This window comes from Gastrolobium bilobum, unplaced genomic scaffold, assembly GCF_033153095.1.
Source record: "Gastrolobium bilobum isolate Gb01-03AN ecotype WA unplaced genomic scaffold, APGP_CSIRO_Gbil_v1 utg341, whole genome shotgun sequence".
In the NCBI taxonomy this organism is placed as follows: Eukaryota; Viridiplantae; Streptophyta; class Magnoliopsida; order Fabales; family Fabaceae; genus Gastrolobium; species Gastrolobium bilobum.
The window spans coordinates 309987-382075 of NW_026899046.1; the positions used below are offsets into that span (position 1 = coordinate 309987).

Consider the following 72089-nt stretch of genomic DNA (forward strand, 5'->3'; position numbering starts at 1 on the left):
ATGAATACATACGTACATATGTATATATATATAATTGAAATGGGCTATTTGAATGACATGACTGTTGGTATTCCCCACAACTCTTAACTGCTATGGTTTTTCTTAAACCAATAGGCTGTTGATTCATCAATGGACTTTCTCTCCTATCAATATTTACCATGCTGATTGAGAATCCCAATAGCCATCAAGGGTATTCATCATTCATCATTAAAAGCCCTTTCGTTTCCAATGTAACACATACCAATACCAAATTATTGCAATTTTGAATTCTTTAATATTTTTAATTTCTAAAATTAATCACACTTGATAACTCCAAAACGTGGAACAAAAAATGAATTTCTATTGGTTGTTGGAATTGCAATTAGTTTTCCAAAGACAGAATGTGAATCGTCCATGTGTCATTATTATGATAAAAAAAAAACAAACACGTAAAACAAAGCATTCCAAGCGAAAATAAAAAAAACTCTAAACACATAGTTCAACAAAAAAAGAAGCCCAATACAAACACATAAACTCTAAACAAATAGTTCAATAAAATTAGACTACAGACATTGTACAAAACAAATGGACTTTAAAATCTGCCTTGCAAAGCAAACACGTAATCTCAATACCATTATTCATTTCATCAACATCCCACAGTGAACGTTCCATTGATCCATTTTTTATTCTGCATTTGTTTAAATGGCAGAATTTCAACAGATGGTTTCGAACAATTTTTCGACGCGCCCACAAGCCTCTCAGAAAAGAATTCACTCGTTGTCTGCATTTAGGTATACTGTTCGAATTATCCAGAGAACAAAGTATTTCAAATCCATGATTTCTTTGACCTTGATCATCGCAACACATCAACAACATGCAATAAATATACTTGCCATCACTGTGACCCTTGAGCGCTGCAATCCTTAAGGCTTCAAAAGCCCACATCTGTGTCTTAGAATTGGACGTTTCTTCCCACATCTGTGTCTTAGAATTGGACGTTTCTTTGAAATAACTTACCATTCCATCACTGTACAAAATGTCAGGGTTGCCACACTCTCTGCAACGTTTTAAGAATATTAGTTGTTGTTTTCGGTTGAACGGTTGCTGTGAATTGAAAAATATCTCGTACACTTTTCCTTTGTATTCCAATCCATTCTCATCCGTTCGATGAAAATTTTTATTTTTATGGGTAACCCATTCCAATGGACCTGGTGGACACTTCTCAATTGAAGCAATTTCGTAAACATCATCATCTTCTGTGAGATGAAGATATTCTTTGCAAGTAAGTTTGATGTTGCAAATATCTTCGATTGAATGCGATGCTAACTTGCCAAATATTGTCAGCATTAAATTGTCTGGGAGATTTTGCAGTTACCCGAGTACTTGAATGTCAATCCTTTTACGTTTGGTAGAAGATGACTCGGCCATTGAAGTTTTTAGAAGAAGGAATAAAAATAAAAATTGAGAACTGCACAATATATAAAGAATAATGATTCGGTTGAAGGGCAGACGCAATGATTGGGAAGTTCAAACGTCGAAGGAAACAATGCAATTGGTTTGATTTTTCACGTCGATTCATATGAAGAGACATTAATTGAAAAACTGAAAATGCTTTAATTACACCGCCATTCATTTTAATGATATTTATCGTGAAACAAACGCTTTTAATACAGCTAAAAAAACATTTAATTATCTTGTTTCTTCATATTCTACACGTTTGCTGTTCTTTTTAATGATTAAGATGAAGCATGTTTAATGGACGATTATATTCCCCATAAGAAATCTAACTTAATTTTTATATTTAAATAATAATAATAGCTTAACTTATTTAATGGGAAATAACATAATCTCTGACCCTTCGTTTTCGTGTGGTGCAATTGGCCAAACATGTAGTTAATGTCAAAATCATAATCTGTAAGCATTGCCCAAAACCGAACAGTCTAATACAGAAATTAATTATTTGTTCTTTACAGAAGATAAATGCATAATTTCAAACTTCATGGATTACCTCAAAATAATTACTTCAAAGAAATTGCAAAGCAGACTATTAAAAAAACAACAAAGATAAGCAAGGAAATGAGAATTACCTCAAAGAAATTGCAAAGGAGACTGTTAAAAAAACAACAAAGATAAGAAAGGAAATGAGAAGCTTAGACAATATTGATTTCATTCCTCGTGTGCATCGCAGGGTTGCCACTCTCGCAGCAATGTTTCAAGAAATGAACTTCTCCCTCCTTGTTGAAACTTTTCAGTGGACACAATTCGAACGCATACAATTCAAAATTGTAGATTCTGACACCGATATTTGATTCATCTTCATGATTCCAACGAAACAAATTTTGGGTAATCCATTCCAAGCACGACGTTGGAAAAATACTCAAGGATACTTGCTGATAGATAAAATCATCTTCCGCAATTTATTGAAAATATTTGCAAACTGATTTTAAGTTACATATATCCTGAATGGAATGACACGCCACATCTCCAAAAATACGCAACCATAACTCCTTTGGAAGGCGTCTGATGTCACTTGCTGATTTCTCCATCTTAGTTTTTTTCAAACGTGTATAACTCTTTCTATCATAGCAGAGTGCGTACCTAACAAAATGCTCAACAAAGTGCAACCATTTATAATCGATTTGAACTCTGTTTGCCGAAGCACACAACTCTTGGCTATATTAATTACTTTTCGCAAAACACAATTCCATTATCAAGAATTAACAGCTTCCAATATGCTCCCATTATTCTGATTTATGTGCATTTAATGGCTTTGGCTATAGTAATTACTTTTCGCAAAAAACAATTCCATTATCAAGAATTAACAACTTTCAATATTCCTCTATTATTTTGATTTATGTGCATTTAATGGTTTTTCACTTTCTTACAGGGAAGTGTAAAAGACATCACGTTTTACTATTTATGGTTTTAGAAATTGTAAAAGACTCAAATTAGGTTTGAGTGTACAATATGTGAACACCAATAACTTTAATTTTAATAATAACACAGACTATAAAGAAATTTCAATAACATTTTCTTATCCAAAATAAGATTATTCATTCGAATACAAAAATGATTTGCATTTTGTACTCCAAATACAAAAAAGCTACTAAAAAAGCCAATATATTCGAATTTGCATCACTTCAGTACCAACATCGCATGCATCACAATCCACCGCTCTACCACCATGTCTCCATCATGATATCTATTGCACGCACTAGCAAGAAGGTATCCCTTGCAATATGACGGAATTCTTTACAACTTAATTCAATGTTGCGTATGTGAAGGACATCATTAGCCGCAACACGTGCAAAAATCTCCAGCAAATATCGTTTGGAAGAGCTTTTAAGGATTCATGTCCCACTTCCTTTATCTTTGCACGCTTAAATCGAGAAGAATCAGCCATTAATTCACGGCTGAGCCCAACTCGTTGTGTATGTCAAGGGTTTCACATTACACGTTGTATATATAGCCTAGGATATGCTGATAATGCTTTATATGGTTTGCGTCCTTTGGTTTTCCCACTAACTTATTCGTTTTCCCATAAAAAAAATGAATGTCAAGAGGCATGCGTCCTTCCAAACCACATAACAACACTGCTTTAAAAGGGATGCATTTTCCAATACATAAAAGGGCTACACAATGATTACACGTTGTATATATAGCCTAGGATATAATGATAAAGCTTTATATGGTGTGCGTCCTTTGGTTATCCCACTAACTAATTCGTTTTTTCATAAAAAAAATATGAATGCCAAGAGGCAAACGTCCATCCAAAAAGCATAACAACACTGTATTTTCCAATAGAAAAAAATGCTATGCAATGAATTGGTCACATTCCAAAATATTTATTAAGAAATAGACTTTAATGACTATGTGATTGGATAGATGTTGGAAAATTCCTCATCAAGCATCAATTGAAATTATCACTCATTAATTAAAAGCTAAAATAATAATTACTTGGAAAGTAAAACGTCATTTGAAATATTTACTTGGAAATAAGAACAACTTATGCATTGAATATCAGCAAGCCAAAGGTTTCTTCACATATTTCTAAATGAAATGATAATGAGATAGGCTTGATTTCTGACCATTCGTTCTCGTTTGTTGCAATTTGCCAAACGTGCACTGCTTTAAAAGTGATGCATATTCCAATACAAAAAAGGATAACCAATGATTTCGTCACATTCCTGGTTAAGCGTCGATTGAAATTATCACTCATTAATTAAAAACTAAAATAATTTATTTATACGATATATGTTGATATTTAATTATATTGGTTGTTCGATTTAATGATTAAGAAAGTGAAATGTCACTTTAAATATTTACTTGGAAATAAGAATAACTTATGCATTGAATATCAGCAAGCAAAAGGTTTCTTCACATTTTTCTAAATGAAATGATAATGAGATAGATTTAATTTTTGAGCATTTCGTTCTCGTTTGTTACCATTTTCCAAACGTGCAAATAATTACGTAAAAATCATAATGGTTAAGCAATTACCAATACCCAACAGTCTAATACAGAAATTAAATATATTTTTTTATAGAAGATAGGTGCATCATCCGAAACATTCCTGGATAAACTGAAAATAATTACTTTAAAGAAATTACAACGATACTATTAAAAAAACCAAATAGATAAGCAAGGAAATGGAAACCTTGAACAAAGACAGTTCATTATTTATTCTTAAGATAAAAACATAAACACTTAGAGTTAATCGAAGGAAACAAGTAGAAGCTCGATTGCACGCGTCCATAAATATTCATCTTCAACAATACGACTGAATTCCTTGCAAGTCGGCTGAACGTTGTAGATGTCTACAACCGTATCATAAGCCACCCTATAAAAATCTCCAACAACAATTCGTACGGAAGAGATTTAAGAGAACTCTCTTGGTCATTCTCATTCTTAAAACGCTTTTCAGACGAATGATCCATTGTTAATTCTTCTTGTACGTAGCATTCTAAAATATATATAGTGATAGCCAAGGAATTAAGTCGACGACATGACGTTTTACTATTTATGGTTTTAGAAATTTGTAAAGACTTGAATTATGTTTGACAATAGCATATGGAACCACAATTAATAAAGGGTAAGTTTCCCTATGTATCCCTCTTTCATTCATTTATGCATCCTTTTCGAAAAGATTGCTGATAAAAACACCAAAAATTATAATTATAATTATTGACAGAAAACTGTTTTAAACGTGATGCATTTTCCAATACAAAAAATGGCTCTAGAATGATTACATCGCATTCCAATACATTTTTAAAAACATAGACTTGAACTTTTCACATTTTTCTCTAATCCCATTGAATTCTTTACACAGTTTCAATGCATCCCATAAGTATACACAAAAGGCCCACAATTTGAATGGATGATTAAATTTTCTTGGAAAATAATTTCCTTGCAGCCATTGATTCCCACTCTTTGACAACATTCAAATTGAAAGGTTTTTAATGACCCACCATCATTAATTGTTGTATTGGGAAATAAAATGTTTTTAAAAATTGCATTGGAAGAGGAAAGGTTTTTAAAAATTTTAATATGGAAAACTCATCATCTCATATTTTGGAAAAACCTTCAAACCATTCATACGCTTCTTCCTTCAAGCTCCTCACATTTATCATTTCTTGCTAATGCGTTTTTTGTTCTCACTGTTTTTGTTCGACTATTTGTTTGTTGTAGTTATTTTTCTTCGTTTGATTTTTGAACGTTCGCGATGTTCTCCAAGTATGATTTTTTATTTGTTTTGTTTAACATCTTTTGATATTATTCCAGTTATGTAATTAAACCAAAACAACATTAGACAGACATTCACATTCTCATCAAAACAAAACCAAATTCATACATAAGATAAAAGATCATGGGAAAATTTAAATAAATCAGTAACCATGGTTCACAACAACCTTTTGAGTCGTATACAATAAATCAACCCACAATAAAATTGCACAAAATCATAGATAAAAACATTTGGAAAATCGAGTAATAAGTCATTTTCAAAAATTCTTCACGATATGTCTAGATATCCTTTTCGTCTTTCGCATGAATCAACCTTCTGCATCAAAACTGTTTCAAAAGGAAAACTATTGGTCTTGTTAGTATAATGTATAACAACACTAAATTTTTTTTGAATCAAAAAGCCGATTACTTAACTCCTTCTCCAATTTAATCTTCTTAAGAGGACACACAGATGAACAGTTAGACTTATCCTCAATGGATATCGCAAGATTTACAGCAGGAGTCAACAAAGAAATTGAAATATTAGCATCACCTGTACTCTCACAAGTTTGACTCTCAACATCTTAGCGAGAAATTAAAATTACATGGATTTAAAATCAAATACCGGATATCCTAATTATTGGCGAACTGTGATATTAATAGAGTAAATACCCTTTTTGGTCCCTAACAAAAAATACGGTCCCCACTTTAGTCCCTTACAAAAATAAATTAGTCAGTTAGTCCCTAACAAATTCAAAGTGGACCCATTTAGTTGAAATCGTGGTCCCTTACAAATTCAAAAAAGACCCATATTAGTCCCTCGAAAGGACTAAAATGGGTCCACTTTGAATTTGTTAGGGACTAACTGACTAATTTATTTTTGTAAGGGACTAAAGTGGGGACCGTATTTTTTGTTAGGGACCAAAAATTGTGTTTACTCTTAATAATAACTTTAATACATACCACAACTTTTAATGTGGCAGGTGATAAAATATCACTGTTGAAAGCATGATCGAAGTTTTCTTCGTCCTGTATTTATTTGTCAAGATACAATCAATATGAAAAATACTGCACATACGTAACAATATAAAAAATGCAAGATTACAAATCTTTATAAAAAACAACATACATTCGGATCAACCGAAGACTTAAGGAAAGAGGTGATAATGGCTTCGCTGCTGCAAACTCTCGAAACTTGGTATCTTGGCTCATTCTGTGATTCCAAATTGTTTTTTTTAATGCTTACCTTAAATAACATGGACCTCTCATTAAGAACATCAAGTTCCACTGGATAATGTTCCATATCAGCACCCTACATTAAGAAGTGAATTAAATTCAATCGTATGACCCATTAATAAGGAGCAAAAAACATAAATAAAGTAAAATATCAAACACTGAGATTCAAACCCGCTTGAAATGATGCTCACGCAATTCAGTAGCGCTCATTCCTAACAAAGCATCACAATCTCTATCGAACAGCAAGAAAGATGCAAAATATGTGTTATCAACGACTCTTACTTGAACACTGAACCTGTGGCAATAAAATGACATACATAAATGACACATAACTTTATATTGCTACATATATATAAATACATTAAACAGAAAAAATAACTTACTTTGGATAATAATCATCCCAATGTTTTTGGCAGTTTTTACATTACCATTTTTCAAAATCTTCAGACACTGAGTATGGACATTTCTGACATGATTTATACCATCAATTGTATCTACTTTCAATCGATTTTATGGTTCCATACGTAATGCATGTTGTGAGATCGCTGCAATTCTTAATATCACTTATACACTTTCGTTCAGTGTCTTTCAGAAAATCATTTTTAAAAGAATATGACAATTGGCTAGACAACTGACTGAACTTCATATTACTGTTTATCGGATCAGACGAAAGCCTAAACATAAAATTATAGAGAACAAATGTCATTTCATATAATAATAATAATCCTTGGTACAACAGCTTGAATAGCTCAGACACATCACAAAAGAATGTCTTAAACTACATCAGCTCAAATAGCGAATCACACCTTATTTTGAAGTCTACAACAGCTGGCACATTGGAGTAAAAAAGAATCTTTGTTGTATATTTGGTGTTTGTTATTCCAATTTTGCCTTTACAAAAAAAAACACAATATAATTAAGAGAGGAAGATGAACATGTAGAATAACAGTTTAATAAAAAAACCTTTGAAAGACTTTATCTTCGCAAGCTGGACTACTATCACATTTTGGGAAGACTGATTATTAGCCAAGAAGCTTTGCACTTCATCCCCAAAATGTTCCCATAAAGTACACTCCAGTTTGTGACCCCTATATCGAAGAGATTGCATGAAGTAATCCGATATCAAAAGATTACACATAACAAAATACGATTATTCATTACAGACATAAAATTAATACCTGAGGTTTTCAAGTTCTAAGACAATCATTTTGGTCTTCCTACCGGAGACAACAGGCTCAACAACATCCCCAACTCCTGTGAGTAAACCAACAACGTCTACGGAACAAATAATAAGTAGGAACTATTAAAACATGAGGACACAATAAGAATATAATTATATGACAAACAAAATATATTACCTACTAAATAAGGAGAGTTGGGTGCTTCCTTCTCAATAAGCTCAAAATCAACAAAATCAAAACCGTCGTCAGGAATAGAAGCATCAAACGTGGATTTCACGTCAGTTCTCAAGTTGAAAGACAGACGATATTCATGCCTAGTTGGCCTGAACATATCAGCGTTCAATCCAACTCCAAATTTTTTCATGAAATAAACTTCTCTTTCTCGAATTTTTTTGCGGGCCTGCAAAGTTCCTTTAACCGTGGCTTGTATTTTTCCACCCTACAAAAGAAACAAAACAAAAAAAGACACCAAAAAAAATGAATAGCAATAATCAGCGAAACTTATATCAATGGAAAACAAAAAAAAAACACCAAAACATTCGCACGACAATAGTCAGCGAAACAATTACCTGTTCATCCATCAGAATCATGTCCACATTACAATCAAAATTCTTCCTGTGAAAATTGGGAACCTTCCAACACCTAATTACCCTAACTTTAATCCTCCAGTCTTCCTTGGTAGGATTAATATCCTTTATAAAATCATACTTGGAGAACATCGTGGTCGTTCAAAATGCAAACGAAGAAAAGAACTACAATAAACAAATAGTCGAACAAAAATAGTGAGAACAAAAAACGCATAAGCAAGAGATGAGAAACGTGAAGAGCTATAAGATGAAGTGTCTGAATAGTTAAACGAAGAAAAGAACTACCACAAACAAATGGTCGAACAAAAACAGTGAGAACAAAAAACGCAGAAGCAAGAGATGAGAAACCTGAGGAGCTAGAAGGATGAAGGGTCTGAATGGTTTGAAGGTTTTTCCAAAAAAATGAGATGATAAGTTTTCCATATTAAATTTTTTAAAAACCTTTCATCTTCCAATGCAATTTTTAAAAACCTTTCATTTCCCAATACAACAAGTAATGATGGTGGGTCATTAATTAAAAGAAGAAGATTTTCGTTTTTTTGTACACCAAGTCATTATTACGATTTTTTTTAAGTTAATGCAAGTGTGATCTCACAATGTGAACACACAGCTTAGGATGAATCAGAAGAGGACACGTCAGCGTTTTGGAGGGTTTCAAGTGTGAACACAAAGTAGAGAATATTTTTGTAAAAAATTGTTAATTTTATTCTCTCTAATGTTATATAATGCATCACCATATATACTAATTTATTTTATGGGTTTCAATTTATTCATGTAGTAGGAGAAAATTTTCTCATACTATAAACACATCTTGTGTAGAGCCCACATCTATTAAAAAAAGAAAAAAATACTACATGAAAATTGAAGGGTTATTAATAGGAGAAAACAATACTCCTACACATGAAAAAATATTTTTCCTTATTTTATACAATACAATATCCTATACAACTATTTTGGATAGCCACATTAGTGAATGTAGTGAATCTCATGTCTCACATATAGTGAATGTACTTGCCTCACCCACGTAGCGGGGGGCCATTAGAGTAAAAATGATTATGACTTTCTGTTACTTATGATTGAAGAATCTTTCCTACTTATAAGTATCCCATCTTGAGCTATTGAAGAGGTGCCTTCAATATATTGATTTATGAGTTATTTGTCTCCCTTTTTTGAGTTAATCAACTCTAATTACCTTTTTGAGGTGAGTTCGCTTTCCCCAGTATGTCCATAAGTTTCGACTCTTTGAGTCGGCTATGAGACTAATCAAAAGTGCGGAGCCCGTCAGGTTTGAAGATATTTAAACTCCTCCCAAATGTGACATGTGAGAATCGAACCGACATCCTTTCCACTTACTCAGCTCTCTTGCTATCAATTGAGCTATCACTATTTGATTGACTTATTTATAGCCATCGTATTCCCCTTTTTAGCCTCCATATGGGATACTTATTATAACTCTCACCATAAAGCTTTGGTTTATACTAGTAATTTTTATTTTTTTTAGGTAGATAGCCTTATGAGATATTTTCACACAACCTCCTCCAACTATCTTGTCATCAAAGTACGGTCCTTAAAATTAGCTTTTTATTGGAACATTGGTGCATTGAACCACTACTATTGAGTTTTCAAATATGGCTAGTGTCTTTTTAAATATTGTTATATCGAGTTTTTGAAAGAAAGACATTAATCTCACTAGTCACTACTAAACAGTTGAATAATCTTACACTACATATTATATATATAAACGATCATCAAAGCTGAAGTCAAGGATTTTTTTTTTTGGAAATATTCCATCGGTTCATCGTTTCGCGATTAGTCCGATTCGGGGCGGGTCCAGGATTAAGGCTTTAAACCCCTCCCAAAGGTGATACTGGGGAGTCAAGGATTTATTATCACAAAAAGAAACCAAATGAGGTAACTCCTGTGTTATTTAAGTTAAATACATTAATTGTATACAAAAAATAATGTTAAATACATTAAATTTTTACAAGAATATATATGTCCTCGTGCCATCCCACTCCTCATGATCAATTCGTTTATTTCTCTCAGCGCCGTCTTCATATTTCTTCTTCTATTTAAAAAATAAAAAATAGCTTGGTTGGTTCAATAGAGTTGAGTGATTGGGTGAAGAACCTTGTTCGATTCTCGTTAATATCATTTTTGACATGTTCCGAACTCCGAATTAATATATTGGCGACTCCAATAATCAAATTTATAAGATTACAAGGGGTGAAAAAAAAAAAAAATGAGCTCTCCAAAAGATAATAATAAAAAAGTCGAAGGTGGTACCTATATTCTTTTGAGAGAATTTTATTTTATCAGCTAAGAGCATGTGCCGTATGATGTATGTCATCAATTATGATCAATATAATAGTAATTTCTTATATCGGCAAAAATAATCCGGTAATTAATTAACCACGCACCTAGATGTTGAAATGACTAGACACCAAAGAATGATTCGAATAGTTTAATAACATCTACAAAAAAAATTAATAAAAAATATATATATTATGGTGTAACGTAGCTTGGTTCAAATTGAGTCAACTTAATGTAGGTTGATTCCTGGACTAAAATAAATAAATGTTAAAATTAAATATTGAAATATTGTTTTTAAGGTTTATCCAATTATTATTTTTAAAATGAACATATCTATTTATTGTAAGAAATTATTAATTTTAAAATTTTAATACAAATTAACTGGACAAATCATTAAAATTATTATTTTTAAAGTATAATTATATGATTAGATAAAGCGAATACGAGTTTATAAGTCATTATAAATAAAATTATGCTTTTTGAACGTGGCGGAAGATCTAAGCGGATGTGAGGGTCTTCGAGCCCGTTTCGGTAATTTTCTTACCTTTTTAAAACTTATTTAAATTAAAATTAAGGTAAGATTTTCATACTATCACTTTTTCTAATACTAATTCATTATTACTTTAATTATCGTTAGATCAAACTTTTCAACTAATAATTTCTGAAAAAGTTTTTAAAGAAAGGAAAAAGAAAAATAATTTTTAATATTATAGCTACGTATTTCTCTCCAAAGTACATAATTATAATGTAATGTAGTACATGGTGGTAAAAAAAGTGATAGTTTGAATATCTCATCTCTTAAAATTAATCTTAAAAATAAGAACTAAAAAAAATTAAATTTTTTTGGTGATTCTAAAATATTTTAATTTTAAACTTATTTTAAAAGTTTAACTATAAAGAAAATTATTTGATAAAATAGTTTATATAATTTCTATTTGTAATTAAAATTACCATAAAGAATATAGTACAAACTTCTATATTATCAAGATAAACAACAATATTATAAGAAATAAAAGATAAACTTTATTAAAAAAATTAAAACATTTTTTTTTACCGAATTCTTAATTATATGAATAAATATTTTCAGAAATATATAATATTTTTCAATTTTTTTAATATATTCATATTTCATTTATCTTAATATTCTAAATTTCAAGAGTCTGGTTGTGTATTTTGGTGGAAAGGAAGAGAGAAAATGAGAACAATCTATAGATGAAAAGGTAAGGGTTAAAATTGTAAAAGAAAAATTTAACATAGGGATATAAATGAGATAAAAATAAAAAGCATATGAAAATATTGACATATTATTAAAAAAAAAAAGCTAGTGAGAAGCCGCTCTTGAGAGCTTATGGAAAAAAAACTATTTTCTTTTCGTTATAAACAAAAGCTATATATATATATATATATATATATATATATATATATATATATATATATATATATAGAACCTTGGGATACACCACCCCAAAAGCTAGCTCTAAAGGTGGGAGTGTCCAATGCCTTATAAACTCCATATTAGTTGCACATACAACCAATGTGGGACTATATATCTCAACACGCCCCCTCACACAAGAGTCCATTGACCTTGAAGAGTGGACAATGCAACAGGCCTAGCCTACCTGTGCTAAGAAACGCCTCAAGAGAAAATGGGGGGCGGCGAGGCTCTGATACCATGTAAAGAACCTTGGGATACACCACCCCAAAAGCTAGCTCTAAGGGTGGGAGTGCCCAATGCCTTATAAACTCCATATTAGTTGCACATACAACCAATGTGGGACTATATATCTCAACAATATATATATATATATATATATATATATATATATATATATATATATATATATATATATATATATATCAAAAGCTTGTATACAAATATGGTTGGTTTAAATTCTCCTTTAAAGAAAAAGAGAATAAAAAAAAAAACTCTGCCAAACAGGTATTTCATCTAATGGAGATAATAGTTGAAAAAAAAAGGGATAAACAATCACACAAGAAGGGGATGAATTGTGTGTAACTTGAAATTCAAGAAACAATTCAAAAAGTAAAATTTTTGACAAGTAGATCAACCAAATTCAATTCAAACAGAATGTAATCTTATTTTCCAATACAAAGCACAATTAAAATGATTCTTATAATATCAATTAAGAGAGATATGCAGCGGATCAAAATTCAAATAGAAAAATCAAGATTTTCAATGTTTGTGCACACCTTTTTCAAGAATTCATCCAAGAACGAATTAAAATAGAAAAGTAATGATCATATATTCTTATACAGATTCAATATAACATATATCAAGAATCAAAACGGAATTCAATTGATAGAAATCAAAAGAGATAGGGTAAGAAAGAATCACACCGAGATTTATCCTGATTCATTCTCTAAACCACTTGAGAGCTACGTCCAGACTGAGGTTGATCGTTTTCACTATCATTAAGCTTCCAACAGGTGTTTGAAGAAACATTTTTACAACTGGAATTTTAGAAGTCTATGATCACACCTTGATCACACTTAACCTAAGCCTTTAGGGTCACTTCAATTGTCTCACCAACAATTCACTCTTGCTAAACAGATGTAGAGACACCTCTCTGCGTTCAATCAAAACAGAAAGAACTGAAAAAGATTCAAAGATGAGAGAGTAATAGAGATTTTTCTCAAGGATGTGCAAAAGTAAGCCAATATGGGTTCAATTATGAGATTTCTTGGTTCTGAGTGTTTCAGTGTTAATTCTTGTATACAGAACCCTAGTGATATGTATTTATAGGTGCCCAATGAGTTATTAGTCGTTTATAGCCGTTGGGCATAAAAAAATTTGAATTACTTCGAATTTAAGTCACTAATAACAGAAAGTATTCGATTACTTTTCGAGTGGTATTCGAATACTTATTCAAACCCAGAAAGTATTCAGATACTGTTCATCAGGTATTCGATTACTTTTCTACCCAGAAAAGTATTCAATTACTTTGCAAAAAGTATTCGGATACCTTTGTGGAGAAATCAGTTTTCCAGAAAAGTATTCGATTACTAAGCAAAAAGTATTCGGATACTTTTATGCAGAAAACAGTTTTCAACTGATATTTCGAATCTAAATGCATCTTAATGATTTCCAGTGACTTCTAAATGATTCTAAGTGACTTCTAAGATATGTATGATCGTGTTTAACACTTGCATAACAATTCTTGATGTGTGTGAACATTGTATGCATGATCAAAGTGAATATGTGTCACCTATATGAGTTTTTTGGTTTAGTTTTGCACTGTCAAGTTAAAAACTCAATAAACTCAATTATATTAAGACTCTTAATAAACTAAATAACCAGTAATTCCTTAAGTCTTCATTGATCTTCATGGTTTGAGTCTTCTAGTCCTCCTTTTAGCTTGAGATCTTTGACTTTGCTAATTTGAGTCTTCTCTTCATGTTTATACTTGGCTATACATTTCTTGTGTCATTTACAACTTGTTTCCATGCCTTTCATTGAGGGCTTTCTTGTTGAGCTATGTTGGTGCTTGTTGTTGCTTTATTATCATCAAAACTTCATAAACATAGTCTTCTTGACCTATGATTCAATCGTAGTCAAAATGAATAGTATGCGAAGAAGTTAAGAATAATGCTATTTCTTGTGAAAATATGCTTCTACAAAATTGATCACCAATTATTTATTAGTAATCATGTTTTTAATAGTTATATAGGAGACAAGATTATTTTATAGCAGTGTGAATTAAATTCTTAATCTTAACCAATGATAATATTTATGTCTAACGGCTTAGATTTGTAAGCTGTTAAATATAAATGGGAGAATAAAAATGTCTTATATCTGTATAAGTTGATTTTTCCCTATTATACATAGGAGATAACAATTTTAAATATAGCTTTTAGGTCATTCATATTGACTTTGGGAAAAACTAATTTGTAGCATTTACAATTATTCTTATGAGTTAGAACAACCGTTGTCGGGGTGGTTTCTTTCTTATGTTCAGTTTAACCAAAACAGAACTACAGATTTTTTGTGTGTGGAAATAATAGGAAATTAAAACAAAAACACAACAAAAAGAAACTAGGCACAAAGCCTAGACCAGTGAACACCTATAGTGTCACCATACAGACTATCAATACAACCTGACGGTGGACAATCAAATTCCTGAATAACCCAAGAGAAACCATAAGAGTAAGAGGCTAGAAAGTCCGCTACTCTATTTCCTTCACGGTGAATGTGAGACATATAAATCTGCCAATCTCGCTGCATCAAATTTCGAATATGATTCACCAAATTAGCCGCAGGGTAATCATGGTGGCACCCATTTGTAATGAGCTGTTGAGCTGAAAGAGAATCTCCTTCGAGCCAAACTTGCCTAAAACCTCTATCCCAAGCTAGCTCCAAACCAACCAAGCAAGCCCATAACTCAGCATGCAAAACTGTACCTGAGCCTAAATTTTTACAGAATCCGACGATCCAAGTTCCTGAGGCATCGCGAAAAACTCCTCCACACCCAGTCCTAGTACCATTAGCATCACATGCACCATCAACATTAAGCTTAATCCAATCCACAGGAGGACAACACCAAGCAACCAATCTCTCTATTCGATTCCTTGGTTGATTGCCCGCTCCAAAAACAGGGTTAGCTGCAAGAGCGACACTATCTCTGAAACCAATTGCTGAACGGATAAGTGAATAAGCATTCTGGCGATCACCTTCAAAAACCCAAGAATTCCTACATTTCCAAATTTTTCAGGCTACGATTCCAAATAAAAGAGGCCAGTCCGACCCCATCCCCCAATCCTTTGAGCTGTCTAAATTAGAAATGATCCAATTGTGCAGGTTGAGGTTGAAAAATTCACGCTGATTTATATGAGGCATTATCATGCACCATACTTCCTTTGATTGTGGACAGTCGCGAATAGTATGAAGGATAGTTTCACTAGGCTGATTACATCTAGGACACAGATCTGAAAGAGCCATATGGCGGCGGAGTCTACAAACATTAGTCATCAGCTTCTCCCCTGCCATTAACCAAAGAAAAAAGCGAATTCTTTCTGGCCCCTGCCATCTCCAAACACTTTCCCAAGGAAACTGTTGGATTGTAGTATCTTTGATGGCTAATATTGCATATGCTGACTTAACAGTAAACTTCCCATCTGTCGTTCCATTCCAAATTAAATGATCCTGGCCATCTTGACTAGAAGGAGGAAGAAAATTTATAAATCGATGCAGCACAGAATCTGGAAGCAATTGTCGAAGAGAATTCCATTTCCATTGCCCCAATTCATCCACGTAGTCCACCACCTTCTGAAGAGTATCACTAATAGAAAACTGAGAACCTGCATATGAGATCAAAGGACCACAATCGGGCAGCCAGCTATCAAGCCAGAACATAGTGGACTGACCATTGCCTAACTGCACCCGACTATGATCCATTATAATATTCCAATGACGCGTAATTCCCTTCCAAAGCTGGGAGCTGTTGTTTGGAGCATGAATAATTGGTGTCATGCCTGCCTCCACATTGTACTTAGCACGTAAGAACTTTGACCACAAGGCATCTGGATGAGCTACGAGGTTGAACCCAACCTTCATGATAAATGCTAAGTTCATTTCCCTCATACTCCGCAATCCAAGGCCTCCATTTTTTTTATCCATGCAAATCTGCTTCCAGGCCACAAGATGAGAACGTCTAGAGTGTGGAGATGAACCCCAAACAAAATTTCGAATCTTCCTATCAATCTCTTCACAGGTGACTTGCGGTAATGAACACACCTGCATTGGATATGATGGGATTGCTAATAACACTGCTTTAGATAATGTAACACGACCTGCTAGAGATAGACTGGCATGATTCCAAGCAGCAATTCTAGAATTCATTCGATCCAAAACATAAGAGAAAGATGACCGACCCACTCGCTTATGATGCAAAGGAATTCCCAAGTATCTTCCAAGATCCGCAGTCAAAGAAAAACCAAGAAGCCCACTAAGATAGTTTGCTTGAGTATGACCCACATTCTGAGAAAAGAAAACTCTAGTCTTACTATGATTGACTTTTTGACCAGATGAATCACAAAATATATGTAAGGCCTGTTGAATTATTAACACTTGCTCCTGAGAAGCTTCTGCAAACAAAAGGAGATCGTCAGCAAAAAATAAATGGGAAATTTGTGGAGCTCCCCTTTTAATCCTCACTGGCTTCCACCTCCTGTGATCCACTGCCTGAGAAATGAGATGGGCTAGTCTTTCCATGCAGAGGACAAAAAGATAAGGAGAAAGAGGATCTCCTTGTCTTAAGCCTCTAGTTGGCCGAAATTCTTTAGTACAAGCCCCATTCCAAAGAACATTCATAGTGCAAGATGAAACACACAACATAATTAGTCTTATCAAATTTTCAGGAAGCCCTACATCATATAGGGTATCCTGAAGGAAATTCCAACTGATCCTATCGTATGCTTTCTCAAGATCAACCTTGATCGCCATCCAACCTTTAGATCCTCTCCTTTTCCTCATTGAATGGATTAGCTCTTGAGCAATTATGACATTATCCGTACCTTGTCTACCTCTGATAAAACTGCACTGATTAGGCATCACCAGCTTGTCCATCTGCAATTTTAAACGATTAGCAACAATTTTTGTTACCGTTTTATAAATAACATTACACAAGCTAATCGGACAAAAATCCTTGAAAGTATGAGGATTCTCAAGTTTAGGAATTAAGCAAAGAAGAGTCTGATTCACTTCTTCTATACGACTAGGATCATTGAAGACTCCCTTAATGAAATTACAAACAGAGCTCTCCACTACGACTAGGATTCCACGGAGGCGAGAATGAAGATTATTTTTTAACTTCTCCTCCTCCTTGTAACAATCCTTATGCCAGGATGTGGCTTTCTCTCGAAAGTTTTCACTAGATGCTTTCCAATTGTGACCACCTGCCCAGCACCTCTTCACTAGATCAGAGAAAGAATTATGAGTCAACCAAGCCGCTAGAAAACGAAAAGGACGAGCCCCTCCATTACTAAAATTTGGTTGTCCATCCCAAAGAAGGATTGGACGATGATCAGAGTTATAAAAAGGAAGGTGAGAGATAACTCTGTTCGGAAATGACATGTTCCAGCTTTGATTTACACAAGCACGATCAAGTCTCTCCAAAAGATTACCTCTTCTCCAAGTAAAACTCGGACCTTGGTGCCCCAGATCACTAAGATGACAAGACATAAGACAATCTTCAAAATCCTGCATGCTCCTCCAATTGTGAACTGAACTCCCCCTCTTCTCCTCCGAGTGAATGTAAGTATTAAAATCACCCATAATGCACCATTCATTATTATTTTGCGGCTGAATATTCTCCAAAGCATCCCATAGAGCATGACGCTCTTGACGCCGAGGACTAGCATAAACAAAGGTGAAAAATTCCTGCTTATGATAATTAAGCCAGCTTATCTTTGAATGAATAAATTGATGATCAGTATGCAGAACTTGGATATTCACTTCTGATGAATTCCAAAGAATCCATATGCCTCCTGAAAAACCAATCGGGTCAGAAATAAAAAAATTTGAGAACCCTAGGCTTTTAGCCACCTGCTTTGCACGCAGTCCACCAATACGGGTTTCCAAAAGCACTAAGATACAAATACGATAACTTCTTGTGAGGTCTTTTATTAGGGGGGAAAAGCCCTTTTTTCCAGCCCCTCTACAATTCCATGAAACAATATTCATAAAAAACAAATACAGAGAAGAAGAAAGAATGGTATGAACACCAATCATTGAGGAACAGTTTGCACACTTAAATCTCCCGAAATGGAAGCACCATCCGAATCCACCAAATTGTTGTGAGCCTGATTGCCTAACACCGATTTAACCAAAGCATCAGGGGGTTCATTAGTCTCCTTAAACTCTTCGTCCGGTATTAAGATTTTTCCATTTTGCTGGCCCCTCTCAAGAAGCTGACCATTCTCCTGTTTCCCGGAAATGGAACTAAGAGCCAGATTCGAGCTTGGAGAAGGATTCACGTTACGAGCTATATCATTGAGAAACATGTTTGTATCACCTTTAGTCAAACTCAAAAAAATTCTCTCCTTAGATTCCCTCGATAAAGATTGAGGTTTAGAGGGAAGCTTGAAAGACTTAGAAGATACTGCAAGACCCGTTTGTTTTTTCTTTAGAACAAAAGATTCCTTCACCGCCCCAGTCTTCTTCGGTATCTGTTGTTTATTTTTTCTAGAAACTTTAACGCTCCCATTCTGCAGGAGTTGATCTTCTTGGTTCCTTTTTTCCTGGGCCCCAATCGAAGGCTTAGTCAGACTATTAATTAGATCACCCATATGCTTAGCTGGCTGAGGAATATTTTGCGCTGACGTATCCATGATGGTTAACTGATTCAAATCAGGAATGTTGCTTGATTTCTGCAAATTAATTGCATTAAAATCCTGATGATTAGACATCCTTGCAACGTTATCATCTTTTGAAACTTTGTTAACGTCAGCAATGATTGCGAAACGTGAGCCAATTGGCTGGCCATAATTAGGGACCGTTTTTTTTTTATAAAATCTCCCTCTTAACAGCACCTGTATTCACTCCTCCTAAATTGGCATTAACTTGCATGACAGCACCAGATTTTTTCCCCCCATTATTGGCAATTACACCAGGTGCGGATTTTTTGCTCGGAATTGAATGCACTTCATGAGCCTTCTCCTTGATTGCAGCATCCATAGCTGAATTCACGACCTTCTTTCTTCCTCGCTGGTTACGCTGGACAAGCATCCAAGAACCAAAAGCCTCCCCTTCCATCGCCACCTTATGCTGAACTGTGGTGTTTGCCATTGTTGTATGAATCTGAGTACTTTGATTAATAGTACTAGTCGAAGCAGGAGCAAGGGTAGGACATGAATCACGGCGGTGACCATACCTACCACAAGCAAAGCAAACAAGGTGCAAACCTTCATAGCCCACTGGAAAAACACGGTTGCCTATTTTGAATTTAGACAGGAATCCTTTTCGAAGATCAACTTCCACACAAATACGGGCAAATTTTGCTCGATCTGTGAACTCCTTATCTCCTATGATATCTTTCCGAATTGAATTCCTATCAATCTTGAGTGTTCTCCCGAAAAGATTACCTATGTTACATAGGTGCTTAGACGTATAGAATTCAATTGGGAGACCTGGAATACGTAGCCATACAGCCAGCTTCTTGAAATCATCATCATGAGGGTTAAAGAAGGGACGCCAACGTTGAACCATTACATAATGATCAGCTACAATCCAAGGACCCTCTTGCAAAACAAAATTGTAGTCCTCAATCTTGTCAAACCGAAATAAAAAATAATCATTCTCCATATCAATGAACTCATAAGAGCCGCTTAAATTCCACATCTTCAACAACCTATTTTGAAAAAACTTCACCCCCACACGCTTTCCTAAAAGTTTCACAATAACTGCCATCCTCCAAGGTTTGCAGCTTTCTTTGTGAATCTCCTTTTCAAAACGATATGAGGGGCAGAAGGGATCATCAACAGATTGGTTGCACTCTTCCATGAACTGGGATTCTTCATCCTCCTCAAATCCTAGGTTCTCAAGAACCTCTGTCTCCTTCTCTTCACTTGACCCTCCATTTAAATGTAACAGAGAATCTTTATAAGAAACAACACTCCTTCCTTCTTGTTCTTTAGATCTACGAATACTCCTCTCAAGAAGATCAGCCTCTTCTGTGGAGAATTCTTTGCTTTCTCCCATACTTTGCACATTTTTATTTTAAAATGCAATTATATATAGAGGTAGGATTATTTGACACCAGTGTCAAATTTGAAGTTTGACACCTCATATGAGAACCGTTAGATAAAAAAATATCAACGGTGTCACACGCTTACAAATCAGAGTCGTTGATCTTTTTTGATCAAATGACTCTCAGATGAGGTGTCAAATTTTAAATTTGACACTAGTGTAAAAGGATCCTACCTATATATATATATATATATATATATCTGTGCGCTTGCTTTTGAAAATAGAAATGATGATATGCATAATTAAATTGACTAAACAAAGTTTAAAACTTAAAAAATAAAAAATAAGAATAACATATGTACAATGGCCAACTTCGTCCACGTTTAGGAACTCGTAAACTGAATTTCTCAAGTTGAGGGCAGAAGATAAGGCTGTAACTAAGTCATGAACTTCTCCATAAAACAAGCAGAAGAGGATTGGATGAGCATCTTCACCAACAAATAGTTATAGTGCCTGGTGTAGGTTTGACAATGAGACAGAACTTAACCCACCAGGTGAGAGCTAGTCATGAACAACATGCTATTTTTTAAGTGATAGTGGCATAAAAATTTAAGTTATTCTAAATAAAAAAGCTCAAATTTAATAAATAATGATAATTTCAAGAATAAAATATTACAAGTTTTACTGAAAATTGCTTAGCTTTCGTTCAGTGTCTTCTTTTGAGGTGGGATTAATGTTTTTCCTGCATACATATATAAGTGCACGATCTCATTTTTTTTTCTCTCTATTATTCTTATTGAGTCATATTCATTACATGTGCGACATAAAATTATTTTTTTTTACAAAAAAGAAAGAAAGAAAGAAAGTAATCCTATAAAATATGGGATAAGTTATTCTATTATCACTTTTTCTGCCTACCTTTGTCTACCATCTTCCAACGTCGTTTGATCAGAATCTCAAGAAGAGAGAGAAAGATAAATGTTAGTTAAGATTTTGATCTAACAATGTTGAAGGGTGGTAAGCAAAGATAGGCAAAAAAAAGTGGTTGGTAGATTAACCTATCCCATAAAATATACCCAAAAGAATTCTAATTGTTCACGCCAAACAATCCATGCCATCTTTAATTTGAAAATAAAAGTGTAATTTCGTTCCTGCAAAATATTAATTCAAATTCTGCCACGATTTATGGTCCCTTTTTTATATACATTTTTATGGTCCTTTTCGAAGATTAAACAAGACAAGTAAATAGTAATGTACCGAATTTTGTAAGTCCTCTGGTGTGTTAAATAAACCCCTCAACATAATTCGCATAGATGATATTCTTTTAGAACTCTTAATTAAAACCAGTACTTTTCACATTAATTTGTTAAAGTTAATTTAAAAAAAAAAAATAACCAAACCCATTCTAATCCAGGTACTTATGCTTTTGCGTTGGATGCATTCTTCCTTCTTCTGCGCAGTTTAAAATTATAAAGACTCTCCAAGAGACACATAAGGATTCGTTTACAAATTTTTAATAATTATACTATGTACATGGGTCAGGTCGAGTCAGGTTTTGGTGCCGACTCGACCCAACTTGATTTTTATAGGTCGGGTATTTTGACCTGACCGACTTTAATTTGATCCAAGCCAGGTTTGACTTGGTTTGAATTGTTTTGAACTAGTTCAGAATCGGATTGAATATGATTTGACTTGATTTCTGAAGTGGGTCAAATCCGACCTGATCCGTTTTTGACTTGGTTTCGTCACAAAATTTCGTCAAAATTTTTATGTTGCAAACGACGAAAATTTTGTCACAAAATTATTTTTTCGTCGGAATATTTTTTGTCGAAAAGCGACGGAATTTTTTCGCTAATGAAAATTTTTACAAAAATAAATTTTATATCGAAATTTAGTATCCGTCAAAAAAATTTGACGGAAATGATTTCCTTCATCAAATGTTTTAAACGAAAAAAGAATTCCGTCAAAAATTTTGACGGAATGCTTTTTTTTTTCAAAATTTCGATAGGAATGTGTTCTGACGAAAATTTCGACAGAAATTGTTTTGAGGGAAATGTTTCATTCGAAACTTTCGACGAAACTTAGATTCTCTAAAGAATTTTGACAGAATAATTTTTCCATCAAAATTTTTTATCGAAATATTTTTTGTCAAGAAATTTACGAAAATTTTTGACAGAAATGTGTTCCGTTGAAAATTTTGATAGAAATGTTTTTTTATCAAAAAACTTGATGAAAATATTTAGTCGAAAATATTCGATGGAAATGTGTTTCGCTAAAAATTTCAACGAAATTTTTTTTTTTGTCAAAAGGTTTAACGAAAATATTTTCGTTGAAAACTTTCGCTGAAATTTGAATTATGTAAAGAATTGTGAAGAATTTTTTTTTCGTCAAAAAATTTCGATGGAAATGTGTTTTGTCGAAATTTAGATTCCGTAAAAAAATTGGACAAAAGAACTTTTCCGTCAAATTTTTTTACAGAAATATTTTTAGTCATAATTTTTGATGAAAATATTTTTCGTCAAAAATTTTTGCGAAAATTTTTTATGGAAATATTTTTCGTAAAAAATTTCGACGTTATTGTTTTACGTTAAAACTTTTCTATTAATGTAATTGTGATTTTTCTTTTCTTTTTTTTCACATAATGGATATGGGTCAAATTTTGGATCAATGGGTCATTATTAAAACAAGTTAGGTCTAAAACTGACTCAAATAAAAGTGGGTCAGTATTTAAACCCAGTTAAAAAAAATAGGTATTTATAGGTCAGGTTAAGGTCAGATCAAGAGCAGGACAAGTGAACTATTTTTTTGCACACCCCTAAGTACATTAGTAACCGAATGTACTTTTGATAGTACATAGTATACTTTGTAAACAAAATATTTATAAATATACCCCTTCCAAATAAACTACCAAACGGTATTGGGAGCTCATCACTACTTCTGCTTGGTATAAGTCTGTGGGATTTGGTCTAAAAGAAGAACCCCCCAAATGTAGATATCTTTTAAGAAATAAAAATCACAAAAAACCGTTTTAGTGTTTTTCAAACGAGTAAAAGATTTTTTCAGTCAATTGAGATAAGTTATTTTCGATGAGTCCAAAATAACGTTATTTTAGACGAAAATCAAGGTGTTTTTGTAATTCTAATATATTGCAGGGTTATATTAGTCTTTATCATTATAATTTTTTAATTTTATAACCCAAAACGACGTCGTTTTGGGCTCACTGGAGATACTTTTATCTCCGGTGACTGAAGAAATACTTTTTCCTTTTTAAATAACTAATAATATTTTCACCAAAAAAAAAACTAATAATCGTAACTTATATTATAGTTTTTATTTTCGAATTTGAAACAAATACATCCAGAGTATCCTATCAATAACGTAAATATATTTTTATTCTATAATTGTAATTAGCCTATTGGACATTTAAATTTCCTAATATTCCCACACACAAATACAAGATTGATCCTCAATCGGACAGAAACCCTACTCTTTTAGCTGTTTATCGGGTTTAATAATTCACAACAATTGATAATGATAAATCGAACAATTATTACAATTCAAAATAGAGATAGGATATTGAATTATTAATTAGTGTTAATCTCAATGTCACTATCACTTTGTTTCACTATTAAATCGATTATATTGATCCAACAGTTATGATTTAATTTTCTAAAAAACTTTTTTTTTTATATTTAATGTTTTATATTTATTTCTATTTTTATGTGGTTATGATCCTCATTTTTAATGTTTTTACAGTTTCACATTAAATCTGAAAAATCAGAATCATTTAAAAATGAAAATAAATATAACCATTGAATTAACATAATCAATTTAACGACAGTGAAACAAAGTGATAATGATATTAATAATAACACTAATTAATACAACAATATCATATCCCTTCAAAATAATGTTAATAATTACACTAGACCGACTGTGTCTTAAAAAAGAGTAAGTAAATTGACGACGCAATCAATTAAAAAGTTATATTAACAAAATTTATTAAAAAAAATTATTTATTTTTATATTATATTTAATAATTTAAATTTATGATGTCGTCTAGCTAAAAACGACGTATAACACTGGAGAAGAGATAAGAACATAGTTTGGGACTGTGAGTTTGCAAAAAGGAGGAATGGCATCAGCATTACCTTCTCTCTCCTCCACTTCTTCTTCACTGTTACAGCACTGCTTCACCGGAAATTCAAAGGGTCCTACTCAATTTCCGAACAAAAGTGCGGGCTTTTTTGTCTTTGCTCAGAAGAAGGCAAAGAAAACTCGAAAGGTTACATCAACATTCTATAGTCTATTCCATAAATCAAACATTTTTTTTTTTTGTGTTTTCAACATTACTTGGATTTTGATTTGGATTTTGTAGTTATAAACATGTGGGTATACTTGCCTTTTTCCTTTGCAGCATTATATTGTGTATTTTTATTTTATTTTTTCATTCACTTGTTATGCTATTTGTGAAATCAGATTATCTTGAAGGAAGATGTGGTTGACGTGGGAAAGAAAGGGCAACTTCTTGATGTGAAGGCTGGGTTTTTCAGAAATTTTCTGTTTCCCACAGGAAAGGCATCCATTGTCACTCCTCAGTTGCTCAAGTAATCTATAATTAAACCATATAAGGCCCTTTATTAGGCATTAGTTTATAATTTGTTACATCTTTATTATTATGCACTAGTGCTTGGGAATGTGCATTTACATGAACCACTAGTAAGTAGTGGCAATAATGGTCTTGAAACACAGTAGTAGGTTGCTTGGATAAGTTACCATTGAGGGCGTTTCTGTTATTGTAGTATCATACAAAATAAACTTTGTCTCTATGAATAGCTCGTTTGAGATATGAGATTTTTGTGCCTATGTGAACTGACCAGACTGTTAAAACCCTCTGGCTTTGATTGGGAGAAAATATAAAGATGTCTTACAGTTGTTAATTAGAATAATCATGACTTCAAGATTTTTTTTTTTTCTTTAATTGCATCTATGGGGCTTTGATGTTTTGGATTGAACAGGGTTTTCATGTTTTTTAAATAAAATCCAGACTATTAATTGTGAATCCTGCAATATCAGTTTAATACTAGTTGTTCATCTTGGATTGCCAAAAAGAAGTTTTGTTGTCCTTTTCCCGATATTTGTTGTAGCAATCTCCATATGAGATTGCTTTTGTATCTTTTTGATGATATAATAATCATAGTTCCACTTATTTGAGGTTGACAAAACTTTGATTCAGTAATTCCTGCGTTTTCTTTATTTAGACTCTTTTTTTTTTCTGAATCTTTTAATACTGGAGAGCTTATCTTTGGAAATCGAGGGCTAGCTATTTCTATGTGCAATGAGTACCATATAAACTGTTAACTATAGAGCATGTTTGCCGCAATTTTGAATTGAGTTTCCCTTGCATTGTCTTTTGACCTCTTTGTTTCAACCTTCTCTCTCCAGGGAAATGAGATTGGAAGACGAAAGAATTGAGGCTGAGAAAAGACGGGTAATTTTTCCTTTTCGCTTAATCCTTACTTGGATAAAATTTGTCTTCTGGTAATCTGCAAATGATTGCCATTAGTGACTAGGAGTAGGATGTAAGGAATGCTATGATGTTAAGCTCTATCTATAAACCTTGCATCAAGAGCTGTAAGCTTGTAACAGTGAGTTCAATATTGCAGAATGTAAATTCCTTTCACTGGTTTTCCCCATAGTAATTTTGCATTCAGTAAATTGCATTCTTTATCATTTGTGATTGTAATTACTTTCGTTCTATCTTCTGAATTTGTTAATATACTTTTTTCCTCCTACATAACTTTTTTAGACATGTCATGCTATTTAATTTTGCTTTTCTGTAGGTAAAAGAAGAGGCACAACAACTTGCTCTAATTTTTGAAACTGTTGGGGCTTTCAAGGTGAAGCGAAAAGGCGGTAAAGGAAAGCAAATTTTTGGAAGGTAAGGTTTGTCCTGCACATTTAGAAGAAGTCAGTTTATGCCCTTGTTATGGATTTTGTGTCTAATGTCTGCGTGCTGTTTAGTGTAACGGCTCAAGATCTTGTTGACATAATCAAGGCGCAGCTTCAAAGGTACCATATTTCTTATGTACTGAAATATTTTCTTGTGTCAGCATTATAGATGTTCTTTGATTGTGTATTGTCCTATAACTTTCCAGATGATGCCTTTTCTTTTATGTGGGTAAAATACTTAGTTTCTAAAGTTTGGGACAAATTTAAGTAATGTGTTTGTTGTTTCAGCTAGCTAATTGTTTACTTTTTGTACTCTTTTTGGGTAAAATATTTTCAGATGATTATTGTTTTTTTTTTTTATCTGAGTTTGGATCTTTTCAATTTTGAAGAAAGGTGTCGTCTGTCAATATTCAAAGGGCATTTCAGTACTATCCATGATGCTATTTTTCTCTTTCCTCTTTTCCCTTTCCAGTTGTTAGTCCAAATACAACACAACCGAACTTCATAGGGGTAATTGGTCTTTGGTCCTTGCATAGTTTTATGAATTCCTTTGGATGTGTTCAATCTGTACAGTTTTCTAAAAATTAGAAGAAATTTGGAAAGCTTTTTAAGAGATTTTCCAAACTGGATGTGCGCTTTGCTTTATGAGCTACTTGATTACCTTTTACGTGATATCACTCGAGCACATCTGATTTGTCATAAACGTTTATGTGGTTCAAAGTTCACAAATGAAATGGTCATCCTTTGTTCTTGGGACCACTTGTTCTTAATGACTAGTTGATGTATAATATGCATATATATCAGCAGTCTGGATCTTGTAAGGATATTTAACATCCAAAAGTTGGGGTGATGAATTGTTTTTCCACCTAAATGAGTTCATATCTGTGTTTTGTAGTCTGATTGATTAATTGCTTCATGATTTTCTGTGATTCATTTCTAGGGAGCTAGACAAGAGAATTGTTGATCTTCCAGAAATCCGGGAAACAGGAGAATATATTGCAGAGTTAAAGCTTCACCCAGAAGTTACAGCTAGAGTGAGGGTGAACGTTTTTGCTAACTAAGCACCAGTATGTTTTGAAGTTCCATATGCCGAATGGACAACTTGGAGCTAGCAACTTGCATCAGTTCAAGGTGCATAACCATCTTATGATATGATAAATCTTCAGACTTCAAGCTTCACTCAATCTGTAGGCTTGTAATTATGTCCCGAGGCTCGAATTGAAGAAGCACTCTGCACTCCTAATGGTGATATGTCTGGAATGTGGGAACTGTTTCTTATTTAAACATTTTGTTTTTTTCATATCCCTTCTTGAATGTCTATTCAGTTTTCAAGATGTTTTTTGTAATGTACAACTTTGTTGATGGTAAAAGATAATTTTTAGGTCCTCCATTGGCCTGGTGAGCATAAAAACGGAATATAAAATGAACCTATAGTTTTCCATGTCTTGGTTCAATGACCATATTCAAATAAAAGTGGGAAGACCTTTTCTTTGAAGGCCTCTGATAAACTCAATCATTTTTTCCTGTGGTTTGAAATCAACGAACCTGCTGAAGATTGACATTTAGTAATTATATTTGTGCATTCTAGCAGCATTGTTTGTTCACCCTGTAAATTTTGGAGAGTTATTTTAACTTGCGTCATTCTTCTTTTGCTAGTCACTTCAGCTATCATAATTTTGTCCAATTTTGATATTGCGTTCTTAATTCATGATGTTCTTGTTTCTGTTGTGATTTCTCTTAATTGGTTCCATCATTGCGAGATTGACGCTAGTCAAATTTTAAGACATAATTGTCGAAGGGAAAAACTCAAATCAACGTTACTATAGCTGTTAATATAAATAAGGTAAAAAAGATAATGCAAAAATGTTGATGCCCAGGATCGAACTGGGGACCTTCAGTGTGTAAAACTGACGTGATAACCACTACACCACACCAACTAGTTATGGTTTTACAGAACGACTAAAAATCCTATCAACGTATTTTCGTTAAGTCATTCTATATTAAATTAAATTAGTGGCCATATGTATAAAGTGTACCAGAAAAAATAAATATCATTATACTAATACAATTCTATTCTAATTTCCCAAGTATAAATTATGGGTAATACTTATCTTATGTTGCATAAGAGAAGTATTATCTCATGTTCAAACAATAATTAAGAAAAAAAAAAAAAGTTGAAGGTGAGAGAAAATTTTTTTTATGGGATCCATTTGAAAAATGTGAGTGTAGGAGATAATAATTTTTTTATGTAACATAAGAAAAGTAATTCCCATAAATTATTCCTATACATCGTCATCAAACATGTATTTCAAAAGCTAAATATTAGAATAAGCAGAGTCATTGAAAGACTTTTTTCTTAGTGTGTGGTGTAAACAATTTTGTCAATTCTTTTTCTTATTTAAAAGATAAATTTTTTCTTAATTAATTCTCCTTAAATAATAAAAAAGGATTGTTGCCACTGCCCCAAGTATTTGTACACAATTAATTAGTCTGAGTTTAGGCAAATCTAGGCCAACAATCTTGTAACCAACAGAACCAACCATGGATTTGCATGAACTTTGAGTTATTACTGCCTTAACTCAAACGTTAGTGGCAATTGCCAGTTACATTGTTGATGCTTCTCTGCCACAGCGCACTAACCCTCTACCTAATTGAAAGTTAATCCCAATTATCGTATGTAACAAAACTACCATGTGGTATTGGTTTTATATCCACAACTTTGTAAGCAATGTCAAAATCTACTCAGCATAGTGGTTCTTTTCACTTGTGGTAACTACCTATACCCCATGGAAAAGTTAACCAAACCCAAACCAGTTAAGTACATCTTAGGTAGCTACATTCCACCAATGTAAAAGGGGGGAATATAAGATCCACATTTATTGTTCCGTCACGGCATGACCAAACCCCAATTGGCATCTTAAAGAATGGTATGGTTATGATATTAGGGAATTAAGCCCTGTTTATGGTCAACACTTAACACCGAATAGAGGATTAAGCAAGTGAAGCAATTGATTGGTTGAGTGGAAATTTTGTTTAACGCTAGTAACGGAAATAGAATTTAAGGCCGGCCAATGGCAACTTTTTTGGTTATGGGGTTACAAGTAGGGACAAGAAACCACATAGTAAACCAACTCATGAATTTGAGGCATTTGTCTTTATCACCAATGCTACCACAACACACATATCTTGTCCAAGCGAAAAAGGATAACAACTACACTTAACACAATGCATTGCTTGAGTCTAGTTCAGTTAATTTCTTACACAACTGGATATACCCAATTAATTATGCTATTCAATCACAGCCATCCAGTTGTGTAGTTTGGAAAGCAGGCCAAGTGAAAAGCTTAACTAGTAAACAAACCCAATAACGACCCATCTCTTGTTTGGGAATAAAAACCTTGATTTTCTTCTTCATTGAGAAAAAAAATAAAATAAAATAAAATAAATGGGTGCATCCTATATATTAAGGAAAAGTTGGTGCGATTATTGCTAAGATATATAATTGAAGAAATATTGTTGAAGTACAGATAAGAGAAAGTTGAGTAAGATAACAGAAATTAAAATATATATGCCTTTTACAAAACAAGCAAAGTAATGGTTTATGGTTGTGGTGTTAAGGTCTAAGTTCCTTTTTGAGAATTAATATTTGTATAAATAAAGTACAATTTTAAAGGAGAATATATAATGTGAGATTAAATGACATGGAGGGAACCTCCCCAACTACATGTGCTAATGTCAACCAGTAATCTCTTCTCTCATATTTCTTATGCATTCGGACGCCTCACGCAATGTATGTGTTCACATGCTTCGCTTACCAGCATTCACAAAAACGTGCACATAACTAACTTTAGATAAGTGGCCAGTGTAAGTGACTTAAAAGTCTTCCATCTCTCTCTCTCTCTCTCTCTCTTCATTGCTAAGTTTGATCTCACACTAAATAATATTATATATGATGACATATATGCCCTCAATCAAAGCATACTAATTAATAATATGCATGTATTTCATTTCTTATATATTATTATTTTTCATGGAAGAGAGAAAATCAGATATTTTGTTATTCGTGTTGTCGTTTTCTCATCTTTCATTATGTGAACTACATAAATATGGCTGAAGTTTATAACTGCAATTGAGTGAGATAAAAAGTACGTATGGGTGATGTGTCCAACTCCAAATAGTGTGGACCATATAGTATAACTCCTAATCAAATCTTTGTGGCTTGAATGTTATTAGTCTTGGAAGCACCCATTTTTTATTTTTATTTTTATTTTTTTGTAAATTTAGAAGTACCAACTTTGTATGAAATCCCACGAGATAATCCCAAAGCTAATTATAAATTAACCATTATACATACATATGTAGAAATAATTAAAAAGGATATATTATATATACAATTAAATGAAATTTAATTATGTTTATCAATATAATTAAACAAAACAATTTGTTAACTAGGTGAAACTAATGACTATAAGAGGTGGAGGAGCAGGGAATAGAGTAACATGCTTGACTCATTGGTGTATTTTAAATAGGGACAAGATTCGTTTACAAACTTTTTTTGCAATTACACTAATGTAGGATCGGTCGTACACTGTGTGATTAATGTAGGACCGGTCCTACATAGTGTAGTTTGTAAGAATTTGTAAACAAAAAAATTTATAAATATAACCTGCTCCTTTTAAATAATAGCAAGAGACAGGTAGGGAGCCATATAAATATAAAGATAGAATGGTGATGGGAGTGCATATGGCATGCAGTGGCATAGAGTGCATTTATCAAACCCAGTTTTTGCTTATCCTTTATTCTTGTCATTAATGAAAAGAGTGGGAATGTGGTAGCCAGTGTGAGTAAGTAAGAGAAAGAGATCTTTTAGCTTTATTATAATAAAATCAAAAGCACACAAAGGGAACCTAATCCACAACTTTTCGTTGTGGTCATGGTTCTGCCAAACCCTAGCTAGCCAAAGCCCATCCCATGCCACTGCACTCTCTCTCTCTCTCTCTCCCTCTCTCCCTCCACACACTAACACACACGCCTCTTTGTTCATGAGTCTTGCACGTTGCTCTCGACTCTCCCCTTAAAAAGAAAGAACAAAACTAAAACTCCACATCGACCCAAAAAAAACTCTAAAAAGAAATAAAGAAATAAAGATGCCCTATCACTCACTTTTCGTGAATGAAAGGCAACCATGAACACTAACCACTTACTTACTCAAAGTATTCCAACTTCAACAAGTAGATCATATATATCAAAATGACAATTATTAATAAACCAAAGAATAATCCAAAGAATCGATAATCAGGAATAATTGTAAATTAAAATAACACTAATAATTCACATTATTGATCATTGATCAAAATAATAATAATAATTCTTCCTATTCCCACCCTGGCCTAATAATGGCAATCCACCAAAGCCGGAGCAGCAGACAACACCATCGAATTTTTGGTTGCCGTAAACTGAAACTTGGGCTCCCGGAGATCATCTTCCGGCGCTGGAAGGTTAAGATCCAATTGCAAAATACTCCTCGGTGGAACTCTGACTGCGGTGGTGGTGGTGGTAGCAGTGTCGATGGTACTTATGCCTACCACCTGAGTAGTGGTGGTGGTATTTGTGGATGCCCTATGCCTCCTCATGTGGCCACCCAATGCTTGCCCTGATGTGAATTCTGAGCCACATATGGAACACTCATGAATCTTGGCCTTGTTGCCATGGAAAGTAGAAGCTTTGTGACCGTGACTCCCCCCCAATTGAAGAGAACTTTTGATGTGGGTTTGTTGCCCTGCTTCTTGAAATTGAATATCATGATTGGTAATTACTTGTGGTTGTGATGAAGGCGGTGGTGATGGTGGTTGAGGAAGTGGTGGTTTCTTTTCCTCCGCCATATTCACTTTAGGCTTTTTGTGACTTGCCCTGTGCCCACCAAGTGCTTGAAACGAAGGAAAGGTTCGGTTACACGTTTTGCACTCATAAATAAAGAAACCAGCTTTGGTATTGGTATTGGTAGCGGTTATAGCTATCTTAGTGCTACCCTTTTGATCCATCTTATTTCCATCATGATCATGATCATGATCTTCATCTAGCTGTTGATGATGATGATGATGATGATGATGATGATTAGAATCCCCTCCTCCAGTTGCTCCTCCTCCTTGAGCCAAGAGAATCAAGCAATTAGCCATGTCTTCTTCTTCTTGATCAGTGCTCTCATAAGAAGAAAACGACCCATAATCACAACCAGAAGCACTTGAACAACTAGATGTCATAACTGTGGTTGCAGCAACAACACCACAAGGAGACAAAAGCCTCATTCTTTTGGTGCGTTTTCCCTTTGCGATGTGAGTGGCATCGTTGTTGGACAAACCCACAAATTGTTCTTCCATGTTGTCCATCTCAGACACACACACAAAAAAAAGAAAAAAAACTGTTACTCAGTAAATCAGAACTGATGAGAGACAAAAAAAAAAACACTGAACACACAACAGACACACACATATGACGACTAAGAGTGAACAAGTTTATATCTCTATATATATATATTTGGAAATGAATGGCAACAAAAGACTTTGAAGCCGTCCCTCTTCTTATAACAGCTACTACACTCCCAAATAGTTTGCCACCAAAAATCTTCCTTGCGTTTCCAACCTTCGAAGTGTTACTAACAAGAAAAGTTCTTTCCTTTTCTCACGCGCCTTTCTCTCCACTTATTCTACGCTTCCATCATAACCACACTTTTTGTTCTCTTTCTGTTTTACTTCTACTCATACTACTATTATGTTTTCTTTTATTGCTTGGGGTGTTACTTTTGTGAACGAATATTTTATTTTCCTTGAGTTTTGGTATATATTGCGTATGCCAAGCTGCTTCGGTTGGATGTCTATGATTCTTCGATAATTAAAGATTATTTTTATTTTTGCAATTATATAATGTTGAATTTAATGAGTAGGAATATATTTAATAGTGTAACTTGCGATATATATATATATATATATATATATATATATATATATATATATATATAGGCTTTATTAATCTACAGTTACATAAGAGAGATTATCTCCTATTACTCTCACAATCATATAGTGGGACCCACATAATTATAAAATAAAAATAAAAAACATAAAAGTACAATGTCTTTATAGGAAAATAACCTACTCTCATGCGGACGGAGAGTAGTTTTTCCTATATATATATATATATATATATATATATATATATATATATAAAGATTATACTTACAACCTATTTTCATGTAGAACCTCTTACAACCATATCTTAACTGTTGATTTCTGCCCATCAATGATTATTATTTTCGCAAATCAAACTTAGTAATTAATTATTAATACACAATAAATGATAATTGTTGATTAATGGAAATCAACGGTTAAAATATGGTTGTAAGGGGTTGTAAACGAAAATAGATTGTAAGTATAATCTTTCTCATATATATATAAAAATATTTCTCCAGTCACTTGAGATAAACTTATCTCAGGCTATTCGTTTTAACTATGTACCATAGATAATACATAGTTATAATGTTAAAGTTGCTTTTTTTTCTCTCCACGTCAGCAGACAAATTCTGAAAAGTAGAAGTGACAATATAGGTAGAACCTGGAGGGTTAACTCTCCAATCCACCAAAACGGGACGGGTTGGGTTGAGGTTTTCAACCTACCAACCCGCCGCACCTAAAAGTGGGTCAAAACGGGTTTAACCCACCGCAGGGCAGGTTGACCTGCCAGGTTATAATTTTTTCTTTTTTACAATTAAGTAGTATTTCATTTGTCATTAAATTTTTAGGATACCTAATTTTTTTTATCTTAGTACTTCCTTGAAAAAATCAAGAATAACAATTTTGTTTATGACAAATGTTATCTATATATGGAGACAAATGAGTTCCTAAAGAATGTTTAACTGAATATTAATATACATTTAAGATTGAGACTGAAAAAAATTAAGAGAAGTGTGAAATAAAATAAAATAATATTAGAAAAATTCATAAAATATAATTTATTTTTGAATTTTAATTAATCTTTTTAATTGGCGGGTTGGGGGGTTGACCCGCCAACTCATCATAAAACGGGGTGAGTTCATTTTTTCAACCCAAATTTAATGGTGGGCCAAATCGCCCTTCCCCGTTTTTGGCAGGTTAGTGGCGGGCCAACCCAAATTGCCACTCCTACTGAAAAGTGACTAAGGAGAAAGAAAAAAAAAAAGCAACGTTATAATTATGTACTACCCGTAGTACATTAAAAGGGGTAGTTTGAGATAGACTTATCTCAAGTAGCGGAAGAAATGTTAACCCTTTTATAACTATGTACTCCCGGGAGTACATAGCTATAAAGGGTAGATATAGATAACCTTATTTGTAATGGCCGTAGAAATGTTTACTCTCTCTATATATATATATATATATATATATATATATATATATATATATATATATATATATAGGGTTTATATTTCTACAGCTGCTATATGTACAGCAGTCAATACTTGCCATATATATACGTGAAAATATTAAATATGGGGAATCATAACCTACAAAAGATGAAAGCATTAGATATGGAGAATCATAGCTATACATCAATCATTGATGTACGTAAAGCGGCTGTAGAAATGATTTTACACACACACATATATATATAGGGTTTATCATATCTCAAGCTGCTTGAGATAATCTTATCTCCGGCTAGTAAATCATAACCGTACAAAGATGGATCAATAGTGTTAAAAGAAGAGAGAGAAAAAGAGAATCATAATCATTCAAAAGTAAATCAATTAATATAAGAAAATAAATAAATAAAACGACGTAATTTTGGGATAGCCGGATATAAACTTATCTCAAGCTGTTTGAGAAATATTTTTCTTATATATATATATATATACATGGGAAAAACTACTCTTATGCTATTACATGTGATAAATTTCTCTCCTACACACCTTTCGATAATTGTACCACATTTTTCTTTTCTTTTCTTTTTATTTTTCAGGTGGTGGAGCCCACAAATTTATCTCTATGACATGAGATAATTTATCTTTTTTAACATGAGATTAATAAAACCTATATATATATATATATATATATATATATATATATATATATATATAGGGTTTATGTTTTCTTATTATTACATAAAAAAACATATCTCCATTCATAGATACAATTTTCAACGTGGGATCCACTTGTAATTAAAAAAAAAAGAGTAAAAAACTGATTTGAAACTATTCATGTGTCTGTAGAAAAAATTGTTCTCTTATGTAACGTAAGAAAATATAAACCCATATATATATATATATATATATATATATATATATATATAACTTAGCGTAATTATGGACGGTATGAAAGAAAATATATATATAACTTAGCGTAATTATGGACGGTATGAAAGAAAATTAGGTTGAAATTAGAGATGGAGATTAGTGGCAGCTGAATCTGATGTTGTAGGTAACTGATAAAGTGGAAAAATCTACTAGAGTTTAAAAAGAGTTGAGGAAAAGAAAGGTTGGTATTAACGCTCAGAGTCGGTTTCACACTCTCTTTTGCTTAGACCTTTAAGCCAACAAAAGGGAGGGGTAACAATTTTCACTGATCATTCAAGCAAAGTGAGATTGCACGTTAAAAGCATGTCAACCCCCATAAGTTCATCCCTGTTTAAAGTAAAGTACTAACCCGATTGGAATGATTAGAAATTCGGGTGGCTTTCAACCAAACCCCTTGATCCCAACGAAGAAAAAAACCATATATGACTTGTGATTTAGCAATTGCTTTGTTAAATTCTGTGCTACTTATACTTTTATTTTAGGGATAAAATTATTTTACACCAATGTAAATTGAAGAGGGATCTTTTGACTCCAATGTAGGATAAATAAATCTTACTCTATATCCCAGCTGTTGATTTTCATCCATATTATAATTTATTGAGTTGTACTAATTAATTAATTAATTATTAACCTCAAATAAATTACAGTCATTAGATGAGCAAAAATTAACGGTTAAGAAAAGATCCTCTCCTCATATAATTTGTATATATATATATATTCTCATTTATATCTAACCATTTTAATTTATTAAAAAAGATAGTTATTAGATACAAGCATGTCAATCAATAACTTGTGTATATATAATATATAGGGTAGTGAGTGACCAGTCCAAACAATAAAAGAAAGGAACATATGAAGAGAATAAGGCACATGTAGCATACAAGTATACTGCATAAGCACTTTAAGACGGTTCCTACTAAAGAGTACGATTCCTTTTCGTTCCTTTCAGTTAAACTTCATCTTCTGCTTAAAGGTATATTGAGCTAGCAGCTCACCTGTCACAATAATAAATTATTGCTAAACTATGTTAATGATTTCATGTTTCCAAACGGGAGATTTAATTGAAAATTAATTAATCATCATCGGTTTGATTAATCTTATTGAGGAGTCCTTGCTTGTTTCATTATTAACGAATGCGTCTTTGAATAGTTGTGAGAAATTAATCACCATGTTATTCAATGTGTGTAACATGGACCAAAACAAGCTAGCTAATATTAGTCAAATGGACCAAAACAAGCCACATGGTGATGCCTTTGTAGATCTATAATAGAAACCAACATTAATTTTAAGTATATAATTGGGTATATTCATTAGATGAAAGATGAATCCAAAAGAAAACTAAAGCAGGAAAAGCAAAATGCGTGCCATTTGGAAGATACGGTGGTTAATAGGGCAATTGGGCATGTATATTGTTTTTGGGGAAGCATCTTTGTACTCCGCTGTAAAATAAGAAGCTTTACTGTTATCAAAAAAAATAAAAAAAATAAGAAGCTTTACTCCAAATTTTAAATGTTGATCTCGTGTATTATCTAACTGTTGAAATTTATTGAATTATACTCATTAGTTAATTATTAATTTCTAACAAATTACAATTGTTAGATGTGCGAAAATCAACAACTGAAATAATAAATTAAATACGACTTATTATTTTTACACCAAAGTCAAAAGATGCTTCCCCATTGTTTTTATATTATGGGATAAGATATTATACCTATTTTTTATGCCCATTATTCTATCTGCTCATCTTCAACACTATTGGATCATAATCTTAAGAGGAGAGAGAAATGGTAAAAGTCAGTTGAGATTCTGATTTAACTGTGTTGAAGATAAATAGTTGTAGTAGGCATAAAAAAAGGTAAGTAGAATATCTATTCCTTATATATTATTAGTATAGGTAATGCATTCTTGAGGAAGGGGCTGAACCTTTAGCCATCACTGTTCCCCCGCACTCCGGATTAGTCCCATAGCCGGCTCAAAGAGTCGAAGCTCGTGGAGATACCGGAGGGAGCCAACTCGTCTCAAAGAGATAATTAGGGTTGGGTAACTCCAAAAAAAAAAAAAATACTTCAGTGTATAGAGAGAGAGAGAGAGAGAGATTGAAGCATTCTGTTCTCATATAGTGGTCCTAAATTTGATTAATAAAATGTTAATTGCTGATCATTTTAGATGAAATCATTGACTTAATCGTCTCCACCAAGACATGGTCCACTAGTAGGTGAGGCATCTATTATCCATAATCCGTAATACCATTTTAAAAATAGTCGAACAATCTACACCACTAACAGTGAAAAAATTATACCAAAAAAAAGAAAGAAGTCTCCATGGGTAGTTAGTTGCATAGGATTTTAATTTCTAATTAACTGCATATGAAATCTTCAAATCACTGCATTTAAATGGGAACATACTGTTCGATTTTATAAATCAATATATAGTAATATATATACCATGGCACTAATACTATCGGTGTAAGACCCATTTTGTCTTAACATTATGACCACTATTACTATACTATACTTGCTACCATCTTTCATCTGGTGTGAGTGTGTTTTTTTTTTTTTTTTGGCTTAGATCTAAAGTAGTCCATTTTCTGGTTCATGTATCGTTGACCCACTTCTTATGATACCATAGCTATAATCGATCTACTAATTAAATAGTTGCCCAAAAGATCAAGCCAGTTGGTTGGATCGAATAAATCCATTTAATTAGTTGATATGATGTATTCAAATTCTTTATGTCTTATACAGATATGATAGTGTAAATACGTTTGATGGATTATCCAGACTCGTGTAATTAATTAGGAGATTGATTAGTAGCCATTAGGGGAGAAGTTAATTGAAACTATATACAAGAGTAATTATAGGCTAATCGATAAAATTCAGGAGCTTAGGAACCAAGTCAACAAGTAACTAATAAAATTTACTCTTTTATCACGTTTTTGTTGTAGAATCTCAGGGATAGATCAATGTGTACGCTACCCTCATATATTCCTTTCGTAGCTACGCAACTTAGATATATTAAATTTATTTTGTACCAAACAAAGAAACTGAGTTATAGATATCAAATAAATGACTGAAATATGAACGGCAAACCAAAATGGGCTGATGAGATTTTGGCGAGTCAATCCCAAAAAACAGTACATGATATATAAGGTTTAAGCGCAAATAGAATAGAGATTCAGAGTTTAATTAAGAATGCACCTTTTAATTTTATTATATTTTTATTCTAAACTTCTGAAGCTTTTGTGTTTGTCAAGGTCTAACATGCTCCTTCGTGCAGAAGTTTTTTTTAATTTGAAGAGTCCAAAATATAGGATTGAACTTTTAATTACTTATTTATAAAAAAAATTTATATTTTATCACTTAAGGCTCACCTTTTTGAAAATATGAGCTGTTATAATAAAGTATATGAATGATTTCATATATCCACTCAAGTTCAAAAAAAAAAAAAAAAAACATATACACACCAATTAAAACAGCAGTTTTGTTATACCAAAAAAAAAAAAAAACAGCAGTTTTGATTATTACCTTAGTAACTATTATATATTTGTGTAAACGGATAATTACAACATAAACCAATATTGTTGTTGTGCAAAGAAAAATGTTATATTAAATAAGTTACCTGTTATTAGAAAAGTTCAAATTTTTTACGAAAATTTTTGACGAAAAATATTTCATCTAAATTAAAAACAAAAATTTCAACGAAAAACATATTCCATCGAAGTTTTCGACAGAAATATTATTTCGTCAAAAAAAATTTAAGAAAAACTTTTTTTTGTTGAAAATTTTCGACAAAAAAAAAAAAATTCGGTTAAAAATTTAAAAATATATATATATATATATGTTAAAAGAAATTATATTTATAAATTTTTCGACGAAAAATAAATTCCAAAAATTTCATGATTGGTCCAATTACAGTTTTGGTCACGGGGTTTTTATAAAATGCTTAGATAGATATGCATAAAACACTTTATAAAATATATATTTAAACTCTGGTATTTTATTATTAAATACGCAAATAAAGTCCAAATTAAAAGCAATCAACATTTTTTCGCCATTATATTTAATGCCAATTAAATTCATACACTAATGTGCCAAGGAAGATTCAGCCACTTAATATAGAGGGATAAATAAACAAGTAACATGCATTTCAGCAGCAAGCGGAAGGTTCAATGTACAGTGAAGTGTGACAAATAAAAAGAAAGGTAACGAGAGGAAAAAGGACGGCAGATTCTTAGCGTAGCAAATTGAACGTGGTAAGTTATGTTGTGTGAGGCACGTAATGTGAGGATTGGATGGTGCCATAACCTGCAACTCTCATTCTGGTGTATAAATTGCTCTCTTCTACACTGTTACGTAGTGCCCCATACCTGAAATTTTCTTTTGAATAAAAAAAGACAAGAATATATTTATTATAAAGAACAAAAATGAAGAAAGAGATTAGAAATATACAAGTCAAAAGGCATATCTTTGAGTGTAAGATAAGTGTGCTTATACACTATCAAACATATAGATCAACTGGTAAGAGATTATTTCAGCTTAATCAGTTGTCTCAAATTTGAGTTCTTGATACTCAATTGTATTAAAAATTTGATAAAAAGAGTTTTGTTGCCCTTGTAATTTTATCCGACTCAATCAAATAGTCAATTAATCAATTAACAAATAGAGAAATTAAAGAAATTAAAAAAATAAAAAACTTGTAATTACAATATATGATCAAATGGTAGGATTAGGACACATTTCTCGTTAAGGGAAGAAAAAAAATATATATAACCCACCAAATGCAAATGCAAGAAATTTACCAATCAAGACAAATTATTTATAAAAAAAAAAAGGTCAAAAGTCCATCCTATAGCTATATATTATGTCATGTATCCTCTTAGCTAGCTAGTTACCTAATGAGATGATAAGGACTGCTCATTTGTCAAAAGAGTTTCATTTTCAAAGAAAAATAAAGAAAGGGGACACCTCATGCTGCACTTGGATCATATATTCAATTCTTAATTATATGGTTATAAAATAAAATCCGATTTTCATTTAACTTGCTTATATTCAATAACAGCTGGGGATATTTGTGAACACGCTCTTGAGAAGGGAGTGGGCGACTGTGCCTGCAGTTTGTGGAGCTCATACATTCATAGATATATTTAACGGAGAATAATTCGTTTATAATTTTTTTTTTATAAATTACATTAAGTATGACCAGTCATACATTCTTGATTGAAGTATGACGGGTCATACTTAATATAGTTTATAAGAATTTATAAACAAAAAATTTATAAATATAATCTTTCTCATATTTAAGTGATAAACAAGCTAGACACACTAGTAGTAGACATTATACACACACTCCAGCAATTAGCACAGAGACACTGAAAGTAGTGGACTTAATACTCCAACTCCACTTTAACAGTTCACACGTCACTGAGTGAGAGAAGCTTGTGAACCACTCAAGAGAACGAACAAGTTGGTTGCAGCTAAAGCACCCTTAACTCTGTGTCTGTCATTATACATCACATATCACAAACAAACATTTATTTTCCGTCATTTTTCTTGGTCAGCAGTGAACGAATTACTGTCTCTGAAAACGAAAATTTTCATATTATCCACAACAATATTAATTAACCAAGCCAATCCCATACGGTCCAAGACAGTGGCAGGCCCCAAAAACAACCACTTTATTTTCTAGTTGGGAAAATTCCCACTTCACTAGCATAGTTTTTCACTTTCCCTCTGACTTCATTTTTCCTTTTTCCCCAGGCACCTATAACGAGAATGATGCTGGTTGTAGAAAATGGCCTTGAAGTAATTAATTCAGAGCATTGTTTTTACTCATGGAAAGGTACTTAAATTATTATTATTTTTTTGTATAAGTAAAAAGTTTAAGTGGGTTAGACACCGGTATCCCACTAAATTCAAGAAAGACCTCCCAACTTCTGAGAATTTCTGGAAGGGATTATATATCATCCACCAACAAAGTCCTCACATCAGCCAGCGAGATTTGAACCCACGCTCTTGAGGAGTATGGACCAAACCCTTAGCCAACTGTGTCCACCTTTTGACCTTAAATTACTAATTAACTGCTTACATACAGAAACTTTTGTACTAATTAATGTAAGAAAAAATAGAATTAGGATTAAAAAAAAATAGAATACCTAAGGTTTAGACTTCTAATAAAAAATTGTTCATATACAATTTATCCTCAATTTGACGGGGAAAAAAAAAAAAGAAAAACATCAAAATTTGGATTAGATATGATGTTTTTTATTATTATATGGTGGAAGACTTGAATAACAAACTTTAACGAACATTATAAAATCAAATATTTTATATACGTGCTAATTAAGGAGTACAAAGCATACTTGTTAGGCACTGGTTGTGCAGGGGCATGTACAATGCAACTATGCAAGCAGGTTGGCGTTGCTTATATCCGAAGTCATGAGATGAATGACATATACAGAAAATTAGTAAACCTAATACTCACTCCACCTCCTGACGATAAAGACAAAGTGATTTGTTGCAACTAAGCATGCACCATATCCATTTTACATTACTGCAACTTAAAACTATGCACTCTTCACTTTGTTCTTTTTTCATAATTTCAATGTTATATCTGTATGGTTAATTGAGGTAAACTGAGACTTCAAGCAAATCTTAAGTAATAATGTTAAGAATTTAATTTCTGAAATGTCAACGTTTGAAGAATTTTACCTAACTGTCACCCAACCCAAATTTACGTGAATAATTGATTATAACGAAACAATGTTCTGGGTTGCCAGTGAAGCAACCGGCTTTGACGGCAAAATTTTAATGTAAGACATTCTTTAATACGCATAAATAAAGAATGCTATCGCAACAGCTGCCAAAACAATTATTAAAACTTTAAAAATGAATAAATGACTTAAAAATAATACACATATTACATTTTTATTATTTATTTTTTAACCAAATAGTTGTAAGGATTAACATAAAATGACGCAATCATCCCGGTATTAGTGCCAGTACATATCACCATGAAGGACTATTAGTCAATGAAAACATTCAAATCGTTTGGTTGAGAAAAAAAAAAATTATCCAGAAATCACGATTCTCATAAATATGTGAGAAAGTGAATTTACTAGGTGGAATATTATTAAAAAGTTGTTTGATAAATCAAAATATTCCTGAAAATGTAGGGTTGATTATGTCCCAAAAAATTGTCAAATATTCTCCTAGTATGATATTCTCAAAATACCATCCATTTGGTAGTATTTTAAGATGAAAATTTTCTTCATAATCGTGAATTCCGAGAATCCGATTTTTCCGAAAAAAAATTTAGAATCATCATACCAAACGTGGATAAATCGAATTTCCAATCTCAGATTCCCAAGATTCTAAAAATAAGAGAAAAACACAAACAAAAAAAATCATGAGAGAAAAAATGAGTGATTTTTAAAAAAATTAAATTTTAAATAAAAAAACTACTAGGTTGTATCTTTTTCTTTTAAAATGACACAACTATATGCCTTTTAAAAGAATAAACATTTTTTCCAGTTTTTTTTGGTAATTATTTTTTCCATAGATTCAATTAACTAGTTGAGTCAACCAATAATTTTACTATATTTTAGGGAGTAAATATATGTTATAATTTCCAAAAATCCATGTGTGAGGTCAATTTAATTAGTTCCTAAATCATAAAAAAGTGACATAAAAATTGACTTTTTTATACGAATCGCAAAAAAACCATCAATGTAACATTTGATTTTGAGATTAATTAACGTCGACTTATTTTTAGGACTAAATTAATATATATATATATATATATATATATATATATATATTTATAAGGTCAATTTAATATATTTTTAAATGGAAGAAGGTCAATTGTTAAATGACTAGGGTTATATTGATAAGAAAAAAATTTTACGAACTTACAAACTACACTATGTCTTACCGGTAATACTCTACTCAAGAGTGTCTTACCGTTCAGATATAGTGTAGTTTGTAAGAGTTTGTCAACAAAAAATTTGTAAATATAACCTTTCTCTTGTTAAATATGTTATAAAATTATATACTTTTAATTTAACCGCTTTAAACTTGTAAGATAATTGATTCGTGCCATAATGTTATAGGCTGTATGAACAAATGATCTAAAACTTGATGGTGTGCCAGTGTACCTTCCATTCTGCTATATACAGAAAGATGAAATCTAACATGAAGTAAATGGGAATATGCAAAACGATAGCTTAAGTTTTGAGAAAGTTAATAAAATGAGTAAATTAACCAATGCTACTTTGGAGGAGAGCCACTTAACTTTATTGAGTGAAAGTTGCAAAAGTGGAGTGAAGACAAGGGAAGTCACGGGTCGGCAAATCCTTTCATTGAAGGACAATGACCCTGTGCCAACTCCTAATCTTGTGTCACATTTACCGTTTACAGAGAACATGTTTCACTCTTTAACCTCATGCTAACCCCGTGAGAAAAAAACTTTTCCATCAAAACTCCACACCAATATGCTATAGCCATACGCAAGTATAATAAATTAAGTTACGGACAGAAGAAATTGCTTTTACCAAAAAGAAAGAAATTGCCAGATCAGTTGCCTCCTGCTCAAGGTGCAAAGGCATGTGCCCATAGATCCCTTAATTTGTTGTTCTACATAATAAGAATAAGAAGATGTGATACCATATGCTAATTAAAGGTTTGATCAACCTGGGGCTTAGAATGGCCGCGTGGCATGTACATGTTACAACTTCCTTGAGTGAACATATATATATATATATATATATATGGTTCCATTTATTAAATTTAGGTGAAAAATTGTGATTGATGATTCATGTTGAATCAATCACAATTTCCAACCCACGTACGTTGAACACGTGCACTTAGGTTTGGTTCATCTCATGTTCAAAATTTGTGATTGTAAAATTGTACAAGTATCACTACTCTAGTCTTAAGTATAAACTCGAGTTACTGGTAGACTGTAGTATGCGGCACACCTACCTAATTGCAAGTTGCTCCATTCTAAATCCAACTACTAACTAGAAAAAGGCAGTCTACTAGGAAAGTGGTGATGGCTCATAATTAATAATGGAGAGAGAGGCGTTAAATGAAACTTCCAAAGCCATAAAATCAATAGCCCTTTAACATGAAAATTTATTACATATTCCTTTAGCGTTAGCGTTACATAACATTAAGCTCACTCTTTATATATTTATTTTGACATCTCAGCACCTTAAATAATGATGGGGTTCATGTAATAGTTTCTTCTTTGGCATAAGTATGATAGATAAACAAATAAGCATACCCGCATACATGCCACCTCCCTTTAAATACTTTCTCAATTTTCAATTTATTACCAATTTCTCTTCATGGATATCTATTCTCATCTTGACTCGCTTCCCCAACTTTACTTTTTATCTTTATTTTTCTTGATGTATCCCGTATTGACTTAGGCCGTGAGAGCACTTTTACACATGTATACAAGACCAACGCTTAGCCATAAGTGAAAGACAATGTTCACAAAATTGAATTTTGGGTAAACAACTAAGAGTGCAGAGCAATTTGATATTTCAAGTTCAGATCCAGCCTTATTTAATCAGGGCCAACAATGGCTCTTGCTTCACCTTCAAGAAAATTTCATTGTTTGGCTTCAACCAAAATTACAATTGTTTGTGGATTACCAAGAAATAATTATCAATTAATATCAATCTTGACAAATTGAGAGCAAACAAGTTGGAATTTGCAAATGTTGACAGAATAATTACACAATGTTTCTGCATATGCTAGGCATTTGTGATTACAATTGTTTGTGCAAGCAAATTCCTATCTTTACTTATAGGGTTTTATAAGAGTTATGTTGTAGGAAAAATGATTGTGTTATGTTATAGAGATTCGTTTTGCGTGCTGGAGTTTTTTTTTTTTGGTTTCAAAAATTGCGGGTCCCACAAAATGTTGTGTGTGTAGAAAAGTTGTTGTGGTCATGTTAAATGATAGATGCAAAACCCTTACTTATATGTATATTTATTTAATATCATGGGCTTAACTACAAGCGCCTTTCTTACGGTGGCCTTTGGTATTCCTAGAAAGCCAGCCTGTGAAACTGCAAGGGAGAGATCAGTCGTAAAAGTTTCACTCTAAAGATTCATCCACGTAACTAAATTATGATAACTCAATTGGTGCCAAAAGATTAAGTAAAAAAAAATAAGAACATGTATTCGATCCTCCCTAATATTATCTTTGATAGAAGTTTAGAATTTTAATCCTGAAAACCTACCACAAATCAGACTAGTCGCGAAGTGATGAACCGATTGAAATATTTCAAAAAAAAAAAATTCACCCATGTACCCTTCTTAGGGTGTGTTTGGTAGGAGGTTTTGTAAAAAATACCTAGGCAAATGGATGTGGTGTTTTTAGATGTCTATGTTTGGTACTAGGTTTTCAAAATTTTAGGTAGGATAATGATTTGCATAGTAATTACTTTTTGTGTGTAAAAAATACAGTAGAATAATACCACCTTCTAGGCGGTATTTGCTTGTTTACCAGGAAAATCGAAAAAGGACCATGAAGCAAGAGACCAAAATGACCTTTGTTAATGGCAACCTTTACCATCTTATGGAAAGAGGGTCCAAGGCATTGACCTTTGTTATGGTAATTTAAGAGTTATTGTGGTAATTTAACTCTATTTTCCATCAATATTTTCCCTTCAACCAAACATAGACTTAGAAAATTTAAATCAATTTTTCCGATAATTTTTCGGCCTTCCAAACAATTTTTTTTTCACTTTCCTATCAAACTCATTTTTCTACCACTTCCCTAGTAATTATATTCCCCTGGTACAAAAATATTTCTCCTCTACCAAACGTTCCTTAAAGTAAAATCCAAATCCCCAACACACCACAACTTTTTCAGTGAGGGAGAAATCATAGACCCAAACTGAACATATGAACATTTAGACACAAGTAAACAGCTGTTGCACTTGCACAAGTAAACAGCCGGCGCACAAGGAATATAGAATATCAACGTATGTTCTTTCACAAGCAGGCAACAAGGACTATATCAGAAATCAAATTTTATTGGGGAGTAAACACCTGACCCCATGATTTATCCCAGGTAAGGGACTAACGCGTTTTGATGACTCATTTGCACACTGATCTTTAGAAGGACATTAAGCTTCATAGTTTACACTGGTAGCTGAAGAAAGCAATTAAACAACAATAGGTCATCATGCTTCATAAGACATGGGGTCACCGAAGAAAGCAAACAACAGATAAAATAACATGACTGCCACAAAAACATTCGTTGCATTTATACTGGAGTCAAGCCAACCACACCTGCAAACAAGCAAACACAACAGACACATTATCATAAAGGAGAAACACAAGAGTTTATGATAGAGACACTGAAGTATAAATATCATAAAGATTGCAGAAATATAAATCAGCTATATCTTTTGATAATTGGACTATTGAATAGGATTGACAATTTCACCCTGACCCGGGGTTACCCACCCCGCAAAGGCAGGTTTAACCCCTTATCTAAATAAACATCATGCTTATCTTAGTCACCAATAAAGTCATTTATATCATCTTCACTAGTTTAACAATTATTCGTAGCATATTTTTTGGTTCATATGAAATAATAGATTAATTTTAACATTGTGATTAACTATTGTATATAAAAAGGACAACCTAGAGCAACAAAGCTCATGCTCAGGATCAGACCCATTTCATTGGTCAATAGGCAGTTTTACGTTGCATTTGCAAGAGATAGATTACATGATTTAACCTATGACCTCAAGGTCAAATGATGACAGCACCTATCATTGTGTCAAGGCTCCCCTTCTGACTAGCTAATGTATAAATCAATTTGAAATATTCATCAGTGCAGAGGGGCTGGGCCAGTTAGATGTGGGTTTTAATATTTTTCTTGCAGGACGGGTTCAAGTGTTAATTCCTAATGGTGCGAGTTGAGGTCAGCTTGAGCAAAAACTACCCCTACGACCTATCCACGCCATTAAAAACCCTACTATTGAATGGGATAATCAATGCCCTAAAGATGATAATCAACAATAAGTGCTTCCAAATATTTTTCACACTGAGCAATTGTGTAGTACAACTAAGTTGTATCCCTTAAGGGATGAAGTATATTAATGTATGGGTGCTCTTGGAGACAGTGGTATAGACCAAAACTCTTGAGAAGTCACCATAAGTATGTATCTCAAGTATGACAGAAGGAGAGGGAATGTTATAATAACCTTCACTAGTAATTATGGATTTAATATTGAAGAATAATTAGAAGTAAAAAGAAATAAAGTCACTTTTGATGAAAAAGGAGTTAAAATGACAGTTAAGGGATAAAAATGGGGGTAAACAAAGTTACCTGAAAAGTGAAAGTAAAGTTAAAAATATGACTGAAAAAATATTCTAGTTCATTTAGTAAAGTTTGGTATTGGAAGGAAGTGTGTAGATAGATAAGTTTTTACCCAGTTAAAGTAACTTAAAATTTCACACCGTCAATTCCTTTATTTTCTTCTTTCCTACGCGTGATGTCTCCTATTTTTCCTCTCTCTGCTCGACTCTCCATGGAAAAAGAAGGGGTTAGGTTTCAAGTTTTCTTTCCTTTGATTTCTTCTTGAATTTTCCACCAAATCCAAAAGTTTATAACATGAAATTGATTGGAAACCATCCAATGAATCCATTCCACCGATCAATTTGAGCTATAGTTGCTTGTGTGAGGAGTTCTTCCTCCCCCCATTTTCGAGTTACTATTCATTGAAGGAAAAAAAAGTGAGTTTTTGATGGAGCTTTGCTTGGAGGTTGCTCTCTAGGCTTTGTACAAGTGTTTAGAGGTAAGAAACATTTATTTTCATGGTTTCATTTTGATGATTTGAGTCATGAAAATTGTGAGCATGTGTTGAGTGGGAAATAAATTAGTTTAAAATTAAATTGATGATGGATTTTTGATGTTTTGTATATAGGAATGGAAAAATAAGCACGAGTATGCGTGTAACAAAATTGGAAAAAAATCCTATGTCTTCTCCCTTTAGGGTTCGGCCATGTAGGGTTATGGAGGGTTCATTGTGCAAAAATTTAATGATATGGATTGTGAAGTTGTTATGTATGTAAAAGTTACAAAAATTAAGTGAAGAAAATAAATAAATAAAAAGAAAGGAACCCTTGGAGATCCTTTATGAATTTCGGCCCTTAGAGTGATTTAGGATGGTTTAAGGATAAATTAAGTTATATTTATTTTGATAAAATGTGGAGGCTCCAATGCATGAAATTGTCTAGTTGATGAAGTGAGTTAGTTTGGAAAAATGATGAAAAATAATGTGGCCTCCTTATATGCATGCCACGGCCTTGAGAGAAAGAATGGGCCAAAGGATGTGTTTTAAATTGCTAGATAGAACTCATGGAACAAATGAGGTTCTAGGAACTATTGGTTTTGGTTAAATTAACCCAACGAAAGTCCTAGCCTTCCGAGTTTTGGTTTCGGCCATTTAAGGTCTTTGGGGCTAGGGAGCAAAAAAAAATTGTAATAAATTTCTAATAAGAGGATTTATAGAATTATGGGCATGACTTGTGTATTGGCATAGGATTGGCAAAAACGTAAAGAAACGAAAATAAACGATAAAATGTATGCCTTATGTAAAATCTAGGCATGATAGCATTTTATTGATTTGTATTTTTGGATTCTTTCTCTAAGTGTACCTAGGGACTGAAAAGGATCGGAACCTTCTTGAAGATATATAAGTAACTTGTGCCACAAGTAAGCGGATTGAAAAAGCTTTAAGAAATAAGCTCTATGATTATGGGGTTCACTTCTACTTTGTGTTCCGCCATAGTGTACGGACTGTGGTCAGGTTGTATGATATGTATAAGATATATGATATAGATACATTCATATAAAGCTATATGATAATATGATATGTTTTGTTTTGATGTGTTTACTTTGATATGTGTTAATATGATATGTTTTGTTGAGTTCCTCTTGGGGTCCACCCTTGGGAACACGTACACTGATTCCCACTTGGGGTCCTCCCCTGAGATTGACTGTGTACACATTTGTTATATGACTTGTTCTGATATGATTTCTGTATTGATCTTTGGCCATGGATTGTATGGTACACTGATGTCTTCTTGGGTTCCCCTGAGATTGACGGTATACGCCTCTGATATGTTCTGGTTCCGCTTGGGGTCCTCCCTTGGGAACACGTGCGTTGATTTCCGCTTGAGGTCCTCCCTTGGGAATGACTGCGTACGCCTCTGATATGTTCTGGTTCCGCTTGGGGTCCTCCCTTGGGAACACGTGCGTTGAATTCCGCTTGGAGTCCTCCCTTGGGAATGACTGCGTACGCCTCTGATAAGATTTGTATATATGTTTTGCTCAGTGAAGATATGTTTTGGTTGGGGTCATCCCTAGGGATTGACTATGTACATATCTGATATGTTTTTGTTTCCGCTTGGGGTACTCCCTTGGGAACACGTACGTTGATTTCCGCTTGGGGTCATCCCTTGGGAATAACTGCGTACGTTTCTGATAAGATATATGTATATGTTTTGTTTAGTTATGATATTTGATTATATGACATGTTTTATGTGATATGTATGATGATTTTTGTAAATGATATTTGTTACGTGCGTTGATTTCCGCTTGGGGTCATCCCTTGGGAATGACTGCGTATGTCTTTGATAAGATATGTATATATGCTTTGTTCAGTTATGATAATTGCTTATATGATGTTTTGTATATTATGTATCTGACTGTCATGCAGGAAGTGAGCCCAGGGTATGAAGAGTTTTCCATAAACCTGGAGTTTACTAGAGATTCGTCTCTACTCTAACCCTGTTTGGGGATATGATTTCAGGAATACAGTTAATTGAAGAGCCTCATGGGACAAGGACACTAACCGTGGCTAGAGGTACTAGTACGAGGATGTGGAGTTCTGGGTGGCCGGAGGCTACTATTTGTTTTAGACGTATTTTTGGAAAAGATATATTGTTGTATAGTGTTCATATTCGATGCATGTATATTTGTGTATTCAGATATGTGCATGTGCTGAAATACTTATGCTGTTAGACATAGTGGCACAGAGCTAAGTTATGCATGCGCCCATGGATGGGTATCTGATCCTATATGGATATCTGGTACTTCTGAAAGTATATACTGTATAAACTGTTTATCAGGATAGCTTGAGCGTGGGATTTGCAAATCCCCAGTTGTCCAATTTATAGAGGTTACTCTGTTCGATTTTCGTCTTCGTTGAATAAGAATTGAACTAGGAGAAGTGTACAATGTGATTAGGTCATGTGAAAAAGGATTAAGAAAAAGAAAAAGTTAGCTCGTATTTTCATAAGTTTAAGTCTTCTGCTGTTTCTGTTAAGTATCATATGTATGTTAATTGAACCGGCTCGAGGCTAGGGATGTTACAAATGTGCAAGGGCAAGGTGACTCAATATTTCAATAGAGTAACAACTCATAAAATGTATGGATAATAGATGCAAGATGCCTCTTCAATGGGAGAAGAGGGATAGATATAAGTGGAAAATATTCCCCAATGATATGAGAGGGAAGAGCCATAACCGTTTTGCCCACTATCTCACGTTGTAAGAAGGAATTGCTCCACCAACATGTGCAGTGGGTGAGCTGTACAAGGGAGTGACAGATACTCCATGATGAGGTCTATGTGCTCTCTCTATGGGAGGCAGGGGAGGGACCCCTTAATGAGCCTTTTTCAGGCCAAACCAAGTATTGGGTTGTGAAGGCCGAACCAGAACACATGGAATCTTACGTTATGAAGACAAATGGCAGGTTCGATTCATAGTTTATATCAATTAATAAGTTTAAGTCTAATAACTAATCTGTCAGAAAAGATAGAGTATTCAAGCTTGTAATTTCCTTTGTAAAAGTAGGATATAGAGACCATTCAACATGGAATTTCTCAAATTTAATTTCCAACCAATATTTTATATCTAAAGAGGCAATAAAATGGGAAACAAAAGATATTCCTTGTTTTAATTGGACAACCCCACAGTTATATCTTTATTATAGGTCTAAAACTATATATACAAAGATCTCCTAGACCTCTAGTCACCATTTCTCTGTATCAGTTATGTCCATGAACTAACATTTAGCAACATACACATGGCAATAAATCATGTCCCTGTTCAGTTTAGCAGTAGATGGTATTCATCTGCTATAGATCAGGATCCAGCTAACTCAGCAGACTTAAATGCACAACTTTCAAAAATTACATAAGAGCTAGCTTCTAAATCATATCAAAACTGTGCATTATTCATTCGAACCAGTTTGTGAGGAAATCATTGTATTTTTTATCGAGAATGAAAATCACAGAGATAGAAAATTGTTCAATCTCAGAACATTGCAGCAAAGAGTGAACCAAATAACATTTAATCATACGGAATGGATGATTGATGAATATGAAAAGGATAGAATTGTTTCAATTCATATTTTTCCTCATACCACATGCTAATCTTCCACCAGCATTTCCAGTTGTCAAACTAAGTTCATGCCCACCTGCAAAAGTATAAGCAAAGGCAGATGAGACCAAAGTAAAAATACAAGTTATTATTAACACATCATATTTATATACAAGACTACAATTGCAATGTGAGATATAATATGTCATCAAGAAGATGAACAACCAATTCAATTTTTCAAATCATTCCTCCCGTGTGATAAGTTAATGTTCGTGTACTGTTTACTTGGGTAAAACGAATGGTGAAGCTTGTGACACTAATTTTGTCTACAGCACAGAATTATAAGGCAAATATAAATAAATATTTAAAATGGAATAGCTAACCTTTTCCAAGGTCATCCTCAAGCTCATGAACCACTAAGGCTCTTCCAACTACTGAAGTGGGGCCAGTGAGTGGTATCTGCATGTTTTATTCCAAACAACATGATTAGCTTCTTTCAAAGAGGAATTATATAGTTCCTAAAAAAAGATTGGAATTCATAAGAACCGTGGTTTGAAAAAATTATCAAAAGAACAACTATTATATTATTATACAAATTACAAAGAGCACCTGATTATCCACGATTGTTGCCTCTGCAGTCCCTGTGGTTCAAAAAAATAAAAATAAATAACAAGATGATACATAAGCAAGTCCACAAAGCATTTCAAAGTAGAGGAAGACAAAGGAGAAAGGAAACAAGTATTACCATCTGCATTAGCAACTATGTTTCCCAGGTCACCCGCATGACGGATTTCATCTCCAGGAGCACCATGTGTCAATTTATTAGGATTAAAATGTGCTCCTAAATAAGTCATTCAAGAAGCAAACACATATAACTTCATCAACTGAACCATACCAAGAAAAGAAAACTGCAAAGTAAAAAATGGAAACTGAAGTTAGGCTTCCTTACCCGTTGATATACACCCATTTGTGGTATCACCATACTCATGCTGCAAGATAAAAACAACACAGGCTAGGTAAAAAATAAAAAAAAAAGGAACTATTTTGAAGGAAGGGATATGAAGTAACAAGTGCAGAAAACACTCACTAGGTGAAAACCATGAAGCCCCGGAGTAAGGCCAGTAACACGAACATTAACTGTTGTTGGGCCTACTCATCACACAGTTACTTAGTCAGCACACAAAGAAGTAACCAATGCCACATAACTTAAATAGAACAATGTAACTCAGAAGTTTATTTGAAGAACACAATTGTTTACTAGCATAGTATTGCTCAGACCCATTATTCTTTTTTTGATGTATTGTATTCATTTCCGTTTTCAGTAACACACTAACCAAGCATTTCCAAATCTGGGGAAAGGAATGCATCAAAGTTGAAACCTTTAACCGAGGGAGTGAATTGGAGATATTAAAAGAGGGAAGGGAGAGGACGAACCATCGTCTTCTTGGGTGAGAGTGACGACGCCTTCGACGGCGGAGTTTCCCTTGAGGACGGCGACGGCTTTCTTGGTGGCAGCGACGACGGTGAGGGGCTTGGAGGCTGAAAGGGTTAGCGATTGTGGAGAGAACTTGAGGGAGGCACCGGAGAAGGATGATCGGAGAAGTGAATGAGGAGAGAGAAGTGGTTGGAAAGATGAGTGTGAGAGAAGAGTGTGGTGCGCCATGGCTTGTTGCATTGTGACGCAGCAGAGAGAGAGATTGAGAATGAGGTTAAGGTGTTTGTGATAATGCAACAAGGTCGATGGTTGGTGTGGAAAGCAAATTAAATTTTACATGATCCTTGTGTCACTGCCACTCACTACACTCAAGAGTCAAGACTCTTCTCTTGTTCTGTTTTTTTTCATTTTTTTTTTCTGCTTATTAAATTTACATGGACAGCACTCAACTTCTGCATTTTTTTTTTTTGTTTCACTTTGATAATTTATGGTTGGAGAGAAATAAAATTACAAATCGATTTTTTTCCCCAGTAGAGATAGAAAGAAATTTCTCAAAAATTAAAATGAAATTGTCTTTTTAATTTTAAATTTAATCTCTTTTCCTTTCTATCTTCACTTTCAAAGGGAATGTTGAACAAAAAAATTTGGAAATGTCTGAGGGAAAAAAAGTTTAATACTTTTTGTATGCTATAAAAAATAAAAAATAAAACAGAGAGAAAAAAAGTAAAAACGTGATCTATGATAAAGTTAAAAGAGTTTTATATTGATAATTAAATTTATCAATGAAAATTTACTAAGTGTTATGAAATACATTTATGGATGTTTCACTTACCTACTTCTATATCTCTTTATCTATTATAAATAATGTAACCATTTAAATACGACTTAAAATTTGTGAGATCATTGTTCATACAATACTATTCATACGACGATTTTACTATTTATCGATGACTTTACTATTTGGCTTTTTGACCCTGTTGTCCTTAATTAAATAAAAAATAATCATTTTACCCTCATTCCAAAACTATACACTCATTTGTTCCTGTCTCAAAATTATACACCCATATGCCCTAATTTAATCGATTACATAAAATATATAATCGATTAAGTGTAGAATTTTTTTTTAATCGATTAATCCAATGACTGCAACAAATTATCAAATTGCCACATATCTTATTTTGCATGTTCATCCCTAAAGCTGCTATGCAGCCACGTTGCTCCTCAACCACATCCTTCTCATACATTTTTTTTTTCTTTCTTTTTTCTCTCCCTCTGTATTTTCTCTCTTCTAAACCATCTGATATAACTCACCCCTGCTTTGTTTTTCTCTACCACTCTTCATTCTTCCCTTGTCATTACCCACTCTTTCATACACAAATTGTGAGAATCTCCCATTATTACCCAAAAATGAGCAATGTCTATGCAGAACAACATCATCACAAGTTTCAACACACCCACCAACTCCTCTCCCTTAAGAAATCAATATTGACATCCCACCAAGGAAGCTCCTCGGCGACGACATGTTTTCCAAAGAAGATTCTGACTATCCTTATTCATCCAACCAGTTCCGCATGTACGAGTTCATTCTTTTACCAACAATTGTGGCTTCTGGAAAGTTTTCTAATGGGAAATATTCAACAAGCAAATTCTTTATATAGAGATTGGTGTTAATTATGATGATGAATAACTAAATATAAATAATGGGAACATTGATTCATGTTATGCAATGTTATTATTGTTGTTAATCATTTTGGGATTTTTTTGGGACCTTTTGCCTTGCTATTGCAGTATATGCAAACAGTTAATCGATTAACTAATCGATTAAAATAAATTTTTGACATTTAATCGATTACCTATTTTATTTAATCGATTAAATAAGGGTAAATGAGTGTATAGTTTTGGGACGAGGGTAAAATGGTTATTTTTTATTTAATTAAGGGCAAAAGGGTCAAAAAGCCTTACTATTTACTGCGACTTTACTATTCATCATTACTATGCAAATAGTCAAGTTATTATTCATGGTTATTGTGCAAATAGTAAAATTTTCTTTTTGTATAAATAGGAGCTTTTTGTATTGTTTTTTGTAATCAATTCTCAATACACTCCTTTTTCTCTGAAATTCTACTACTTTCTCTAATGTCTATATCCATCTTATAACATGTTATCAGTACAATAGCATCTACCCTACCATATAAGACCTCTGCACTGTTGTATACTCATTATCATAAAGTTCCTTCCTTTTGTTATTATCTCCCTCTGCACGATAGTCTCTGCCATATCAAACTAAGGTTATTATATCCACAAAGGGAAGAGGAATTTTTCATCTCCAAGGTTGGTATTTTCTTACTGATTTCAATTTATCTTCTACATTTTCTCTTTTTATTTTTATTATTCTTGCTCCTAAAGTAGCAATTGGTATAATCTTAACGGTATTATGGCAAACATTGAAAAGCCCAAATTCCACATCCTTGAAGTAAGAGGAAGTAATTATTTGTCCTGGTGCCTTGATATGGAAATGCATCTGCAAGGGCAAGGCCTCGTGAAGACTATTACAAAAACCGAAACTTCTAATGAGAAGGATAAAGCAAATGCATTGATTTTTATCCGTGTCATTTGCATGTGAGCCTGCAAACACAATACTTACCTGTTTGAGATCTGCAGATCCTCTGGAAGAGATTGAAGGATAGGTATGACCATACTAAGATTGTCATCCTTCCTCAAGCACAGTATAACTGGTAGCATCTCAAGTTGCAAGATTTTAAATCAGTGTCTGATTACAATTCTACTTTATTTGATATTGTCTCACGACTTGAGTTATGCAGTAAATCGCTAACTAATGCAGAATTGCTAGAGAAAACTTTCTCCACCTTCATGCTTCTAATTTAATATTGCAACAACAATATAGGCAATGCCAAGTTTCCACATATTTTGAGTTAATCTCAGTGCTCTTGATTGCTGAACAAACTAATGAGTTATTGTTGAAAAAACATGATTTGAGGCCTGCGGGTTCAAAAGCAGCCTGAAGCATATGCTAATTCAATGACAAATTCTAGTCGTTTTAAGGGCTATGATCGCAGGAAAGGAAATTATCATCGTGGGGTGATAGAAAATTTAACTGCACTATAAAGGCCAATTTTAGTCTGAATCATGATAAAGGTAAGAAGCAAATAAAATTGGCAAATGAAAAGAAGGTGGTCAATTATAGTGTCTGCTACTGTTGTGTCATTATCAGACACTGGTCGCGTACCTGTCGTACGCCAAAACATCTTATTGATTTATATCAGGCATCTATGGAAAAGAAAGTGAGTGTGGTGAATCTCTCGCTATTGAAATTAGGCCCACTATTGAGACCAATAATATTTTTGTTGATGGGACTCCTCATGCTCCTAAAGTAGCAAATACATCTTTGGATGTAGCTAATTTTTTTGAGGACCTCTCAATGATCTAATTGAGCATTAGACTGAATAGTGGGGCTTGAATCATTACTTTGCAATAATTTATTCTTGTTAGTTAAGTTTTATTATCTACTTCCTGTTGAATTTCCTTATTATGCATTTTATTTTCTATTATTTTTATTTGGCTATAAAAAAATGCTTATGTGCTTATATAATGTTTCTTAATCATTAATATTTTGTTATTCTATAACTAATATGAGTATTTATGTCATATGACACCTAAAGTTGTCAACATAAGCACAAATGGATAATGTTGAGAAAAATGTGGATATGTGTTTACTTGATAGTGGATCAACACATTCCATATTTCGTAATAAATATTTTTTTCTCAAATATGACATTGTGCCAGGCATATATTCATACAATATCGAGTCCTACTGAGATTATTGATGGTTTCAAAAATGCCACTATAGTATTACCGTATAATACTATTCTGCATATTGAGAATGCTTTTCTAAGCAGTAAATCTAAAAGGAATCTGCTTAGATTAAGGGATGTACACTGAAACTGATACCATATTGAGACAATTTATGAACGAAATAAGGAATATCTTGGCATTATTTTTTATAAGTTGGGCCATAAGACCATCCATGAGAAGCTAGAAGCTTCTCCAATGGGTTTATATTGTGTCATGATTAAGACAATTGAAACCTATGCCACCATGGCATGGAAATTAATAAATCCTGATGAATTTGGATTATGGCATAATCGTCTCGGTCACCCAGGCGCTACAATGATGCACAGAATAATCCATAATACAAAAAAACATCCTTTGAAGGATACAAAGATATTGTTATCCAAAGATTATAATTGTGAAGCTTGTTCACAAGGAAAGTTGATTACTAAACCTTCTATGACAAAGGTTAATCTTGAATCTCCTTTATTCTTGCAAAGAATTCAAGGTGATATTTGTGGCCCAATACATTCAAGTGCACCATTTTGATATTTTATGGTATTAGTGGACGCATCCTGCAGATGGTCCCATGCTTGTCTATTATCAACACTCAATGTTGCTCTTGCACAAATTATAAAGTTACAAGCACAATTTCCTGATTATCCCATCAAGGGCATAAGGATGGATAACGCTGGTGAATTTACATAAAAAAGTTTTGATGCAAATTGTGATTCAATTGGTATTGAGATTGAACATCCGGTCCCACATGTTCATACTCAAAATGGATAATGCTGGTGAATTTACATTGATGATGTGTTTAATTTATGTGCATTGATATTTTGATTTGATATAACATAAGTAGGCAAATATAAAAATGGATAGCAGAAGTACATATCTTCCGTTGTAAAAGATAAAGATGGATAGCGGAAGTATAAATCTTCTGTAGTATTAAGGGTGTGCATGACAACCATTCTATTCCCTAGCACTGTTTTTGAAAAGAAACAATTCTTTTCTATTTCTATTCCTTAGAACAATTTCTGAGAAAAAAAATGTGTTTGATAACATGTTCTATTTTTATTCCGAGAATGAGAATTGTGCTTGATAACATAACAAATAATATAATAAAAAGTGATTCCTATTAAATATAAAAAAATTCGGATCATCACTTTCCTTTCCATATGTATGGTTGTGGTGGTGGCGGCGGCGGCAGCGGCTGTACGGCGGTGGTTGCGGCAGTGACATGGTGATGATAATGGTGGTGGTTGTGACGGCAATGACTGCGACGATGGCGGTGGTAATGGTGGCGGCGGCGATGGTAGTGGTGGGGATGGTGGTGGTGGAGGTGACGACAGTGGCTGCGACAATGGTGGTGGGGATGGTGGTTGGTGGCGGCGATAATAGTAGCGGTGGCATGGTGGTGGTGGCAGTGACTGCGGCGGTGGCGATGGTGGTAATGACAGTGGTGGTGGTGGTGGTGTAATGGTGGCGATGGTGGTGATGGAGACAGTAGTGGCTGTGACGATGGTGGTGGTGGTTAGTGGCGGCGGCGGTGTCGGTGGTGGCTGCAACAATGATAATTGTGGTTGGTGACAGTGATATTGATGTAGCGGTGGCGTTGTGGTGGTGGTAGTGATGGCGTTGTGGCGGTGGCAGTGGCGTGGCAATGACGATGGTGGCGGTGGCGACAATGGTTGCGATGATGGTGATGGTGATTGATGGTGGTGGTGGTTGATGGCGGTAGTGGTGATGGTGGTGATGACGGTGACGATGATAGTGGTGCTGGTGGTGGTTGCAGCGGTGGGAGTTGTGGTGGTAGTGGTAGTGAGGGGTGGCGGTGGCATCATAGTGGTGGAGGGTGGTCACGACAGCACTAGTGGTACTACGGCAGCGACGACAATAGTGGCGGTGGTCGTGTTGGGATGGTGGTGGTGGTGGTGGTGGTGGTGATGGTGGTGGAGATGGAGAGTGATTAAAAGAGATAACTATTTCTCATTTTGTGCCCGGGAACAAAAAAGCAGAAATTTTCTGATTCTTTTTTCTGTTCCCCAGCACAAAAATTAATCCGGTTCATCCCGGGAATAAAAAAATAAACTGATTTTACCAAACGAGTTTTCTATCCATTTCTATTCCCGGGAACAGAAATTAAAAAAAAAAATGATTTCGGAAAGGTTGTCATACGCACCCTAAGATTATCAAGAAATCAAGACGTAGAAAGGTAAGTGAGTAATCAAGACGTAGAAAGGTGATTGAGTAATCAAGACGTAGAAATGTGTTCTTAGCTATATAATATATTATTATTAACAGAAAAATATTTCAACAGTTACTGCAGATAAATTATCTGCATTTATTCCCAAAACGACATCGTTTTGGGATTGAAATATTAAAAAATTATAATTATAAAGACTATAATAACCCTGAAATAAATTAAAATTACAAAAATACCACGATTTTTGCCCTAAAATGACGTCGTATTGGGCTTACTGCAGATAACTTATCTGTAGTAACTGCAGAAAAAACGAACACTATTATTAATATATGTAAAGGCAAGGAAGAATAAATCTTCCGTATTATAAAGACAGGGAATAATAAATCTTCTGTATATAAAAGCAGGGAAGTATAAATCTTCCGTAATATAAAGCTATGGGATATAGGGGATTATAAAGGCTTCCGAAACAAGTCAGTGAGATATAATCAGTAGGATATGCTAATAAAATTACATGTTGTATTATATGCTTTATATCTGACCTTTCATGCAGAGAGTGAACTCTTGGGTCGATATTATTACATAAACCCAGAGTCTTATTGGAATTCATTTATCACCCTGTCGTAGGGCTGTAATTTAAATTACAGGTACATCAGCAGCAGGACCAATTCAGTGAGGATAACGGACTCTGCAGGAGTTGGCACTTAGCTATTTTGAATGTCTGTGTAGACATGTTTTGTAGTGCATGAAGTATATGATCATGCATGTATATAGTTTGTTATTATTTTGATAGGCATGTGTTTGCCTATGTTTGTATTATCAAGTAATGTAGTTTGATGTTGTATTGGCACGAAGCCATTTTCAGTATATATATGTTGGATAGACTTTTCTGTATTTCAGGAACAGGTTAAAACAATGGGATTTATCCCTAGTATAGTCCAATTTACAGCTGTTATGTTATCCGTTAGACTCTATACAGAATGGTATAAATTATCATATCTGGATAGTGATTGCTCATTGATTATTATCTCTTGGAATTTGAATTGGAATTTGTACAAGTATGGAACTGTATAGATATTTATAATTAATAGTAGGAATTAATTGAAAAGAAAAAGTTATACAGGAAAATTACATCGGGTAACTAGGAATTTTATTAAGTCTTCCGCTACTTTAATTTAGCTAGATGCGTATAGTATGGCCATATGTCAGTTAACAATCTGATTATTAAATTGGGACATTACAAAGTATGTGAGTGAGGACAAAGCACGCTAAAAAGTCTAGTGTTAGTTTGTGGGGACAATCATTGATCTTGCAAGCGGCCGGACGTTACAGGTTGCAAAGGAATATTCACAGATATAAGGGGTTGATTAGGGTGAGGTGTTTTCACCTGTTGCAAAGTTAAATTTCGTAAGGCTTGTTTTGTATAGAGTAGCTGCATATGACCTAGAGGTGGAGTAGCTGGATATGAAGACAACTTTTCTTCATGGTGATTTGGAGAAATAATTTTCATAAAGCAACCAAAGGGGATCGTAGTAAGAGGCAAAGAGGAGCTAGTCTACAAGCTGAATAAATCTCTGTATGACCTGAAGCAGTCCCCCATGATGTGGTACCTGAAGTTCGACTCCTATGAAGCTTGGCTTAATCATTGTGATGTTGATCATTGTGTCTATATGAAAAGGTTAGAAGGTGACTTTGTTATTCTAACTTTGTATATTACAACATGTTACTCGTTGGAAATAGTTTGAAGATTATCAGCACTATGAAAGGACTGCTAGCGAAGTAGCTTGAAATGAAAGATCTAGGCACTGCAAATGTGATTTGGGTATGCAGATTAAGAGGGATCGTGACAAAGGAAGATTATGGTTGAGTCAGCGGAAGTATATAAAGGATATTCTGAAGAAATTCAAGATGACTGACTACAAACCTGTGTTGACTCTCATGTCTAATGGTTATAAGTTATCAGCAGAACAGTGTCCCAAGACTCAAGAAGAAGAAGAAGAGATGAGATTTGCTCCTTATGTTAATGTAGTTAAGAGTCTAATGTATGCCATGATTTGTACTCATCTTGATATTGCTCAAGCAGTGGGAGTACTGAGCAGTTATAGAGGAGCATTGGATGGTGGTGAAGCGTGTGTTCCATTATCTTTGTGGTACATCTGGTGTAATATCCCGTTGTACACCGGAATTGTTAACATTGATTATGATATTAAGCGCAGCTACAATCACAGCAGTTCATTTAAAAATGCGAGTAAACTTTTTCTTTTTCATTATGCAAGCGTTTAAAACAATAATAAAACGTAATGATAAAAGTTGTGATTATAACTGAAATCTAAATGCGAAATAATTAAAATAAATGTCTAACTATCATACAATGTTTATCTCAAGCCACTAAAGGGTTCCCATAAATTCACTTAGTATAAATCTCACTTTTACTGTTTTTGCACAACTGAACATGGTTCAATCTTTTGGACACTGAGCGTGATTTAGTGGTTACAAGCCTCTCATATTTTAGTATGTTATTCTAGACTCAATTACCTTTTCAACAAGGTATCACACGCCTCGTAAAGTTCTCATTTACTCCGGTTATCGCTGTTTGAAGTTGAACAAGCAAAGCTGTCAACCAACCCCAAACAAGACACCAAACATACCCTACCATTTCTGCGATTCTGAACAAAACACTCCACCAATTAATCTCAAATTTTTATATAGTAAACTATATATCTTAAGCTTCAATTTGACATATCATGGGCTTAATTTTACCAAGAATTGAGGGAGAAATAATTTCCTCAAAACTGCTACCCGATAGCCCCAGGTGCAGGGTATTCTGGATAGTCCTCACTCAATTGCGTCTACAAGTCTGCTCACAGCTTCAATTGCTACCAAATTTTGACATAACATATTTGACATCTCAAGCTTCAAAATTATGTATGGAACGTCCCTATTGGAAGTCTGTGGAGGGAGATATGCTCTTCCAAAGTTAACCTCAAATCTGCCATTTTAATAGAAATTTCGACGGCATCTCCTTTGTTTATTCAATCTACCCCACTTTATCAAAAGTGTGTTATTATACCTCAAGGGTACCTAATAGACAAGGGTGACACTCAAGTACTAACAATGCCTTGGTGCTCTTACAACCCACAACAATTTAAGGAAATTGTCCTTTGCACTAGCCTTGCTACTACTTGATATTTTCTGCCCCACCTTTTGATTAGCTCTGTAACTTCCTTTATAACCTGCTACATCTTTTCACTTAACCTCTACCACAGGTCTGACCACCCGGGCTTTTGACTGCTTTGGTTTTGTTTGACTTCATCTCCATGTAGCATCGTTTTTGGTACCTCCTCCATCGACACCGCTTTCAGCCGGCGCCCCTTAGGCTTCTTTTGAATCACCATCCAGTTACCAAAGGCATTCATCTACTCGAGCGCTCCCTACTTCATTGGTGGCACCTTCTCCTTGGCTTTGACTAACCTGGTTGGCTTGCACTGATTTGGAATGGTGCACCGTTCCACAGTGTTCTTTCTTGTGTCTATATTGGCCACAGGAGAAACAGATAAGGTGGAGTCCTTCATAGCCAACCTGAAAAGTTTGGTCTCCTATTTTGAATTTGGACAGTAGGCTCTTATTGAGGTTAACTTCCACGCAAATCCTTGTGTAACGAGCTTTACTTGTCACCTCTTCATCTCTTTCTTCCACCCTTCTGATGGAGTTCTTATCAACTTTTAGTGTTCTACCGAATATATTACCAATTCTCCAGAGATGGTGTGAGGAGTATAACTCAATAGGTAGGCTTGGGATGCGCATCCAGATGGCTAGTTTCCTCACATCTTCATCATATGGATTGAACATAGGCCTCCATCGTTGTACAATCAAGTAATGGTCAGCTAACACCCATGGACCTTCGTGCAAAATGCGAAAGTAGTCCTTTTCATCAGAAAAACGTAGCAATAAGTGCCCATTATCCAGATCGATCACCTCGTACACTCCTGTTAAACCCAAAGACTTTGTAGTCTAGCCAGCAAAAAACGAGAACTGATTCTCCTTCCCAGCAGTTTGATAATGAGAGCTTTCCTCCACTGCTTGCAGTCTTCTTGATGTTGGCTTTAGGAGAATCTATACATGGGACATAATGGATCATCACCTTCCTCCCCAGTAACTTCCTCTACGTCTTCTTCCTCCTCCTCTCTCTTTTGTGTAACCATCCAGTGTTCATCCTCACTGTCCGAGACGTAACCATCTCCATTAAGGTGTAGGAGTTTATCCTTATACGAGACAATTTTCCTCGCAGAACTGGGCTCTTTTGCTAAGCCCTGACTACCTTCATTTGAAACCACCTGCATAGCCACATTTTCGACAACATCATCAGTTTTTTCTTGCATGTCTTCGTCCATGTGTTGGTCTTCAGGGCCTACTCCTTTAGGTTTTTGAACACTGTTACTTTGTAAGTCTTCTTCTTCCATCGCCGGAGTCCTCCTCTAAGAGTTTTTTCCTCTCTCTATCTCTATCTCTATGTACACTGTCATACACTAATACATTTATAACTCTGTATAGATTTCAGTTATGATCACAGTTTGTATCATTACGTTGTATATTGTTTTCAAATGCTTACGTAATGAAAAGAAAAAAGTTTATTCGTATTTTTAAATAAACTGCTGTAATTGTAACTGCGCTTAATATCATAATCAGTGTTAACAATACTGGTATACAACGGGCTGTTACAGAACCCCTTTATCTCAAGGCCATGAAGGGCAAAGATCAGTCGGACTCGGCCAAGTTACAGGGTTACACCGGTTGGCTTGCATGTCTGACCCTTTAAACTACCCAGACCGGTAACATCACCAGTTTACTGATTTCCGGGTTAAAGTGGCCGGTCCGACCTGAGTTTTAAACCCTGTCCAAAAGACTCTAATATATTGCATCACTATGAATAATATAATTTAGGTTAAAAGATATTTTTGGTACCTATGCAAACAAAAAAAATGATATTTGTTTGTATATTTATAGGGAATTGTTTTTGTGATGTAACATAACATAAAAGCAAACTTCCTACTGTCACAAAAGGAAGAGAAATGAGAGAGAATAGGAAAAAGAGAAAAAATTTAAAGTGAGTCTCATATAAAATTTGTATGTGTAGGAAGATGATTTTATGTTTTGTAACATAATAAAAACAAGGGCTTTATTAATCTCATGTGACATAAGAGAAGCTCTCTTATGTCATAGAGATAGTTATGAGTGTTTTATCCATTCACTTAAAGGAAAAAAAAACCACGGAAATCGATGTATGTGTAGGAGATAAAAATACTCTCCTACAACATAAGATAATATTTTCCCCATATTTATAATCATTTTTAATGTTGCCGCCGTTATTTGTTGTCATTATAACACTGAGATTAACATGCGTTTACAGTGAATTATATGAACCTAATTTAAAATGATTATCACATATAAAGATTAAAAATCTAATATTTTCAGTTTTTATACTTGACATTCATTTTCAATTTTATCAGAGTATATTTTATGAGAGGAGTTATATTTACAACCCAAATAGTTTACAAACTTTTACAATCATATCTTAACTGTTGATTTCCGTCAATCAACGGTTGTCATTTATTGTGAATTAATAATTAATTAGTTAATTTGATTTACAAAAATCTTAACCGTTGATTGACGGAAATCAACAGTTAAGATATGATTGTAAGAAGTTGTAAACGAAAATAGGTTATAAATATAACATTCCTCATATTTTATTATGGTATAACTCTAAGAAATTAAAGTATCTACAAGACCAAATTTATTTATTTTTTTCATATCTATAAACAATATTATTTAACCCGAATTGATAATCGACTCGATAATAACAATCTATAATTTCGAGATATGATTTCAATTGCCTAAATTTCCAAGTATGATCCAAAAATAAATCTCTTAATAATGAAAAATTTATCAAAGCCGAAATGACTTTAATAGTCCAAACAGAATCCAAAACTTCCAATGGTTTATTCCGAATAAAAAAGGATAGGTTATAATTACAATTTTTTTTTATAACCTCTTACAATTATATATTATAACCGTTGATTTTCTTCAATCAACGATTATGATTTTCGCAAATTAAATTTATTAATTAATTATTAATTCATAATAAATGACATCCGTTGATTGACGAAAATCAACGGTTATGATATATGATTATAAGAGGTTGTAAAAATAAAAAGTTGTAAGTATAACCTTCCTCCACACAAAATAGAGAAAGATAAAAAAGAAAATGGCCCAGAAATCTACAGGTTAATGCGAGCTAAGTTCGAACTGTCAATATATTTTATTTTATTTTATTTTTGGAAACTTGAACTGTCAAATTTTGTAACTTCATTCAAAATGCTAGTCAACCTTATTAGGAACCTTTTTTATTTTATATATAATTAACCTTATGTGAATCAAGCCAGTGCGAACAAAGTTGGCATGTTACCAGCGTCTACAATAAATTAAGTCATGTAAACTCATTTAAGAGGATAAAACTCAGCCTCTATTTTTCCATTCATAAAACTTGAAAATGAGATTTTTTAAGGATAACCGCTTCACCACTCATATCAAAATATATTAGTAGCAAACAATTATTTTGAGCAATATAATATAATTATGTTAGTTATTTAAAAAAATTAAATTCATAATATAAATTTGAGAATTACAATTTTGTCTCTAAATTCAATTAACAACCCAAAAAAAACCGCGTGCCAAAAATACAAACATAACATAAATTATTATTATTTTATATTACATCCGATATCTCCACAGCCGATAGTTATGAGACTAATCCCTTGCCCCGGATCAACGCTCAAAGCGGTAAAGAGTTGACCATAAAATACTTTTTATTCACAAGAGTTGGGATTCGAACTCCCAACCACTTACTTAAGAAACGAGACACTTGCTTAAGAGACGAGATGCTAAACTACCATGCCCACCCAGCTCTTTCTAACATAAATTATCTAGAAACACTATATCCCATATAATTCACGCGTCATCCTTCTCAATTCTATTATTCATTAATTAAAGCTGAGCCACCTTGCCGTGAATCCACATTTGAGAAATTCTAAGTTTATTCTATAAAAGAAGAAAATTTACATTAAACAGCATTTTTAATTAAATTTTGAGCTTAGTTTTGATGTAGCGTTAATATGAATTATAATTTAATAATATATTATCACATTATTTATTGTTAAATTTAATAAACAACGTTAGAAGAATAAGTGCATTAACCTTAAATTCTAGATATCTTGTGCAATCTCACGATATATTTGTTGGAGCCAGGCAACTGCCAACTTCATTCCACATGATTCCAATTCGTATTTATGGCTGTTGCATAGATATTTTTGTTTTACAACATCTTCTCTGTATAATAATTGGGGATATTTAAAAGACAAAATTATCTCATACACATAAAAAAAAAATTACTAAAATTCATTGTTTTCTTAACAAGTTTTACCCAATTTTTTTTTTTGAGAAAATAGACCTCATATATTTTGTATGTATTACAATAAATAAATATATTTCATATAATAATATTTCTTATCAGTTATTTTCCTGCGTGTAGCCGAGTCAGCTACAGATAGGCATAGGGAGAAATTTCTAAGAGACAGATAAGAGAAACAGTGTCCCATGCGTGCTTGGCTTTAATAAGTAATAAAATATTTAATAAATGTCACTGTCTCTCTCTGTATAAATACTCCAAAGATTTCTTCTGCTACTGCAACAAGTAACAAACTGACAAAGTGGTTTTTGTTTGCACTTAGCACACAAGATTATGGAAACCAAGGCAGAGGTTGTTTCATCTCCTTCTGAATCCAGCTCCATATACGTTTCTTCTATGGAACTTGGAATTGAGAATTTCGGGTTTGTCTTAGTTTTTCAAGTTGATCATTTCAATTTTTATACACTATATTTTATTTATTTATTTATTTATCTTAGTAAAAAGAAGAGAAATTTTCTTATCTTGTTTATCCCATTTTGTTTGGGTTAGCTGCACGCATTACAGAAGGAGATGCAAGATCAGAGCACCATGTTGTGATGAGGTTTTTGACTGTAGGCATTGCCATAACGAAGCTAAGGTATAAATTTATTTTTATTTTTATTACTCCTGGCTTGTTTGTGTTGCTAATTGGTAGAAAACTCAAGTAAGTTTCTTACTCATCTATTTTTATTTGAACAGAACTCTGAGGAGATTAATCCTATGGATCGCCATGATATCCCACGCCATGAAATTAAAAAGGTTACCCTTTCTTTTACTCCTCATTACTTTTTCACTTCTTGAATTTTAGTTGTATGTTATTATGTTATGTGACTCTTTTGATAACTGTTATCTTATAACTTCCAGTTATATGCTTTGCATGATAAAAATAATCTGGAAAAGTACTTTCCCTCATAGAACAAGCATTGTCCTTTGATTTGCTTCATTATCATCTATGTACTTTGGTTTTTTTTTATCACATAAAAGGGTATGTTTTTTTATCATATATGCCCCTGTGGTTTTATACTTTTTACAAACTACAGGGGCATATGTGATAAACAAAAAATCACGGGAACATAGGTGATTCTGAAGCAAACCACAGAGATAGTGGTGAATTTTTCCCTTTATTTTTTTAATTTCCTGTCACCAAGAACTTTCTTCAAATCTGACTAGTGAATACATATCTACCTTACCTAAATTAATGTGAATTTTGAATTCCTTGTCCCTTTGAAAATTTTCTAGCTCCACCATTGATTTGCTGCAGTTGCCTGAATTGTCTTTTTAATAATACAGCTCTATTCCATTTTTAGATTAGAGAGCTAAACAAAGTCTTAATAATTATCGGGTTCTTATCATGTTTTTCTCGCAATTTTATACCATAGTTCTTGCTATTCACTCTCTTACTCCATTGCCTATTCTATTTCGTTGATTTTCAGGTCATCTGCTCCTTGTGTGATACAGAGCAAGATGTAAGTTCATAAAATCTGAACCGTAATAATAAATAGATATATATACATAAATATCCCTGCGGCTATTGATTGCTTCTCATGCTTCAGGTTCAACAGTACTGCATTAACTGTGGGGTATGCATGGGCAAGTATTTTTGTGCTACATGCAAATTCTTCGATGATGATGTAAGTTCTCTATTGTAATAGAAATTGAGTCATGTTTCCTTCTTTTCTTTTCTTTTCTTTTCTTTTTGTGCAAGTCTTAGCTGTGTACATATTGTATTAAAAGATTGTTCAATGTTTCAGACTTCAAAGAACCAATACCATTGTGATGAATGTGGCATCTGCAGGTAAAGCTTTTCAATCATTTTGCTAGCCTTTAGTTTTCATATTCCATATTGCTTAACAGATTTTGATCAATCATATCCGCTTTGTAAATTGCTTTTACAGAACTGGAGGCAAGGATAACTTTTTCCATTGCAAGAGATGTGGTGAGTTAACTATTCTAAATGCATTGTTTAGTTTCTCTCATACCTTTTCTCCATTAGCTGATTATTGTGAATCTGCCAATGTTTTTTTTAGGATGTTGCTACTCCAAGGTAATGGAAGAGGGGCATCGTTGTGTAGAAAGAGCAATGCATCATAATTGCCCTGTTTGCTTTGAGGTAAAATAAAAAGCTAGTACTATTATAGTATGAAGTTTTTAGAAGAAATCTGTCTGATTCTCACTGAGATGATTTCATTTTTTTTTCACTTGCAGTATCTATTTGATACAGTAAGAGATATTACTGTCTTACCTTGCGGGCATACTATACATTTAGAGTGTGTTAAAGAGATGGAACAACATCATAGGTAAGGCATTTATGTCTCCAATGAAAGATTGAAATGCTATAATTTTGGTATACCTTTTTGGATCCTATCATTTAACATCCAAGTTATGCTGCCATAACCCAGTGTTGTGTACCTTCAGCCAGTGTTATTAATTCAGTCTTTGAACATTACAGGTTTTCATGTCCTGTTTGCTCAAAATCCATCTGTGACATGTCAAGTTTGTGGAAGAAGCTTGACCAAGTGGTATGGAGATGACATTTTTTTCCCTTTTATGTTTTTGAAGAGCTTATGATTACATCAATATATTCAGTCTTCATATGATAATGACATTCTTTCATTAAAACTTTGGTCAGATCGCATCAACTCCAATGCCTGAAACTTACAAAAATAAGATGGTAAGTAACAATTCCATCTCCAAAGCTTTTAATCTATGAATTAATTGTAACTTGTCAGACATCTCTAATTGAGGTACTTGTGTGAAACCAGGTATGGATACTCTGCAATGATTGTGGAACAAACTCCTACGTGCAATTCCACATTGTGGGGCATAAGTGTTCAAGTTGCAACTCATACAACACAAGGCAGATACAGGGAATACCTACTACCTCATACTCCTCTAGGGTGGCTGGGATAGTGAGATGAGAATTGGGTTGCAGAGAGATCTCCACTCTAAACATTGCCTTCCCTCTGGGATGGAAAAAGCTCTTGTTGAGTATAATTGCCATTTTCCCGATTCTAGTTTAGTAGAATTCTTTTGATGATGGTGGAAGAGGGTTGAAAATTTGTTCAAGAAAGTAGTATAAGTTCCAAATGTTGTACATTGAATTTTATTTCTTTTATGCAATGTTATTCTTTAATTATTCTCTCTTCTATCTTTTTACTTCATCATCTTCCAAAGGAGGCACAGTTCCAAAATGTCTTCCTGTATACTGATTCCATATAGGGAAACCATAAGAGATTTTCTTTTCAATTGCAACCAGTCAAGTGTTATCTCGAAATTGAAATCAAGGTTTAAGCAGGCCAGGGCGCCAGGCCCTCGTTGCTTGTGTTTGGAGCAGCAATACCCTGACTTATTGCACCAAATAATGCAGCTTTATAAAATAATTGGTCTAAAAAATTGTTGCATGACTTAAAGATTTTCCCAGATAAATGGAGTTGCATTAAGCCAATGGTGTGTTCATTCAATAATAATTAAAATCACTGCAACACTTAAATCAAACTCAAGCGGTTAATAGACTCGGTTAAGACTCTTGAATTGGTGTTGTGAAATTATAACAAGAAACAACTAGGTCTCTTTTGCATTCTCCTTTTCTAAAAATTAAACCGTCTCATGGAAGATACAGTTGAGGGTATTGGTGTGTTTTTTTCAATGGATTTTCAATTGGAATGACTTGCTCTAACTGATAAAATAGTGAAACTAACGAGTCAGTCTTAAAATAACTTTGCCACAGTGTCTCCAAATCAGTGTTTTAAAACTCAATCACACCTCCCGGGTCAACCCTGACCCCTCCCTTCTAAGGGTTGGGGTCACAAGTTGGACCCTATATGCACATCGACCCCTCCGACCCTCAAAACCCAGCTGGGTTTCAGTGACTCCCGGGTCAGGGGTCAAAGAAGGTCACTGCATGTTTTTTTTTTTAAAGAAAATTCCATGAAACAACGTCGTTTTATTAAAAAATAAAAATGCTTGCAAACCTAAATCTAATCGTTCTCTTCTCTCCAAACGACCTAGACTTGTGGTATCTTGATAATTTGGTATCATTAGAATATGAGTTTTGTACTTTGGTATCTTGATACTTTAATTAGGTTGTGTAATATTGACTTGTGGTTACAATTGGTGAATTATGTTAAGGATATTTTGAATCTTTGATGGTTGGTGATTTGCTTTTTAATATTTTCATATAAGATATATATATTTATATTTTTTTAATATATAAAATCGGATCAACGTAGTGACCCCGTGATCCCCGGTTGAACCCATGACCCGTGACCTCGGCCGGGTTGATGGCCGGGCCGGGTTTTTAAACACTGCTCCAAATAAAAGGTTAAAGGTTGAAATATAATTTGGAGCTTCAAATAGATATAATACTTATACCAGTGATTTTCGTGAAACAGTTACCTCAAAAGGCTAGTAGCAAATCATGAAAACAAAGAAAAGCCGCACCATAATGCTTTCAAGATGCATGAATTCATTCTGATTAATTTGAAACCTTTATAGGTTTAAAGAACTATGTAATCAATAATTATTATTGGAGTGGTAGTAATCAATAATCATTACTGCTTATTGACCAAATTTGGGGTGAGAAAAATGCTATTTCAAAGGAAAATGAGAGCAATGTCACTTTATTTCTTCATACTCTTTAGATTCGTTGTGTCGAAGGGGAAGTGAATTATGCGTATGCCAAGTCATTCGCGAG

At 33.5% G+C, this 72089-nt stretch overlaps 5 protein-coding genes and 1 non-coding gene across 6 annotated transcripts; 2 read left to right on the forward strand and 4 right to left on the reverse strand.

Moving 5' to 3' along the window:
* The first annotated feature begins 24841 nt into the window (after window positions 1-24841).
* On the forward strand, window positions 24842-28057 carry LOC133286507 (large ribosomal subunit protein bL9c). Its single transcript, XM_061483928.1, has 6 exons — window positions 24842-25005; window positions 25200-25327; window positions 26166-26211; window positions 26564-26661; window positions 26745-26792; window positions 27613-28057. The coding sequence occupies exons 1-6, from the start codon at window positions 24856-24858 to the stop codon at window positions 27731-27733; spliced, it is 591 nt and encodes a 196-aa protein (XP_061339912.1). The 5' UTR covers window positions 24842-24855; the 3' UTR covers window positions 27734-28057.
* A 479-nt stretch (window positions 28058-28536) lies between these two features.
* TRNAV-UAC (transfer RNA valine (anticodon UAC)) lies at window positions 28537-28609 on the reverse strand. Its single transcript has one exon. It is a non-coding gene; the product is annotated as a tRNA-Val (tRNA).
* A 3296-nt stretch (window positions 28610-31905) lies between these two features.
* Window positions 31906-33398, reverse strand: LOC133286532 (zinc finger protein ZAT5-like). The gene has a single exon (XM_061483958.1). The coding sequence runs from the start codon at window positions 33056-33058 to the stop codon at window positions 32063-32065; it is 996 nt and encodes a 331-aa protein (XP_061339942.1). The 5' UTR covers window positions 33059-33398; the 3' UTR covers window positions 31906-32062.
* Window positions 33399-47022: 13624 nt separating this feature from the next.
* On the reverse strand, window positions 47023-54214 carry LOC133286545 (superoxide dismutase [Cu-Zn], chloroplastic). Its single transcript, XM_061483977.1, has 8 exons — window positions 53843-54214; window positions 53496-53557; window positions 53358-53397; window positions 53154-53249; window positions 53018-53049; window positions 52792-52867; window positions 52452-52505; window positions 47023-47299 (listed from the first exon to the last, which is right to left on the reverse strand). Exons 1-8 carry the CDS (start codon window positions 54081-54083, stop codon window positions 47274-47276), a joined length of 627 nt encoding a protein of 208 aa, XP_061339961.1. The 5' UTR covers window positions 54084-54214; the 3' UTR covers window positions 47023-47273.
* A 9080-nt stretch (window positions 54215-63294) lies between these two features.
* LOC133286515 (uncharacterized) lies at window positions 63295-64355 on the reverse strand. Its single transcript, XM_061483936.1, has 2 exons — window positions 64037-64355; window positions 63295-63881 (listed from the first exon to the last, which is right to left on the reverse strand). Exons 1-2 carry the CDS (start codon window positions 64353-64355, stop codon window positions 63295-63297), a joined length of 906 nt encoding a protein of 301 aa, XP_061339920.1.
* Window positions 64356-67647: 3292 nt separating this feature from the next.
* Window positions 67648-70474, forward strand: LOC133286500 (E3 ubiquitin-protein ligase RZFP34). The gene is made up of 12 exons (XM_061483917.1): window positions 67648-67779; window positions 67907-67994; window positions 68096-68155; window positions 68830-68862; window positions 68950-69027; window positions 69148-69191; window positions 69292-69332; window positions 69424-69506; window positions 69602-69693; window positions 69846-69915; window positions 70026-70067; window positions 70159-70474. Exons 1-12 carry the CDS (start codon window positions 67691-67693, stop codon window positions 70312-70314), a joined length of 876 nt encoding a protein of 291 aa, XP_061339901.1. The 5' UTR covers window positions 67648-67690; the 3' UTR covers window positions 70315-70474.
* Window positions 70475-72089: the final 1615 nt, after the last annotated feature.

Coding starts and splice junctions, on each gene's coding strand:
- LOC133286500 (XM_061483917.1), top strand. CDS start 67,691: ATGGAAACCAAGGCAGAGGTTGTTTCATCTCCTTCTGAATCCAGCTCC. Junction 67,780..67,906: donor CTTGGAATTGAGAATTTCGG/GTTTGTCTTAGT, acceptor TGTTTGGGTTAG/CTGCACGCATTACAGAAGGA. Junction 69,916..70,025: donor GGAAGAAGCTTGACCAAGTG/GTATGGAGATGA, acceptor AACTTTGGTCAG/ATCGCATCAACTCCAATGCC.
- LOC133286507 (XM_061483928.1), top strand. CDS start 24,856: ATGGCATCAGCATTACCTTCTCTCTCCTCCACTTCTTCTTCACTGTTA. Junction 25,006..25,199: donor AGGCAAAGAAAACTCGAAAG/GTTACATCAACA, acceptor TTGTGAAATCAG/ATTATCTTGAAGGAAGATGT. Junction 26,212..26,563: donor TTGAGGCTGAGAAAAGACGG/GTAATTTTTCCT, acceptor GCTTTTCTGTAG/GTAAAAGAAGAGGCACAACA.
- LOC133286532 (XM_061483958.1), bottom strand. CDS start 33,058: ATGGACAACATGGAAGAACAATTTGTGGGTTTGTCCAACAACGATGCC.
- LOC133286515 (XM_061483936.1), bottom strand. CDS start 64,355: ATGGAAGAAGAAGACTTACAAAGTAACAGTGTTCAAAAACCTAAAGGA. Junction 63,882..64,036: donor GGAAGTTACTGGGGAGGAAG/GTGATGATCCAT, acceptor TGGGTTTAACAG/GAGTGTACGAGGTGATCGAT.
- LOC133286545 (XM_061483977.1), bottom strand. CDS start 54,083: ATGCAACAAGCCATGGCGCACCACACTCTTCTCTCACACTCATCTTTC. Junction 52,868..53,017: donor CAACAATCGTGGATAATCAG/GTGCTCTTTGTA, acceptor TAAAACATGCAG/ATACCACTCACTGGCCCCAC. Junction 52,506..52,791: donor TGAGGATGACCTTGGAAAAG/GTTAGCTATTCC, acceptor ATACTTTTGCAG/GTGGGCATGAACTTAGTTTG.